The sequence below is a fragment of the Hyperolius riggenbachi genome, chromosome 2 (genome assembly GCF_040937935.1).
Source record: "Hyperolius riggenbachi isolate aHypRig1 chromosome 2, aHypRig1.pri, whole genome shotgun sequence".
Classification (NCBI taxonomy): domain Eukaryota; kingdom Metazoa; phylum Chordata; class Amphibia; order Anura; family Hyperoliidae; genus Hyperolius; species Hyperolius riggenbachi.
Window position 1 is genome coordinate 11,595,480 of NC_090647.1, and position 72,089 is coordinate 11,667,568.

The 72,089-nt window shown below is 47.9% G+C and overlaps 2 protein-coding genes across 2 annotated transcripts; one reads left to right on the forward strand and one right to left on the reverse strand.

Moving 5' to 3' along the window:
- Positions 1-856: 856 nt before the first annotated feature.
- Positions 857-1,816, forward strand: LOC137544581 (olfactory receptor 52N4-like). The gene has a single exon (XM_068265679.1). The coding sequence runs from the start codon at positions 857-859 to the stop codon at positions 1,814-1,816; it is 960 nt and encodes a 319-aa protein (XP_068121780.1).
- Positions 1,817-16,951: 15,135 nt separating this feature from the next.
- On the reverse strand, positions 16,952-58,470 carry LOC137542273 (E3 ubiquitin/ISG15 ligase TRIM25-like). Its single transcript, XM_068264068.1, has 2 exons — positions 58,392-58,470; positions 16,952-21,795 (listed from the first exon to the last, which is right to left on the reverse strand). Exon 2 carries the CDS (start codon positions 21,785-21,787, stop codon positions 20,234-20,236), a length of 1,554 nt encoding a protein of 517 aa, XP_068120169.1. The 5' UTR covers positions 21,788-21,795; positions 58,392-58,470; the 3' UTR covers positions 16,952-20,233.
- Positions 58,471-72,089: the final 13,619 nt, after the last annotated feature.

The window sequence follows — 72,089 nt, forward strand, 5'->3', positions numbered from 1 at the left end:
GCTATACTCCAAGAACAGAGATCAGAACGATTTCCTTGTCGACCACCGCTGGGACAGGACAATCGCAACAGACAAACAAAACAGATAAAACAACCTGACTGGGCTAGAAGGGGAGCCTAAAGCAACCCCCAGGAATTAACTATACTAGATAGCGACGGCTGACACTCCAGCAGTGTCCATCAGGAACAGACCATGGAAGGGAAATGACCAGCCAAGCCTTCTGGGAAACATAAAGCTCTTATAGTGCCAGTCATCAAAGTAGGCAGGTAGGGGATTTGCATAACGAATGTATGCAAATTCCCCAGCAAGAGAACAGACCAGAACTTGCAATGGAAAGACAGGTCTCTGTTCCAGAGTCCTGCAGCATGCAAACCTAAACAATGGTCAAAAGGCTGCCTGCCTGCGCAGGCAGCTGAGCGGATTCTCACACTTTCCCCTCCCAGGGTAAGTATTCAACATTGGCTGCAGCAAACGTTACTAACTTAAACTAAACTACGAATCCTAACTTCCTCTAACCATTGTCTTGCTTGACCTCCGTGAACTGATACTTGCCTATTGGTGTGGACAGTCCCAGTAGTCCTTTCAGGCGCAGCTCACACCCAACCTATCAAGTGCCAAATTTCATTGCATAATCTAGCATCTTATTCCTGTGTTAAAATATAAAAATATTTGGAGCGGGGGTTTAATTTCAACATTTAAAGTTTGCATCTAGAGTTTTTGTTGTTTTTCAACCAGTGCTTACGCATGCTTCCTCATCATACTAATTATAAAGAAAAATCAGCTTAGTGTCCTATGAAAGGAAGCAATAAAATGATCTCTGTTATTATCTTTAGGACAATGTGAGGACCTGTATACGATGGTTCTCCAGAATGATACTCATCCACTGGTATTCATCTTACTTGGCATCCCGGGTCTAGAAGAAGTCCAGTGCTGGCTCTCCATCCCTTTTTGTTGTATGTATATAATAGCCTTCTTTGGGAATATCCTCATGCTTACCATCATCAAATCAGAAAAGAGCCTTCATGAGCCCATGTTCCTCTTCTTCTCCATGTTGTCCATGACTGATATTGTTTTGTGCTCCTCCACCCTTCCGAAACTGCTCTGCATCTTCTGGTTTAATCTGCAGGAGATCGTATTTGAAGCTTGCCTGACCCAGATGTTCATCATCCACTCCTTCACTGCCATGGAATCTGGATTTTTCTTGGCAATGGCTTTCGACCGTTATGTGGCCATTTGTAATCCACTTAGGCATTCAACCATCTTAAACAAGAATATGGTTCTTATGACTGGCCTTTCAGTAACGCTTCGGGGTCTGTTATTTTTCATGCCTCACCCATTCATTGTGAAAGGGTTGGTATTCTGCGAGACCAACGTTATCCCTCACACATATTGTGAATTCATGGCGGTCATGAAGCTAACTTGTGGCGATTCCTCCATCAGCAAAACCTACAGCCTAACCGTAGCAGTTTTCATTGGGGCCTTTGACCTTCTGTGTACAACAATGTCTTATACTTTCATCCTCCGCACTGTATTTGGTCTTAGCACCAAACAGGCTGGCAGGAAAGCCCTCAGCACCTGCACCTCCCACATCTTCGTCATCTTGGTGTTTTACAGTACGTCCATCTTTACCTTTATGACCCATCGTTTTGGCCACAACATAAAACCTGAGATCCACATCAGCATTGCCAACATCTACCTGCTGATCCCTCCAATGCTTAACCCAATTATTTATGGCGTAAGAACCAAGAAAATACGTCAGAGGATACTGCAAGTCCTGTACAGAGAGTCACAAGCAAAGAGGTCCTCTGGAAGCTAAAGTGAGGTCCTTCTTATCTGACAGGAATAGTTACTATAGTTTATTTCACAGATGTATTTTGTAACACATAGAAATTAATTTATTCTTGGCAAAGATATTGTGAATAGCAATGTAAGGCAGTAATTCTCATTTTAAACTTTGATTTTGAAACTGTAGACTTACCAAAGGTAAGCTATAAACAAACTACGAGGGACTGACTTAGTAGGTTCTAAGGCTCTCCTGAGCTGAAGGAACGGTACCTGGTTACAATAGGATGTGAAAGTTTGGGCAACCTTGTTAATCGTCATGATTTTCCTGTATAAATCATTGGTTGTTACGATAAAAAAAGGTTAGTTAAATATATCATATAGGAGACACACACAGTGATATTTGAGAAGTGAAATGAAGTTGATTGGATTTACAGAAAGTGAGCAATAATTGTTTAAACAAAATTAGGCAGATGCATAAAAAAGAAACAAAATCAATATTTAGTAGATCCTTCTTTTGCAGAAATTACAGTCTCTAAACGCTTCCTGTGGATTCCAATGAGAGTCTGGATTCTGTTTGAAGGTATTTTGGACCAATCCTCTTTACAAAACATCTCTAGTTCATTCAGGTTTGATGGCTTCCGAGCATGGACAGTTCTCTTTAACTCACACCACAGATTTTCAATTATATTCAGGTCTGAGGACTGAGATGGCCATTCCAGAACATTGTACTTGTTCCTCTGCATGAATGCCTTAGTGGCTTTTGAGCAGTGTTTAGGGTCGTTGTCTTGTTGAAAGATCCAGCCCCGGCGCAGCTTCAGCTTTGTCACTGATTCTTGGACATTGGTATCCAGAATCTGCTGATACTGAGTGGAATCCATGCGTCCCTCAACTTGAACAAGATTCCCAGTCCCTGCACTGGCCACACAGCCCCACAGCATGAAGGAACCACCACCATATTTTACTGTAGGTAGCAGGTGTTTTTCTTGGAATATGGTGTTCTTTTTCCTCCATGCATAACGCCCCTTGTTATGCCCAAATAACTCAATTTTAGCTTCATCAGTCCACAGCACCTTATTCCAAAATGAAGCTGGCTTGTCCAAATGTGCTTTAGCATACCTCAAGCGGCTCTGTTTGTGCTGTGGGCGGAGAAAAGGCTTCCCCTGCATCACTCTCGCATACAGCATCTCCTTGTATAAAGTGCACCGAATGATTGAACGATGCACAGTGACTCCATCTGCAGCAAGATGATGTTGTAGGTCTTTGGTGCTGGTCTGTGGGTTGACTCTGACTGTTCTCACCATTCGTCGCTTCTGTCTATCCAATATTTTTCTTGGTCTGCCACTTCGAGCCTTAACTTGAACGGAGCCTGTGGTCTTCCATTTCCTCAATATGTTCCTAACTGTGGAAACAGACAGCTGAAATCTCTGAGACAGCTTTCTGTATCCTTCTCCTAAACCATGATGGTGAACAATCTTCGTCTTCAGGTCATTTGAGAGTTGTTTTGAGACCCCCATGTTGCTGCTCTTCAGAGAAAATAAAAGAGGATGGAAACTTACAATTGACCCCTTAAATACTCTTTGTAATAATTGGAATCACCTGTGTATGTAGGTCAGGGGTCACTGAGCTTACCAAGCCAATTTGAGTTCCAATAATTATTTCTAAAGGTTTTGGAATCAATAAAATGACAACAGTGCCCACATTTATGCACCTGCCTAATTTTATTTAAACAATTATTGCGCACTTTCTGTAAATGCAGTAAATTTCATTTCACTTCTCAAATATCACTGTGTGTGTCGTCTATATGATATATTTAACTGACATTTTTTATCGTAACAACCAACTATTTATACAGGAAAATCATGACGATTAACAAGGTTGCCCAAACTTTTGCATCCCACTACCTCTATCCCTCCTCTTCACTGGAACTAAAGAGGAACTGAAGTGGAAATAGCATAAATAATAAAATAGTATATCTTTTTTTTTCAATATTCATTTATAAATTTCTATATTCAGTCAATGTTTGCCAATTTGCATTCTGAAATTTATCATAAGTGGCGACATCAGTCCTGTCAGGTGCAGCTCTGTGGAATATTTGTTTCTGAGAGTCTAAATCCAGTGAAAATAATGCCTTGTCTGCCATAAAGCTCTAGGAGATGCTACACAGCCTAGGTTAAGCATCACTGGGAGGGTGGGGCTACATACCAACACCTTCAAGCAAGCCCTCAAAACTACCCCCCGCCCCCCATCTAACACACTAAGGGCCATATCCTATTCAAGGTGATAAGTAGCTTGCAGATGCGAGCTACTTATCACCTTGCCATCGCGCGAGGATTACTGGCAAATCCTATTGCCCATATCCTTTGCGCGATGGCTGACCGTTAAGGAGCATTACTCAGGTGAAAGGCTGAGCGATGCTCCCTTTTACCGAGCGATGGGGAGTGAGGTTTACGCTGTGGTGCTGTCCATCAGCACCACGGCCTCACTCCCCACACATGCGCACTCGCCCGCCGCCATCTTCCGCCGCAGCATCTGGGGGTCTCCTTTAATAAGGAGACCCCCAGAGCTCCCCGTTGGGTCGCCGCACACTGTAGAAGCCCCCCATGTAGCTGCGCCGGCACCCTTGCATACATACCGCCGCAGATCACCCGACGCCTCTCGCCGCAAAATCCGTCGTGTAATTACAGTGTATCTGAATCTGACACTGTAATTACTGTGCGCATAGAAGGAGCCCGGGCAAAGGATCTTTGAATCTGCAGCCTGGGCTCCCCATTGGTCCACTGTGTGAGCCATTTTATTGGTTCAGACAGCGGACCAATGGGGAGCCCAGGCTGCAGATTCAAAGATGCTTTGCCCGGGCTCCTTCTATGCCGACAGTATTAGATAACGTGTTAAGAACTCGCTGGGCGATTATATCGCCCAAGCGAGTTCTTTTCCACCTGGGGGGGTCTAAAGTTTTCCATCACGTGTGCTGGGTTAGCGTTGCCGGTCCCTGTTTATGGAACCTCTTATCTTTATTACATTTATGACTGCATGGCGGTAAAAAGCATGTTACCTGTGCAAAGAAACATGACATTTTCCGCATTTAAAAGACAGTTTTCCCTTTGAAACTTTAACATCGATTTTCTCAAAAACTATAAGCTCTTTTTGCTAAAAAAAATTTCCCTCTTGTACCCACTCCCAGGGTGCACATACCCTGTAAATTTGGGGCATGTAGCATGTAAGGAGGCTTTACAAAGCACGAAATACACTGTAATTACACGAGATACACTGTAATTACACGACAGATTTTGCGGCGAGAGGCGTCGGGTGATCTGCGGCGGTATGTATGCAAGGGTGCCGGCGCAGCTACATGGGGGGCTTCTACAGTGTGCGGCGACCCGACGGGGAGCTCTGGGGGTCTCCTTATTAAAGGAGACCCCCAGATGCTGCGGCGATGTGCGTTAGCCAGTTTAGACCTGCTTTTTGCAGGTCTAAGCTAACGCTCATGTCTGCCGGGAAGTATCGCTTCCCGGAGGCATGATAAGGGTATTTGGATAACGTGTTAAGAACTCGCTGGGTGATTATATCGCCCAAGCGAGTTCTTTTCCACCTGGGGGGGTCTAAAGTTTTATAAGATTAGGCGATGCCCCCATCGCCTAAGTTAAGAACTCGCCAGTGCTTAGCACTGGCGAGTTCATCAATAGAATATGGCCCTAACTCTCTCAGCCATGGTGGTGAGTTACATCACCCTTCCCTCCTCTACAAACTGTGCATTTGGGGGCTCCCTCTCTCCCACCACATACTGGGAGTAGTGTTGGGCGAACAGTGTTCGCCACTGTTCGGGTTCTGCAGAACATCACCCTGTTCGGGTGATGTTCGAGTTCGGCCGAACACCTGATGGTGCTCGGCCAAACCGTTCGGCCATATGGCCGAACTAAGAGCGCATGGCCGAACGTTACCCGAACGTTCGGCTAGCGCTGTGATTGGCCGAACGGGTCACGTGGTTCGGACCCGAACGCGCTCTGATTGGCCGAATGGTCACGTGGTTCGGACCCGAACGTTCGGCTAGCGCTGTGATTGGCCGAACGGGTCACGTGGTTCGGGTAAATAAATACCCGATCCACGTCATATCTCCGCCATTTGTCTGTGGGTTTAGCTTTGGGTAGGCAGGCAGGGTAGTTCTCTCTCCAGCCAGGCTAGCCAGGGTCCCCCGGTCATTGTGTCGCTGCTGGGAATAGTAGTACACCGCTCACCCACACTATATAGCATTGTGTCTACTGCCACTCTGTGTCTCTGCTGGGAACAGTAGTACACCGCTCACCCTGTATAGCATTGTGCTCTGTGTCGCTGCTGGGAACAGTAGTACACCGCTCACCCTGTATAGCATTGTGCTCTGTGTCGCTGCTGGGAACAGTAGTACACCGCTCACCCACACTATATAGCATTGTGTTTACTGCCACTCTGTGTGTGTATGCTGGGAACAGTAGTACACCGCTCACCCTGTATAGCATTGTGCTTTGTGTCGCTGCTGGGAATAGGAGTACACCGCTCACTCACACTATATAGCATTGTGTTTACTGCCACTCTGTGTCTCTGCTGGGAACAGTAGTACACCGCTCAATTACATTTATGACTGCATGGCGGCAAAATGCATGCTATCTGCACGCTTCTTGTCCTCATGCAAGGCCTGGGTTGTTGTGTCTGAAAGCGTGGCCTTCTCCTCCTGCGCCTCCTCCTGTTCCATCACGTGTGCTGCTGCTGGGTTAGCGTTGCCGGTCCCTGTTTATGGAACCTCTTATCTTTATTACATTTATGACTGTATGGCGGCAAAATGCATGCTATCCGCACGCTTCTTGTCCTCATGCAAGGCCTGGGTTGTTGTGTCTCAAAGCGTGGCCTTCTCCTCCTGCGCCACCCTCCTCCTGTTCCATCACGTGTGCTGCTGCTGGGTTAGCGTTGCCGGTCCCTGTTTATGGAACCTCTTATCTTTATTACATTTATGACTGTATGGCGGCAAAATGCATGCTATCCGCACGCTTCTTGTCCTCATGCAAGGCCTGGGTTGTTGTGTCTCAAAGCGTGGCCTTCTCCTCCTGCGCCACCCTCCTCCTGTTCCATCACGTGTGCTGCTGCTGGGTTAGCGTTGCCGGTCCCTGTTTATGGAACCTCTTATCTTTATTACATTTATGACTGCATGGCGACAAAATGCATGCTACCTGTGCAAAGAAAACAGACATTTCCCGCATTTGAAAGACAGTTTTCCCTTTGAAACTTTAACATCGATTTTCTCAAAAACTATAAGCTCTTTTTGCTAAAAAAAAATTCCCTCTTGTACCCACTCCCAATGTGCACATACCCTGTAAATTTGGGGCATGTAGCATGTAAGGAGGCTTTACAAAGCACGAAAGTTCGGGTCCCCATTGACTTCCATTATGTTCGGAGTGCGGCACGAACACCCGAACATCGCGGCCATGTTCGGCGAACGTTCGCGAACCCGAACATCTAGGTGTTCGCCCAACACTAACTGGGAGATTCACTGGCTACCTATACTGGGAGGGAGCTACCTGACTTACTATGGGGGGCTCTCTGGTACTTATCTGGGGGGGTTCTCTGGCATCTTATATTGGGCTCTATGGCTACCTATACTGGGGAGGCTAACATCACTGACACCACAGCTAACACTGACCTCACCGCTGCCGCACCTAACGCTGACCTCAACGTTGCCACACTTAACGCTAACCTCGCTGCCTTACCTAACTACACCTATCTCTAACTTCACTGCCGCACCTAACGCTAACCTTGCCACCGCCTTACCTAACGCTAACCTCACTGCGCCACTCCTAACTCTAACCTTGCTGCCTTACCTAACTGCACCTATCTCTAACGCTAAACTCACCGCCACCACACCTAATATTACCCTCAGCGCTGCCACACCTAACGCTTATTGCCACCACACCTAATGCTAACTTCACCGCCGCTACTAACACTAAAATTTTATAAAAGCTCACAGCTGTAATAATATCAGCATAGACCAGTTTGCCTCCTCTTACTTACAATTAAATTCAATTCTCAAGAGGTAGCGCTCACAGTTTGCATATACTATCCACTTAGATCCAGTCCATAAAACAACATCTAGTGTATTATATCCTAAAACATGCCAATTGAACTCTCTGCATAGACAGTTCAGCAACAGCAGTATGAACCAATCCTCTCAGTTCCACTTGCACCACTATTTCAACAAACAGCAATCCTTCCTTTTCCTTAGGTAGTTCAATGGTCACTTCCCTCCTATATGAACAGGCCACCACCAAACCCTTTAGTGGTTCAATCATCGCAATTTCTGACCCAATCTAGAGGTCTGAAGCGCCTTGGGACCGTTCCCGGGTCATTCCTCACCACTCAGGCCTCTTTCACAGTAGGACATTGCATTTGATGTGACGTTAGAGTCGCAATGCAAATTACAACGCAGCACCCAAAAAACTGCATGCAGTACTTTCACTTAATGTGCAGCGTTAGACACCAACGCAACGTGTGCACTGTGAATGGGGTATTGAGTTTTCATTGCAGTGAGGTATTCTGCATTACGTGTTGTTATAATGTGCGACTTTAACGTTGCACTGTGAAAGGAACCTCAGGCAGTGTTTAGGTCCCTCTACTTATTCTAATACTTGTCACTGGTCCACTTATGATGATTAACCTCAATAAAAAATAGCACACATAGCGTGATACTGCTAAAAAGTTTTATTACAATATAATCGTTTTGCACTCACATGTTCCAAAATCGTATATAAGGCGTACAGTTTTACAGAACGGGCTCTCCCCCGTATGTTGGCCGGCTGGCAGGTTTCCATATCCAGGCTCAATCACGTCACCTCTGCTGCGTGCTCAGTCGGTACGGATTGTCCCGTGTAGTGTCGTCGCCACAGCCAGGGTCCCGTCCGCTGACGCGCTACACTCGCTTCCACATCAAGCTCTGCCCTATCGATTTCGTCACCATGTGACTCATCAGGAGCATGGAGCTCAATGTGTGATGTGAGTCTGTTAAAGGATTTAGCCCCTCCCTTCCCAAGCCCGGCCCCCGCTCCCACCTGCAAGCCGCCTTACATCAGAATACAAATTTAAGATAACAACCTATGCAACTCCACCAGGGGCGTAGGAATAGGCCCTGCAGCCCCTGCGCCCGCGGGGGGCCCGGCCCCCCCCCCTGGGGCCCGCTCGGGGCCGTTTTGTGGGTGCTGGAGGGGTGGCAGCATGAGGGGAAAGCCTTGCCCACAGTCGGCGGGGAGAGGGGTAGTTCCCCCCTCTCCCTCACCTCGGGGCTCTCCCCTCTGCGCTCCCCTCCAGCTCGTAAGTGTCTGTGGGGCTGTGGTGGGCAGCGAGCGGCGGGCAGATACATACCTGCTTCCGTGCGTTCCATCGGAGATTTCTCCCTCTAGCGGCTGACGTCACTTCCGGAAGTGACGTCAGCCGCTAGAGGGAGAAGTCTCCGATGGAACGCACGGAAGCAGGTATGTATCTGCCCGCCGCTGCCCGCTGCCCACCACAGCCCCACAGACACTTACGAGCTGGAGGGGAGCGCAGAGGGGAGAGCCCCGAGGTGAGGGAGAGGGGGGAACTACCCCTCTCCCCGCCGACTGTGGGCAAGGCTTTCCCCTCATGCTGCCACCCCTCCAGCACCCACAAAACGGCCGCGAGCGGGCCCCGGGGGGGGGGGGGGGGGCCCCGCTCAGAAAATCTGCAGGGGGGCCCGGTGGGGCCTAGTTACGCCCCTGAACTCCACATACATTTTGCATTGTAAAAACATAGAATACTATACCACCTATCTTTGTCACAGTATGGGGCTTGATTCACTAAATAGTGCTAACTCATATCATGGCCGTTTTCACACGCATTTTTGTGTTTGCGCAAGGTCATAAATTTTCACACGCAATCATGAATTTTCATTTGAAAAATTGTGATTGCGCGCAAAAATTCGCAATCGCATGCAAAAAATGGCCGTGATATGAGTTATCAAGGTTTACTGAATCAAGCCCTATGTGTGCACATGTACATATTAAAATATGACTATGGTAAGTCGCAGCAACCTACATTTGCATTAACCATTGTTTTATGCACATGCATCATACACCATCCACAGAATACACATTTAAAGCAACATCCTATGCAATTCCACATACATTTGCATTATATAAACATAGAATACTAAACCATCACTCTTTATCACACTAGGGGCTTGATTCACAAAGCCGTGATAAACAAATATCACATCTTATCAAAGATACATATCACACCTTATCAAATATATCAAACCTTATCAAAGTTAACACGCCTTATCAGAGTAGAATAGCGAGCGCTACGGACTTATGCCTGCTAATTGGCAATGACACTCGTCCTGCCCTGAGCCCCTGTGGGTTCGTAGCGCTCGCTGTGCTGCTCTGATAAGGCGTGTTATCTCTGATAAGGTGTGATATCTTTGATAAGGTGTGATATTTGTTTTATCACGGTTTTGAGAATTAAGCCCTATGAGTGTGCACATATACAATATACATATTATTAAAATGTGACTATGGTAAATTGCCCCAGCCCTCATTTGCATTAATCATTGTTTTATGCACATGCATCCTACACCATCCACAGAATACAAATGTAAAATAACACCTATGCAATTTCACATAAATTTACATTGTAAAATTATAAAATACAATGCCACCTAACGCTAATCTCAACACCACCACACCTAACGCTAACCTCACCACCACCACACCTAACGCTAACCTCACCACCACCACACCTAACGCTAACCTCACTGCCGCCACACCTAACGCTAACCTCCCTGCCGCAACAACTAACACTAACCTCTATGCCGCCCCACCTAACGCTAACCTCCCTGCCGCAATAACTAACACTAACCTCTATGCCGCCCCACCTAAACCTAATCTCACCGCTGCTGCACCTAACGCTAACCTCACTGCCGCCACACCTAACGCTAACCTCACCCCCGCCACACCTAACGCTAACCTCCCTGCCGCAACAACTAACACTAACCTCTATGCCGCCCCACCTAAACCTAATCACACCGCTGCTGCACCTAACGCTAACCTCACTGCCGCCACACCTAACACTAACCTCACTGCCGCCACACCTAACGCTAACCTCACTGCCGCCACACCTAACGCTAACCTCCCTGCCGCAACAGCTAACGCTAACCTCTATGCTGCCCCTTCTAAACCCAATTTTCACCGCTGCTGCACCAATTTTCAACGCTAACCTCATTGCCATCACTCCTAACGCTAACCTCATTGCCGCCGCAACTAATGCTAACCTTGCTGCCGCCTTACCTAACTGCACCTAACACTAACTTCACTGCCGCACCTAATGCTAACCTCACCGCCACCACAAGTAACGCTAACCTCACTGCCGCCACAACTAATGCTAACCTCAACGCTGCCCTACCTAAGCCTAATCTCACCGCTGCTGAACCTAATGCTTACCTCACTGCCGCTGCACCTAACCACACTTACACTAACCTCACTTTTGTCGCACTTAGCATTAACCTCACCGCCGCAACTAACGCTAACTTCACTGCCGCGTTACCTAACGCTTACTTCACTGCCACACCTAACACTAACCTCACTGCCGCCACACCTAACATTAACATCACTGCCCCACAACTAATGCTAACCTCAACGCTGGCTCACCTAAACCTAATCTCACCGCTGCTGCACCTAACGCTTACCTCACCACCACTGCACCTAACCGCACTTACACTATCCTCACTTTTGCCACACTTAACGCTAACCTAATGCTAACTTTACTGCCGCCTCACTTAACGCTAACATCACTGCCACCAAACCTAAACCTAGCCTCACTGCTGCTGCACCTAACGCTGGCCACACCGCTGCTGCACCTAACTGCACTTACACAAACCTCACTGCCGCCGCAACTAACACTAACTTCACCACTGCACCTAATGCTTACATCACCGCCACACCTAACACTAACTTCACTCCCACCGCACCTAATGCTAACCTCACTCCTGACGCACCTAATGCTAACCTCACTGCCCTACACCTTTACTAACCTCACTGCCACTGCACCTAATGCTAACCTCACTTCGCCACAACTAACGCTAACCTCACTGCCCTTAACACTAACCTTACGGCCACTGCCAGTGATCAGATTCCGAGTAATTCTGAGTAGCAAACTACTCGGAATTGAAATGGTAATGAACTGCTAATTAAACATCTGTGACTGCTGGTGACGGGGGGGGGGGGGGTGTTAAATTACCCAGAAGTCTGGGGAACGCGGCTAGCAGTTTGTCTATGATGCGGAATGGACCGCAGCAGACTTCTGGGTAATTTAATCCCGTCACCAGCGGTCACAGATGTTTAATCAGCTAAATCAGGGCTAAAATCTAAGTTGCCAAAGAGGGATTGTAAACTAGAGTGACCCCTAGGAATCCAGAGGTTATTAAGTAGCAGCTTCCAAATCTTAACTGTGTCCCCTATGATAAGGGGTAGTAGAGAGAAATTGACCTTAGGCCCATGTGTCCACAATAAGCCGGAAAATGAGAACGGGTTAACCAGGGAAATTTCAAGGTCTATCTAGCGTGCTTTAGGGCTAGGGATGTTCATTCGGATTCCGTGGAAATGCATCAGAATGCGGAAATCGGTAATGCAAGCGCCGTAGGCGGATTTCCGCCGGAAATCGCGGAAATTTCCGCCGGAAATCGCGGAAATTTCCCCCGGAAATAGCGGAAATTCCACCCGACTTTAACATTGAATTTCTCAAAAACTATAAAGTCTTTTTGAAAACTTTTTTTTGCATCTTATTAACAAGATTCTGTTTAATACACCCTGAAAATTTGGTGTTTCTACGACCTACGGGGACTTTGCTATTAACCACTAAAGTCGGCGGATTTTTACTGTAATGTAAAATGCAGAAAATCTGCATCTGCCTATTTTCTGCATTTGACATTACAGTAAAAATCCGCCGACTTTAGCAGTTAATAGCAAAGCCCCCGTAAGTCCTAGAAACACCAAATTTTCAGGGTTTATTAAACAGAATCTTCTGAACAAGATGCAAAAAAAGTTTTCAAAAAGACCTTATAGTTTTTGAGAAAATCGATGTTAATGTCAGGCGGAATTTCCGTGATTTCCGGGGGAAATTCCGCATTGGAATGCGGAAATTGGTAGCGGAATCGGTAATCGGTACATGACGGAATGCGGATTTACTGCGGAATCGGAAATTGGCATTCCGACCATCCCTATTTAGGGCTGGAACCCACTAGAGCGAATTTGTGAGTGTTTAGGGAAATAAATGTAACAAATTTCACAGCAGCGATTGTGATTAGCAAAATTTCAATCGCAGGACATGCAGCATTCTGGGAGCGTTTGAGCTTCAATGTAACGTATATAAGCGCTGGCAAATCGCTCATGAATCGCTACACATACCGATTTGTGTGCGATTTCAAATGACTGCAAACTTTTAAAAAAATATATAATAATTTGAAAGGACTAACGAGAGTTAAAATTGCTAATCGCAAATCGATACACAATCGCTGGCAAAAAGCTTACATTTTTTAAAATCGTTACAAAAATTTCTCGAAAACGCTCATGAAATTTCTTACAAACCGCTAATTAAAAACACTAGCGTTTGCATTAACGATTTTCAATGTTTTAAGTTGGTTTCAGGCCTTAGGGACCATCCAGTGCTGGAGTTGGGCTATACGGGCTGCATAGTAGTAGAACACAAACTGTGGGGACCAAAGTCCGCCTTGTAATTTCCCTCTGGAGAGATAACTGTACCTTATCCCGGGGGTCTTTCCCTTCCATATAAATGTGCTGACTCTGCTTTGCAATACCTTCAGACCTTTGAAGGATATGACCAGTGGTAATGCTCTGAACAAATACAGTATCTTAGGTAGCACCATCATTTTGACTGTACAAAGAACTTAGCATTTTTATGTGGGGTAATGTTTGCTGCATTTCTGCATTTATTATTCTTTCGTATAAGGGACAATGGCTGCTGCATTTGATATTTTGAAATTATTGTTTCTGCATTTGCCTTTGAGGGGCTAATAATCACATAAGGACTGACTGATAGTCTAATACATGACCCAAAAGAAACAGAATAAAAGGAATTTAACATACTGTATCTGACAGCCATACAATTTGCAGGTACCAAATTGGACCCCCTTTTGCCTTAAGACTAACTTAAAAAGACACTGAAGAGAAAAAAAAATTATGATAAAATGATTTGTATGTGTAGTACAGCTAAGGAATAAAGCATTAGGAGCAGTGACATAAGTCTAATTGTTTCCAGTACAGGAAGAGTTAAGAAACACCAGTTGCGATCTATGCAAAATGCCATTGAGCTCCACGACTTTCAAAGTCACAGAGAGCTCTATGTTCTCAAGGCTGTTCTCTTAGCTGTATTGTTTTTTTCTTTTGCAGAGAACAGTTAAGGACAGGTCAAAAGTTCACAGCCTGCTCTGTAAAAAACATTTAGAATGCTGAGTCGTGGGTAAACTGCAAATATTAGAGTATGATGCAATGTTATAAAAAAAAAGCTATATAACTGAAAATAAAAATATGAGAATATTTTCTTTGCTACTAATGTTCTAGTAATTATCCGTACTATACAACCAATTCATTATATCATCATTTTTTTTCGCTTCAGTGTCTCCTTAATTCTTCATGGTATTCCTCAGAGATTTTGGTCCATATTGACGTGATAATATCACACAGTTGCTGCAGATTTATTGGCTGCACATCCATGATGCGTATCTCCCATTCCACCACATCCCAAAAGTGCTCTATCGGGTTTAGATCTGATGACTATGGGGGCCATAGACGTACATTCAACTCATTATCATGTTCAAGAAACCAGTTTAGGATGATTCGAGCTTTGTGACCTGGTGCATTATCCTGCTGAAGTAAATGTTTAGAAGCCATCAGGTACACTGTGGTCAAGAAGGGATGGGCATGGTCAGAACTGCAGCAATATTCAGGGAGGCTGTGGCATTTAAACAATGCTCAGGTGGTACTAAGGTGCCTAAAGTGTGCTAAGCAGGGGCATAACTAGAAGTCCCTGGGCCCCCCTGCAAGAATTTGAGAGGGTCCCCTCACCCTGGGGCCCGCTCATGGCCGTTTCGACGGGGGCAGGAGGGGTCGCAGCATGAGGGGAGAGCTTTGCACATCAGCAGGGAGGGGGAACAGAGGTCTCCGATCTGCAAGGGCTTCACATTACTTCCTGTTTTGCCGATCAGCGACCTCCGCGGTGAATGGAGGTAATTATAGCTGCTGCTGACAATTAGATACATGCAGGAGGGGAGCGCAGAGGGGAGAGCCTGAGGTGAGGGAGGGAGGGGACTGTCCCCCCTCCCCGCTGATGTGCAAAGCTCTCCCCTCATGCTGCGCCCCCTCCTGCCCCCCCAAAACGGCCATGAGCGGGCCGCGGGGGGACCTGGGGCAGAGGCTGCTTCCCCTATTGTTACGCCAGTGGTGCTAAGAATATATCCCCCACACCTATCCACCCTCCTGAAAAATAGTTTTCAAATGTCCGTTTTGCTGGAACTAGTTAATGTAGTTACTATAACTGTACTGATGCTTTACATAACATACATTTACACACAAGATAGATATGCATTTGGGCTGGGGCTGTCCTAAAAGGACCTCTAGATTGTGTTTCCCCACAAGCCAAAAGATCCCAGTCCTCCCCTGGTAGCCATAGCCCCTGAACAAGCATGCAGCAGATCAGGTGTTTCTGACATTATTGTCAGATCTGACATGATTAGCTGCATATATCAGTAGGGCTGCCAGGCAACTGCTATTGTTTAAAAGGAAATAAATATGGCAGCCCCCATATCACTCTCACTTCAGGTGTCCTTTAAGCCTGCTCTTCTCGTTGTATCTTGCCCGTGATAGTGACTAGTTGCCTTGGGCTACATTGTTGGGTGTGATTTCTGTGGATCATCCGTGTTTGACCTTTTGTCTGATCTCTGGTGTACCGGATTTCCACCAGGACCGACCCTGTATCTGTATCTGATCTGCCCTTGTAATATCCCTGGTACCGTGCTATCTGACCTCCTGTGTATGACCCTTGGCCTGTTACTGGATTTAAACAAATTCAAGGTTAGCGCTCTTGGAGAAAATATCAAAAGTTCAATATGTGGTGCGCGCTCAGAAACCTGATGAATATAGATTAATCCAAAATGCACAATAGACAAATGAGCAGCGCTCAGAACCTCTTTAGGAAGAAATGCAGGGATAACCTAATACGAATTGTCAGAACAGTTTATGTTTTATCTGAGCTACGTCGGACGCTGCTGGTTTGGAAGGTGAGACGAGGAGGACACGGGGATTTCAAGCGGCAGATATACGGGAGGTCACCCGGGTCCCAACTGTGTTACAATGCGATTTCCCAAGTCTCCTTTTGTGAGTGTATCCTATGAATTTTTTAATTCTTTTTATCAAACGGTTTTATGCTATATGGTGCAATTTTAGTTTGTAGAGGGGTTGATGCTGATCTGATCCATAGTGAAACCATCCCCCTTAGTGATTAATCCTGCCCCCGGAGATTGTTGGAGGATTGCTAGGTAAGGGTGGACATTGTGGGGGAATGTCAGGGTGCTCACCTGAAGTGTTACAGTAAAGGTGGCCATACACTGGTCGATGTGCCATTAGATCGACCAGTTGACAGATCCCTATCTGATCGAATCTGATCAGAGAGGGATCGTATGGCTGCCTTTACTGCAAACAGATTGTGAATCGATTTCAGCCTGAAACCGATTCACCATCTGCTGAGCTGCTCCTGCCGCCTGTCCCCCCCCCCCCGTATACATTACCTGATGCTGGCTCCCGGGCATCTTCTCCGCATTGCACGGCTCTGTTCCGGCTCCATCCCGGCGCTTCCTGTGTTACTCCGTGACCAGGAAGTTCAAATAGAGCGCCCTCTATTAGAACTTCCTGGTCACTGCAGTGACACAGGAAGCGCTGGGATGGATGGAGCCGGAACAGAGCCGTGCAGCACGGAGAAGACGCCCGGGAGCCAGCCTCAGGTAATGTATACCTGATCGGATCGGCCGCCGCTAGCGACGCGCACTTTACCCGCGGGCGATCGAGGGTAATTTCCCGCACGGCGCGATCGACGGACCGATCCGATTCCGGGAGGGAATCGGATCGGCGGCTGCGTTTACCGCGAACGATTGGCAGCAGATTCGATCCCAGGATCGAATCTGCTGTCGAAACGGCCGGGAATCGAGCCAGTGTATGGCTACCTTTATCTTAATCTCACGGTCTACTGACTATAGCATATATGGAGGTGGTGGAATCTGTGTACTAACATGTATATCTCCTTTTTTTACATGTGATGTGTCGGCCCTATGAGAATAAGTGACAAGGAACCTGGACGACTATACCGTTGCCAAAAGTGGACAAACATTGTTCTGACAATTCGTATCAGGTTATCCCTCCTTGTCACTGGATTTGCTATATATGAGATTTTGCATCTCACTAGCTGATCTCTCATTGCTGACCCAGACTGTCCACTATTCTGCCTGCTGTTGCTGCCTAGTGTGGTTTTGGTGGTACTTTGGCTGTCTAGGCCTCAGTCTCAAGACCTTGCGCACTTAAAGGCCTGGCTGTAACCGATTGCTGAGACAACATGAACGGTGGTCTCTTGGATGACCAGGGACATGCCACATAAAGTGAAGACTACGGATGTTGGGACTAAAAGAAGGCCGAAGATCCACCTGGCCACACATCTCCTCACTAGTTTCCAGATACCAACCCAACTGCAACCTCAGATCTGCACATGACCTTTTTTTGTCATCAACTAAATTCATCTCCTCGTACTCATGTATACAAGATTTCTCTCAGGCTTCACACCTCTTCTGGAACCCCCTTTCACAACACATCTGTCACTCTCCAACCTTTGAAATCTTTATTCGCTCCAAAAACTAACTTTTTCTGATAAGCACACTCTCTAACTTAGGCCATTCTCTCTTCCACCTCCTACTAGCTAACCTAAAACACACTACCTCTAGCTCTAGCTTGGCATGTCTGATCCTGTGTCTCTCTGTAATCCTCTGACTGATCACTTCAGAGCAGCAGGAAACAGAGACACAGGATCAGAGCACAGAGCTGCAGCTGAGCAGTGTGTAATATATCAGCCGCAGCTCAGCATACTGTGATCCTGTGTCTCCTCACTGCCTGTAATCCTCTGACTGATCACATCACACAGTACTGCAGCCGAGCAGTGTGTAATATGTCAGCAGCTGCAGCTCAGCATGCTCTGATCCTGTGTCTTCTCACTGCCTGTAATCCTCTGACTGATCACATCACACAGTACTGCAGCCGAGCAGTGTGTAATATGTCAGCAGCTGCAGCTCAGCATGCTCTGATCTTGTGTCTTTGCTTTCTTGCCATTGTGAAGTAATTTCAGTCAGAGCAATACAGCCAGTGAGTATTGATTCCACCTGATGGATGCCCTCTACCTCTGCATACATTGAAAGCCAGTTTTTACCTTATTAGTATACATATATACTGTATATTGCAGATCTAGTGCAAGATGAAACAATACATTATTCTTGCTTCAATAATTGCAGGTTATTGACCCCTGTCTACATGGTACAGTCCTCAATGCCAATGCTGACAGGCAGGGCAGTGTTCTCACACTGGTCATGATTATAGCACACCTGAAGTCAGAGGGATATGAAGGATGCCATATGTATTTCCTTTTAAACAATGCAGATTTCCTGGCTGTCCTCTAATACATTTAGCCATAGCCCTTGAATGAGCATGCAGCAGATCAGGTGACTGAAGTGTGACTAGATTAGCTGCATGCTTGTTTCAGGTGTGTGAGTCAGACACTACTGCAGCCAGAGATCAGCAGGGCTGCCAGGCAACTGGTATTGTTTAACAGGAAATAAATATGGCAGCCTCCATATCTCTCTCACCTCAGGTGTCCTTTAAAGCAGTTCTAGTAGTATATGTTATTTATAGAAATAAAGTAGTTCGATAGTTGTCTTTAACCACTTCCGTACCAGCAGTCTCTGCCCCCTTAAGGACCAGAGACTGCTGATCAGGGGGCGTTGCTAGGATCCTAAGAGATCGGGAGCACTTTTGGGCACTCCAGACAAAAAATGGGTGTGGCCAGGCACTGCTACGTGGGTGTGGTCATGGGTGGAGCCAAATTTACATGACCTTAACAGTGGTCTGAGTAGGTCTCCAATAATACAAAAAAATGCAGCATATCACAAAAATAGACAGTGCCACTTAAACATAACTAGGCAGAGTTACCTGGCTTCTGTGCTGGCTGGGATGGATTTCTGCGGAGCACGCTGGCCTGCTGCCAGTCCATCCCTATCATTCCCTGACCTTCCAGTGGATCCCCTCCCATGTTCCCACGGGCCTCCCTTTGAGGCATCATAACTCCCCAGCATGCCCCCATAGAAGAACCACAACTCCCTGCATGCCCCCATAAAGGCATCACCACATCTAGCATGGCATCACAGCACCCAATATGCCCACATACAGGCACTGTATAGCCCCCATTGCTATGTGCTGTGGTGCCATGCTGGGTGCTATGGTGCCTCTATTGGGCACGATGGGTGCTGCAATGTCATGCTGACTGCTGTAGTGCCATGCTGGGTGCTCTGGTGCTTCTGTGGGGCATTCTGGGTACTGTGTGGTTCTATGCTGGGTGCTGTGGTGGGAGCTGGGGTACTCTGCCTAGTGGACATCAGGGGCACCCCAGAATAGATCCGGGGCACGTGCCACTGATCTATGGGGCCAGCAACGCCCCTGCTGCTGATACTGTACAATGGTGCTTACTGACAAATACTGACAAATCACCACAATAATTCGTCACTCCCGCCAGTCATGCCGCTCTATCCCCGCCGCAGGCACTTATCTCTGCTGTTTTTATGACAGCAGAGTGCTGTGCGCCGGTCAGAAGCTGCTTTCACTGGCTCCTGACCCTGTCACTCAATGTTAGCCAATGGGATTGGCTTACAGTGATGACAGGGCCAGGAGCCAATGAAAACGGCACCTGACCGGCTCACACAGCTCTCCCATCTTACGGCAGAGCGAGTGAATTGCGGCAGGTGCAGAGTGGCGAGATCAGCAGTATCAGTGGGGACACGCGATTTACTGCGACATAGAGTCTACGTCCCGTCAGGGCCGCAGCACCACCTGCTGGACATACTGCGTCGGTCCGGGAGATGTTCATTTCTATTTTCCTGTTTACATGCAGCTAATTAATGGAAGAAAAAAGATTTCAAGATTTTTTTCAACGAAAGGTAAACAAATACAATTATTATAAGGTGACAATAAGTGGGATATCATTATATATAATTGTTTAGGGCAGACACCAAGGATGTCCCTAAAATCACAGACAGCTGTACTGACCGGACAGTGAGCCAATCACAATTCTCTCCCTGTGATGTCACTAGTGGCCGGAGCTCTTACAACCTCCAATTCCCCCCAGATATCTTTATACAACCTCTCACTATCCATAGTGCAGCATGGAGGGGCTCAGTGAAGGTGGCAGTGAAGGTGTGGAGGTGTCTGATGGGGTCACACAGGGCATAAAAGGAGATCAGCCCGGCCTCATAATCCAGACATATCCTGAGTCTATCACTGGGGATTTTGTTGAAGCGTATCACATTCTTGTTATGTACCATTGAATAATAATCACTGTTCCAATCCATACACCAGGACTTGTGGTTATCTCCAATCCATGACGGATCTCCTCCTCTCCTGTCTATACTGGGGTAACACATTCCAATTCTCCAGTGATCTAGTCCCCTAACATCCACTTCCCAGTAATGTCGCCCTGAGGAGAAACTCTGTCTGCTCAACACCTGAGGATGATCCTGAAATCTCTCTGGTGTTTCTGGGCGATTCTGCCATATTTCTGTCCTGGTTGCAGTTTTCCTGTCATCTGATATTTGTACCCAATTACTAGCTGTATTTACATCCAGTAATATGTCTGCAGGTTGTATACAGATCCCCCCAGTTACCCCAGACATGATATCAGATAGTCCTGTGTGTAATGTGTGTGAGATGCCGGGCATATCCAGATCCCCTCCATCATGGAGCTGCTTATCATGTCTGTCCTCCGTGTCACACAAGTCACCTGTGTCTGATTCCTGTAAGAAATTCAGTGGATCAGTCATGTTACACAGCTCCTCAATGTGACGCATCTTCCTGGACAGCTCCTCCTTCTTTTTTTCCAGCTGCCCGATGACATCATCATAGGATTTTATGTGCCTGGTGATGTCACTCAGGATCCTCTTTTCCAGATCTTCCAGCCGTCTCCCGAGGTCTCTAAATAGGGCAGTGACTCTCTCTGTTTTACCATCTGCTTTTTCTTGTGCTTTTCTCCTGCCTTTCTTCAGACTCTGGACTCTTTCCTCAGCCTCCTGTGTCTCTGCCATCAGTTTCTGCAGATGATTTCTCAGCTTCTTTTTCTTCTTCTCAGAGGCCTCATCCAGCATCTCCACCTGATGTCCCCAATGTTCTCCAGCCAAAGTGCAGGACACACAAACACAAGCAGCATCCTTAGTGCAGTAATACTCCAGGACCTTCTTATGGGCGGAGCATTTCCTCTTCCCCAGGTCAGTGGTGGGAGGCAGTAAAGTGTGTCTCCCTGTCCTGTCATGTTTCCGCAGGTGATGATCACACAAGGAGGTCTCACACTGCTGACAGGATTTAGTAGCAGGAACAGGAAAGTCACAGTAATTACAGAAGACCCCGGTCTGCTCCTGATCAGTCTCTGTAGCATGAAAAGCCTCACAGATATTATGTAATGTTGTGTTCCTCACCAGTGTAGGCCTATTCAGGTATATCTTCTGACATTCAGGACATTTATATTCCTGTAGATCCACCTGATGGTTCCAGGCTTGTGTGATGCAGCCCCGGCAGAAGTTGTGACCACACGACAAGGTCACAGGATCTCTATAGATCTCCATACAGATGGAGCAGCGGAGCTCAGCAGTCACATCAACAGAAGCCATTGTCACACCTGGAATCAGAAGACCAAAAGTTAATTAACTCCCTGTCACATGACAAGTATTGTGGCATTTATCAATTAGTTTTAAATGACTGAAGTATATCTCTAGGAATTGTTGTTGTTTTGGATAAAAATATTGTAAAAGGGTATTAGAAAGTTTGGGTGGTTATTATGACCCTCTGTGTCCCCACTGCATAGATTTTTCCTCACTTCCTCCCCCGAGACGTCCATAGCACTTCCTGCTTTTTTCTGAAAATGTCCCTGGGGGGAGAAAATGAATGACAGCAATACAAACCTACATGCAGGTGTACCAAGCCAAAAATGCTTGATTCCTGAGCTCTTTCTCCTCACTGTAAAAGAAGACACATGGTGACCTTCATAGCCACGCAGCAAAGCCCACCAAAGGAGATACATGGGAAAATATAAACTGCAGCCATTCTTACACTGTTACTGGTAGGGTTCTCACACTTCACACAATTAAGGGGCCCATACACTGGTCGATTTCAGCCATCGATCGACCAATCAATTCGATCAAATTGATTGGAAATTGATTGCAGATCGATTAGCCAATCGATTTGCGGCCAATTTCAATCAATTTTGATCGTTTTGATCGATCTGACAGGATGGAAAATCTAGGTCGATCTGCTGCTGCCAGCAGATCGATGGCCCATAGAGCTGCATTGGATCCACATCCAATAATGCATTTAGATCGATTTCCAATAGATTTCATTCTGAAATCTATTGGAAATTTGTTCCTAGTGTGTGGCACACATCAGATAGGTTCCTTTCAGATTCCGTATTGACAGGCATCTGACAAGAATCTATCTGATGGTCAAATCTGCTGCAAATCTATAAGTGTATGGCCACCTTTAGTGACTGGGATTAATATTCTGTAAAATGGGTGGAGCCTACAACAGCCAATTAAAATGCATCTATTGATTTTCAAGGGGAATATTTACATTGCTGCCATTCTTACACTGTTAATGGCAGAGGCCTCAAATCTGGTACAGGCGGTCATTGGGTGCCTGAGGTTCAAATTCTGGAAAGGGGCGGAGCCACACACAGTCAGATTTGTTTAATTTCAATGGGAAAATGCAAGACGATTTGTGGGAATCGTCTGCCGTGTGCCATTTTAAAAAGGGGAGGTGTGGTGATATAGCAGCCATTTTTGAACTTGTATCTCGTGGAAGCCATATTTTTTTCATTTTATGTCTGTTGTGCACTATCTCATATGTGTATGTCTGTTAAAAGCCAGTCTGGCAGCAGGCTTTGGAAATAATCGTCACCTGGCCACTGGGTAAAGTAGGAAGCGATCTTGAAAGGGGAAATCTGCATCTTTCTTTGAATCTAATTTGAATAGACCAGCTAAGTGGAATAGGCCACGGACACCTGGACTTTGTGTCATATTTAGTCAGCCTCTAGCCAGGAAACCATTTGTCAGGAACAGTCTGATGTGCTTGGAAGGTGTCTGCATTGCTTTGAACTCTGTATACACAATTGGTCTAGAGTCTGGCGGAACATGAACCTTTGAAATTTGCATATAACAGCAAGCTGGGATATTACAGAGATCTCTGTAAACCGTGTGAGGAAATAAGATTACGTCTGGACCTGTAGCCTCGGGTTACACTTCTTGCTATAAAAAATCAGCTTGGAAGATTCAGAACTCGTAGTTCCCCAGGAGATAGCAAGAAGCTAGGACTACCCTGGTCCAACCAGCTGCTGAGTTCTCCTTCAAACAACACTCTGACCTGTATGCTGGTAATGTTTGATCCCAATCTTATTTTGTTTATAGCAAACTGCCTTGTTGTGTGTTTTTGTAGTTACTGTGTTTTTTGCAAATATTTTGTATATATTTCTTTCTGCACTGTTCCACTTTTTTTGAAATATTAAATCTTTGTTTAATAAGCTTGTCTTCTGATGTACTAAGCAGAGCTTGCATTCCTAGAGAGAAACTGCAGTATAATTTGTGTTACAAGTTCAGTGTTGGATTGGATGCTCGGATTATACACCGCTACCGTGTGAGAGTTCGTGTGTGTGTGGCGTTCACATATTTTGGCCCACATATAAAGCTGACCCAGATACAAAAACGCTGGACAGAGTGCAGGCCCCTCGACTGCAGAGTGGGAATTGTTCAAGTGTCTAGCAGCTGCTAGTGGTGGCAGAGTGTGTGTTGTGAGGGGCGACAGCCTTGTGTTAGCTTGAATAAGGCTGCTCCCCCTCTCAATCTGGTTGAAACGAGAAACCCCCCAGAGCCAACACCAGCCAAATACATACCCGGGCAACGCCGGGTCATCAGCTAGTATCCTACTAATATAATAAACTAGCCAACCCGCGTCGTAGCATACGCCGCATCTATCTATCTATCTAATAGAGTACGTGCCTCAACCTTGAAGCAAGAAGAAGTAGGCTTTCCATGAGAAAATGTATGCGTGCTCAAACACCAAGTTTAACCCTAGCAAGACTGGCTTTGCAAATCCAGCCTAATTGGCTATTCATGAGGTAATGCTCATGCAAATATGCATTTGCTTTCGCATGCCAAACTATGCAGGGTCAAAATACCAATACTGCAAAGTGCTCTCTCGCTGCCTGGGAACCACAGCGGCACCCCGGAGTGGGAGGCTGGGTGGCGCAGCCGCCCCCCCCCCCCCCCCCCAAGCGTGGCCAGCGCTGGGAAGAGCTGTCCGCACCCACCTCCTAATATTAAAAACAGCCACTTACCTTAACGTCCACTGGGTTCTGCTACATGCGCATTAATTTTCTCATGGAAAGCATTTTGTGCAGTTTGTATCCTTTGGAGGCAGGTGGTGGATGGCTTGCTCCGGTGGTGTGAACCCTGGAGTGAGTGCGCCTGTCCTCCCCCACCCCCCCCCCCCATCTGGAGTGCTGTATGTGAGCCAGCCCTGAGCTCTAAAGCTCGGGGTGACCCATGCTTCTCTCCTTTCTCATGTGGTGCCCCCAAATTAATGCGCATGTAGCAGAACGCAATGGACGTTAAGGTAAGTGCCTGTTTTTAATATTGGGAGGTGGGTGCAGACGGCTCTCCCCGGCTCTGGCCACACTTGGGGGGGGGGTCGTCCAGACGTCCACGCCACCCAGCCTCATCCTCCTCCGGGGTACCGCTGTGGTTTCCAGGCAGTGAGAGAGCCTGGGACCCTGCGGTCCCCCCAGTTGTATAAAAAGGGGGCATTGGGAATCCTCCCCGTGGCGCTCCTGGAGGCCTGGAGCACACCAAAAACTGCTAGCAGATCCGCAAAATGCTACCAGATTTTGAAACGCTTTTTTTTATTTTTCTGTAGCATTTCACCTAGCAGTTTGCGGTTTTGTAAAGCGTTTTTGGTGTAGTAGATTTCATATATTGTTACAGTAAAGCTGTTACTGAACAGCTTCTGTAACAAAAACGCCTGCAAAACCGCTCTGAACTGCCGTTTTTCAGAGCGGTTTGCGTTTTTAATATACTTTACATTGGAGGCAGAAACGCCTCCGCAATCCAAAAAATGCCTCACCTCGGGAGTATGCGTTTCAGCAAAACGCCTCCCGCTCTGGTGTGCACCAGCCCATTGAAATACAATACCCAAGCGTATCCGCAGCCGCAAGTGGATCGCAAAACGCTGCCGAACCGCTCTGGAGTGCACTAAGCCGGATAGTGCTCATGTAGCATGTAGCAGGGTGACTGCTTTGTGGTATTGGTTTGTGCATGCATTTGCATGAGCATTGCCTCATGAATAGCCAATTAGGCCAGATTTGCAATGTCAGACTTGCTAGGGTAAGGCCTCTTTTCCATGGACTGTGAATAGGCAGTGAAATGGCTCTCAAACTCTCACAACTGCTCACTGCTGCCTGGTAACTGCTCGCTGCTGCCTGGTAACTGCTCGCTGCTGCCTGGTAACTGCTCGCTGCTGCCTGGTAACTGCTCGCTGCTGCCTGGTAACTGCTTGTTGCTGCCTGGTAACTGCTCGCTGCTGCCTGGTAACTGCTCGCTGCTGCCTGGTAACTGCTCGCTGCTGCCTGGTAACTGCTCGCTGCTGCCTGGTAATTGCTCGCTGCTGCCTGGTAACTGCTCGCTGCTGCCTGGTAACTGCTTGTTGCTGCCTGGTAACTGCTTGTTGCTGCCTGGTATCTGCTCACTGCTGCCTGGTATCTGCTCACTCAGGGGCGTAGCAATAGGGGTTGCAGAGGTAGCGACCGCATCGGGGCCCTTGGGCCAGAGGGGCCCCGAAGGGCCCTGCCTCAATTACGGTATTAGCTCTCTATGGGTCCTGTGCTCATAATAATCACTTCTATAGATACTTTGAATAGTGGTGATCATTAACAAGCTGTTCCCCATCCGTTTCTTGCACCTCTGACACTGTAGCTGCCATTGGCAGGTTTTGGTGCGCCGTATCAATTGTTATGTGTAGAGTGCTTGGGGGGGCCCCATTGTAAAACTTACATCGGGGCCCATAGCTCCTTAGCTACGCCACTGTGCTCACTGCTGCCTGGTAACTGCTCGCTGCTGCCTGGTATCTGCTCACTGCTGCCTGGTAACTACTAGCTGCTGCCTGGTAACTGCTAGCTGCTGCCTGGTAACTGCTAGCTGCTGCCTGGTAACTGCTAGCTGCTGCCTGGTAACTGCTCGCTGCTGCCTGGTAACTGCTCGCTGCTGCCTGGTAACTGCTCGCTGCTGCCTGGTACCTGCTTGCTGCTGCCTGGTAACTGCTCGCTGCTGCCTGGTAACTGCTTGCTGAGCACACAGCTCAACAGTCCGTGGAAAAGAGGCCTTAAACTTGGTAATTGAGAATGCATAAATTTTCTCATGCAAAGTACTTCTTCTTCTTGCTCCAAAGTTGAGGCACTTAGTCTATTATATATATAGATAGATGGGAAAGTTCGGATGTTTGGATGTTTGTTACTCGATCACGCAAAAACGGCTGAACGGATTTGAATGAAATTTGGCACACACATAGGCCTCGATTCATAAAGCATTCCAGCATTCGGAAATGCTGAAAACGGCTCACTTTACCGACCACACAGCAAAATCTGTATTCATAAAGGCTTTTTCCGCATGAAAAGCCGACATTCGCGAGCTGAGTGATAAATCACCACCTTGCGCGGTGATTATCATAGCAAAAGTAACAAGTAGTCAATTCATAAAGATTAGAGGTAGCGGTATGCGGACGGGTATTACCGCTACCTCTGATGTGGCGAGAAGCGTGCGGAATACAGTGCAGTGAATGGGACAGACCTCCCAAGCAGCTGCAGAGAGAACACCGCACAGAGGGACTCGGCCAGCTTCTCCTGTTTCCGCATGCCTACCGACAGCCTAACGACAGCCTACAGCGGAATATCTCCGCACGCCTGTCACATCTAGCTACATTTTTATGAATTACCACCCTGAAGGCGGAAATACCGACAGCGGTGTTTCCCCGCTCGACTTTCCCCGCTCGACAGCACTTTTATGAATCGAGGCCAATGTACATTACCTGGAATAAAGTATAGGATACTTTTTATTCCCATAACCAAAAACAGACAAATACAAATTTCACTGGAAAATGTAAACTGCAGCCATTCTTAGGCCACATACACACATCAGACTATAGTCTTTGGAAAATGAAAGATCACAGACCAATCTTACCACCCTTCATGTAGTATGAGAGCCATACCTTCCCAGTCTTTTCTATGGAGCTGAACTCCTGATCAGAAAAAATCTTTGCAAGATGCTGCACACACAGATGCTGTACAGACACAAAAGATCTGTAGCTGCAAAAGATATGTTCCTGCCAAAAATCCATTCCTGCAAATTGCAATGATAGTCTATGAGATCTGCAGATCATCATACACACATGATTTAACTGACATTCATCTGCAGATCAAGCAGTCATCTGCAGATCTGAAAATCCATCCTGGTGGATCTGATCTGCAGATGAATGTCAGTGAAATCATGTGTGTATGATGATCTGCAGATCTCATAGACTATCATTGCAATTTGCAGGAATGGATTTTTTGCAGGAACAGATCTCTTGCAGATACTGATCTTTTGAGTGTATACAGCATGTTTGTGTGCAGCATCTTGCAAAGATTTCTGTCTGATGGGGAGTTCAACTCCATAGAATAGACTGTGTAGGCATGGCTCTCATACTACATGAAGGGTGGTAAGATTGGTCTGTGATCTTTCATTTTCCAAAGACTATGGTCTGATGTCTGTATGTGGCCTTACACTGTTACACTGGAGGTATGTTTAGCTTCTAAGGGTAGAATGGTTAATTTGCATATATTCAGCAGTGATGCACTGGGAGACATCTCAAGCTCACTCCAACCTGAATTATCGCAAATTCTTTCTGTTTTAGGAAAGCAAACTTTTGTTTTTCTTACACTGTTAATGGCAGGGTTCTCAAACTTTGCACGGTTGGTCGTTGGGTGACTGGGATTAATATTCAGAAAAGTGGTTGGAGCCTATAAAAGCCAATCAAAATTCACCTAATGATTTTCAAGGGGAATATTTACATTTCTGCCATTCTTGCACTGTTAATGGCACAAGCCTCAAACCTGGTATAGTTGATCATTGGGTGACTGGGGATCAATTTCAGAAAGGGGGTGGAGCCACAAATAGCCAATCAGATTTGTTTCATTCCAATGCAAATTATTGTTGCCAAACACCGCAAAGCTCACAAACTTGGTAATTGAGTAATTGATTAATTGTGTGTTAGGGTTAGGAAAGTGGGCACAGCCAACACCAGCCAAATACATAAGCGGGCAACGCAGGGTCATAAGTGGGCGGAGACAAATACAAATTTTACTGGGAAAATGTAAACAGCAGCCATTCTTACACTGTTAATGGTAGGGCTCTCAAACTTTGCACAGTTGGTTACTGGGTGACTGGGGTTAATATTCAGAAAAGTGGGTGGAGCCTACAAAAGCCAATCAAAAAGTACCTATTGATTTTTCAGGGGAATATTTCATTGCTGCCATTCTTGCACTGTTAATGGCACAATCCTCAAACCTGGTACAGTTGATCATTGCGTGACTGGGGTTTACATTTATATAAGGGGGTGGAGCCCCAAACAGCCAATCTGATTTGTTTCATTTTAATGCAGGTTATTGTTGCCAAACACCGCAAAGCTCACAAACTTGGTAATTGAGTAATTGATTAATTGTGTGTTAGGGTTAAGGTTAGGAAAAGTGGGCGCAGCCAACACCAGCCAAATACATAATCAGGCAATGCTGGGTCATCAGTAGGCGGAGACAAATACACATTTCACTGAGAAAATGTAAACTGCAGCAATTCTTACACTATTAATGGTAGGGTTCTCAAACTTTGCACAGTTGGTCACTGGGTGACTGAGATTAATATTCAGAAAAGTGGGTGGAGCCTACAAAAGCCAATCAAAATCCACCTATTAATCTTTAAGGGGAATATTTAATTGATGCCATTCTTGCACTGTTAATGGCACAAGCCTCTTGCACTGTTAATCACCTGTACCTGGTACAGTTGGCCATTGGGTGATTGGGGTTCAAATTCAGAAAAGGGGTGGAGCCACAGCCAATCAGATTTATTTTATTTCAATGCAAATTATTGATGCCAAAGACCGCAAAGCTCACAAACTTGGTCATTAAGTAATTTTGTGTTTGAGTTAGAAAAAGTGGGCGGAGCTAGCACCAGCCAAATACATACCTGGGCAATGCCGAGTCTTCAGTGGGCGGAGACAAACACAAATTTCACTGGGAAAATGTAAACTGCAGCCATTCTTACACTATTAATTGTGGGGTTCTAAAACTTTGCACAGTTGGTCACTGGGTGACTGGGATTAATATTCAGAAAAGTGGGTGGAGCCTACAAAAACCAATCACAATTCACCTATTGATTTTCAAGGCAAATTTTTAATTGCTTCCATTTTTACACTGTTAATGGCACAAGCCTCAAACCTGGTACAGTTGATCATTGGGTGACTGGGGTTAAATATTTAGAAAAGGGGTGGGGCTACAAACAGCGAATCAGATGTGTTTCATTTCAATGAAAATTATTCATGCCAAAGACCACAAATCTCACAAACTTGGTCATTGACTATTGACAATTGTGTGTTAGGGTTAGAAAAAGTGGTCACAGCCAACAGCAGCCAAATACATACCCGGGAAACATCAGGACATCAGTGGGTGGAGAAAAATAAAAATTTAACTGCCAGAATGTAAACTGCAGCCATTCTTACACTGTCTGTCAATGGCAGGGTTCTTAAACTTTGCACAGTGGGTGACTGGGATTAATATTCAGAAAAGTAGGTGGAGCCTACAAAAGCTAATCAAAATTCACCTATTGATTTTCAAAGTAGTGGAGCCACAGCCAGTTATTGATGCCAAAGACCGCAAAGCTCACAAACTAGGTAATTGTGTGTTAGGATTAGAAAAAGTGGACAGAGCTAACACTAGCCAATTACATACCCGGGCAACGCCGGGCGACCAGCTATATATAAAATCCTTTTGGCTAAGATCAAGTGTAGTATCTGTTCTTGAAATTTTTGGGGGGACCTGGAGGGATGGCACTGTGGCAGGGTGTCCTTCCTGGTCGTAATTCCCAGGAGTTGATTGAATGGATCTATACCATGGTCGAGGCTGAATGGCTGAGGGCTTTGCTTAGGCGTACTGCCCCTGGAAGTGGCGCTCCAGGTGCACCTGAAAAAACCTGAGATGTGGCAGATCTCACGCGGAAGTAGGGTGCTTTGGTCTGTACTGCCCATATGCATCGCCAACTAACGCGGCTCCCCGGCCTTTTGGCTAGGGAGAGTGCAGAATTTTTATCACTCCGGCCGCAAGGTCGGGGCCAGCTTGCTGGCACGGGGACTTGTCCCCAGGGGACTTCGGTCCCCACCCGGCTCCCTCTCGGGGGAGCCACAGACCATGTGGGATGCCACATGGCCAGGCCCTGTGGGTAACCACAGGGCAGTCCAGGGTCCTCCAGCCCTTCGGGTGTTGGAGGATGCCGCCAGTGTCCTCCGACTCTCGGGTTGGAGGATGCTTAGTACCCCCTGCGCCGATGGCAAAGGTGGATAAGTTCCCTTCGGGGAACACCGGAAGGGCCCTGCTGTATTGTGGGGCCCGTGGCTACTCATGCACGTTTTGTGGGGGTGCTTTGGGGCACTCACGCTTTTTCCGTGCACGGGGCTAATAGCCTTGCTGACCGGGACTCCTGTTGCATGCAACAGGAGCCAAGACAAGCTAAATAAAATAAAATAAAATATATAAAATCAGGTGTGTGCGTGCGTGCGTGTGTGTGTGTGTGTCACGATCACTCGAAAACGCCTTGACTGATTTGAACAAAACTTGGTATACAGATCCCTTACTACCTGGGATTATATGTTCTAGGGGTCTTGCGTCCCCCCTGCACACCTGGGTGAAGCTAAAAACCGATCAGATTTCACCCATTTATGTCAATGGAAAAAATGTAAAAGGCTGCCATTCTTACAGTAATCAAGCCACACTTGGCACAGTTGGTCACTTGGTGATCGAGGTTACTAATTCAGGAAAAGTGGGCGGAGCATAAAACAGGCTCAAACTTTGCACACTTGGTCACTGGGTAACTGGGGTTCAAATTCTGAAATGTGGGTGGAGCCACAAACATCCAATCAGCTATGTATAAGGTGTATGGGAAAATACAAATTATTGATATGAAGGCCCCAAAGCTCATAAATTTGGTCATTGAGTGACTGTATGTCAAGGTTATAAAAAGTGGGTGGAGTAAAAAAAAAATTTACATGGGAAAATATAAACTGCAACCATTCTTACACTGTTAATGGCAGGGTTCCCAAACTTGACACAGTTGGCCAATGGGTGACTGGGATTAATATTCAGGAATCTGGGTGGAGCCTACAACAGCCAATCAAAACTCACCTATTGATTTTCAAGGGGAATATTAATTTAAACTGGACACATTCTTACACTGTTAACAGAAGAGGCCTCAAACCTGCTACAGTCAGTCATTAAAGAGAACCAGAGACGAAGCACCCTCATGTATTTTATTACATTTATCAGTGGGAACATGACAGTAAACACCTACCCTGCTTTTAGTTTTATTCTTCTCAGTCTAATCTAACTGTTATCAACTGTGATAAGAATCCACCGACTATTCAGTGGAGGTTTGACCTGGAATCATTATAGCTGAGTCACTCTTCTGTGGAGTCTTTTCAGGCCCAAGCCTGCCCCCTCCTGGCTCAAATTTCATGCTTTACATACTGAGAGCTGTGATGATATGGGAGGGGCTGCTGCTGCAGGAAAAATCTCTGTCTAACAGACAAGTGTGGCTGTGTGATCTGTGTGCTCTGTCTGTGCAGCCTGTCATTATTATCTACTGTATGCAGTTTCATTACTATGAGAGACACTTCCTACAGGCAGCCACACAGCATACCAGAATATGAAGTTGAAAGCACACAGATGAAAGCCTGCAGCAGCCCTGCTTGTCTATAGTCTCATATAGCTTAGACAGCACATCCAGAACACCTCATAACCTGGAAGCAGAAGGAATATGAGCCGGCGGCCATATTGGATATTTCCTGGAGCAATAATGGATAAAAAGCACTCAAAAAAGCACACCAGAGTGGCAAAATTATCAGGTAGAGCATTTATTCTTTACAAGCTATCAACTGATATGTTTATTTTGTGTGAATCGTTCATCTCTGGTTCCCTTTAAGTGACTGGGGTTTAAATTCACTAAAGAGGGTGGAGCCACAAATGGCCAATCAGATCTCTTTGCTTTATAAACTGCTTCTTCCATTCACACAATTTTGATGCCAGGAACCTGAAAGCTTACAAACTTAATTTAGTGACTGTGTGTCCAGGTCACAAAAAGTGGACGGAGCCAAATACAAATTTCACTGGGAAAATGTAAATTGCAGCCATTTTTACACTGTTAATGGCAGGGTTCCCAAACTTGCACAGTTGGTCATTGGCACTCCAGGACCAATGGCACTCCAGGCAATGGCCTGTACTGCCTATGCCTAGAGGCGCCCCTGTGCTGGTAGGTGTGAGGATGTAATTAATTAGTTGTGGGTATGCTTAAAGGCATACCCACAGGCACTGCTCGGGGTTCCTTTAACCTCCCTGGCGGTAAGCCCGTGCTGAGCACGGGCTATGCCATGCAGGAGGATTTCTCAGGCCCTGCTGGGCCGATTTGCATGATTTTTTTTCTGCAACACGCAGCTAGCACTTTGCTAGCTGCGTGTGCATTCTGATCGCCGCCGCTACCCACCGATTAGCCACCGCTCGCCGCGCCGCACCCAGACTCCGTGCGCTGCCTGGCCAATCAGTGCCAGGCAGCGCTGAGGGGTAGATCGGGATTCCCAGTGACGTCACGACATCGATGACGTCATGCTGCCCGTCACCATGGCGACGGGGGAAGCCCTCCAGGAAATCCCGTTCTTTGAACAGGATTTCCTGATCATGATCGAAGAGGGTGGGGGGGATGCCGCTGCACAGCGGCTATCATATAGCAAGCCCTGGGCTTGCTACATGATTTAAAAAAAAATGTAAAAAAAACTGTTCTGCTGCCCCCTGGCAGTTTTTAATAGACCGCCAGGAGGGTTAAGGGCTCTGCCTCTGACACAGGAGACCAGGGTTCGAATCTCGGCTCTGCCAGTTCAGTAAGCCAGCACCTATTCAGTAGGAGACCTTAGGCAAGTCTCTCTAACACTGCTACTGCCTATAGGGCGCGTCCTAGTGGCTGCAGCTCTGGCGCTTTGAGTCCGCCAGGAGAAAAGCGCGATATAAATGTTATTTGTCTTGTCTTGTCTTGTCAAATGATGCCGTGCGCTGCTGATTGTCTTCAAAGCCAGGCTCTCCTCCTAGGTACCCCTCCTGCTACTGTGCGCTCTGCCGCTGTCCACTCCTTCCTCCCTTCCCACAGGGAACCACAGCTGCAGCACGAATGATAGCAGCAGATGGAAAACGCTCACTCACCTATCCATGATCCAAGTGATAGAGATCCCGTCATCTGAAACCCATCTGTCTCTTCTACAGTGCAGCCGCTCGCTCTGAACTTCCTGATTCTCAGATCAGATGGGAAGTAGTAATAGTAGTAGTAACAGAGCGGCAGCACTCTAGAGGAGACAGATGGGCTCCGGATGATGGGACCTCTATTGCTTGGATCGCAATAGGTGAATGCGAGTCATCTGGTGCTGTCATTCTCCCCCGCTGCAGCTGCCTTCTCTGCTGGACTATTGTATTCACTGGGATGGAGGCTGCATGGTGGCTGTCTAGTTTGGGAGGAAATCGGTTGTTCGGTGGTGGGGATGGTTATGCAATTCTGTCTGGGGAACGGGTTACGGTTTGGCGGTGTCCAGAGCTTTCTGCTATTGCCAGGCTGGAGATGCAGGGGGAAAGTGCTGCTGCTGTGATATCTGGTGCCCTCTTCACAGGGGTGCCCCAGCCCCTGAGTGCAAATTTTCCAGCCATTCATCTCTCACTCTGCATTTTGCTGCTGCTATTCCCTGCATTGTGCACCCATAGAGGAAAGCGGGCTGTTGCCCATAGCAACAAGTAGCTCGGCTGCCCCGGTGTGTGCGGCATGTTGCTGTGCAGCTGCATCTTCTGATTCTATTACGACATGATGGGGGCCCAAATCAGTTACTTTGCTTAGTGCCCCATTTAGCCTTAATCCGGCTTTGATTAGGTGCAGACACTTCCGCATGGTTACAGAGCGGACGCTGTCGGCAACTTAGCAGTTGGATGTTTGTAAGCTTGGCTATAATGTAATTGGCTGAAGTGAAAGTCCGATGTGCTGATGCGGACATTGTTGGCACAGCCTTGATTGGATGTTAGCCTCTGCCTATACGGTCATTGCGGATGCCCGTTTGAAGTTGCATATCCTCTGTCTACAATGATTTATTATACCTGTTGTTCTCGCACATTGGGCTCGATTCACAAAGCGGTGCTAACCCAGTTAGAGACTTTAGGCGTGATAACCATTGCACCACGATGGTGAAAAGCCAGTTTAGGCGTGATAAGTTTAGGTGTGATAAGTTTAGGCATGCTAAGTTTAGATAAGTGTAGATAGCGTGCAAAGTCCCGCACGCAAAGCAGCGCCATTAAACTCTATGCGAAGTGCACCAGACTTTGGTAGCGCAAAACGTTTGATCAGATGTGCACTACGGTGCTAACGCAGTTGGTGCTTAAACTTATCATGCCTAAACTTATCACACCTAAACTTATCATGCCTAAACTGAGTTTAGGCGTGATAAAGGGCTTTTCACCAGCGTGCTAACTGTTAGCACCGCTTTGTGAATCAGGCCCATTGTGATAGATGGGTGAATATGAGGGGAACGGGGAAAAAGGGCGCAGGAAGCTAGTGGACAAAAAGGGCGCCGCCATTCACTCCCATAATAAATAACGTTTAATGGGCGCTGAGCAGGAAAAAAGGGCGCCGGAGATAAATAACGTTTTACAAACGGCGTCCGGAGATTTTTTATGTTTTATAACTGTGCTTGTGGTGATTTACGTTTATAAAATGCACCCATGACGAATAACGTTTATAAAAATACTAAACATATACTAACACATTATTTAACTAAAACATTATTTAAAGTTTTATCCCTTACTGTTTGTAAAACATTATTATTCACAAAATAAAGCGATCAGTACGTAACGTAAATTACAATATATTTTTTGCAGTCACTATTTGTAAAACATTATTATCCACATAATAAAGCGATCAATAAGGGGGGTGGTTAGGGTTAGGCACCACCAGGGGGGTCTTAGGTTTAGGCACCACCAGGGGGGTCATAGGTTTAGGCCCCACCAGGGGGTAGTGTTGGGCAAACAGTGTTCGCCACTGTTCGGGTTCTGCAGAACATCACCCTGTTCGGGTGATGTTCGAGTTCGGCCGAACACTTAATGGTGTTCGGCCAAACCGTTCGGCCACATGGCCGAACTAAGAGCGCATGGCCGAACGTTACCCGAACGTTCGGCTAGTGCTGTGATTGGCCGAACGGGTCACGTGGTTCGGATCCGAACGCGCTCTGATTGGCCGAACGGGTCACGTGGTTCGGGTAAATAAATACCCAAACCACGTCATTTCTCCGCCATTTGTCTGTGGGTTTAGCTTTGGGTAGGCAGGCAGGGTAGTTCTCTCTCCAGCCAGGCTAGCCAGGGTCCCCCAGTCATTGTGTCACTGCTGGGAACAGTAGTACACAGCTCACCCACACTATATAGCATTGTGTTTACTGCCACTCTGTGTACACCGCTCACCCAGCACTGTATAGCATTGTGTTTACTGCCACTCTGTGTCGCTGCTGGGAATAGTGGTACACCGCTCACCCACCACTGTATAGCATTGTGCTCTGTGTCGCTGCTGGGAATAGTGGTACACCACTCACCCACCACTGTATAGCATTGTGCTCTGACTCGCTGCTGGGAACAGTAGTACACCGCTCACTCACACTATATAGCATTGTGTTTACTGCCACTCTGTGTCTGCTGGGAACAGTAGTACACCGCTCACCCACCACTGTATAGCATTGTGCTCTGTGTCGCTGCTGGCAATAGTGGTACACCGCTCACCCACCACTGTATAGCATTGTGCTCTGTGTCGCTGCTGGGAACAGTAGTACACCGCTCACCCACACTATATAGCATTGTGTTTACTGCCACTCTGTGTACACCGCTCACCCAGCACTATATAGCATTGTGTTTACTGCTACTCTGTGTCTGCTGGGAACAGTAGTACACCGCTCACCCGCCACTGTATAGCATTGTGCTCTGTGTCGCTGCTGGGAATAGTGGTACACCGCTCACCCACCACTGTATAGCATTTCTGTACTGCCACTGTACTACTGCCAGTCAGTGTGTACTTTAAAGGATACCACAACTGACATGTGGCATAATGAGATAGACATGGGTATGTACAGTGCCTAGCACACAAATAACTATGCTGTGTTAGGCACTGTACATACCCATGTCTATCTCATTATGCCACATGTCAGTTGTGGTATCCTTTAAGGATAAGTGAAATGAGGAAGAAATCCGGTGAAAGAGGGAGGGGCAAGGGAAGAGGTGTTTCCCCTGACGGTTCACGTACAGGCCACAGGGGAGCACCGAAGAAAACCCACTCAATACCGCCCATGTTGTCCAGGACAACAACCCTCACAAATCCAAAAGAACAGGACCAGATAATTACTTTGATGACCTCTCAAGCGTCCAGCAGTGGGTTAAGCAGCACCAGCACATCACACACGAGGTCCGAGTCCTCAGCCAGTTACAAGGAGCCAATGGGCACAAAGCTGACACAACCGGCAGCGACACCACGCACACAACTGCCAAATAACCAGTCCGAAGAATTTCCTCAGGACACAATGGGGTATTCGCAGGAGCTATTCCCAGCCCAACAAACTTCCACCTTTGAAAGGTCAATGGAACAGCCAGAAATGTTGTGCCCGTATTCACAACCATTAACTGTGGGAAATGCACCGCGCACTGAAATACAAGGTGAGTCCGAGGACTTTGAAACCCAAATGCCAGAGCAAGTTGGGCAGGAGGGGTTGCAATTGCAGGAGGTCGGCCGAGAAGATCTGGAAGACGACGTTGGAATGAGCTGCGCAGAGGTTGTTCTGGGGAGCTCTACTCCACGGCGGCGGCCCCCCACAATGACATATGACGAGTTTGAGGAGATGGAAGAAGAGGGTATGGACAATGTGGACACAGACCCAGATTTTGTATGTGAAGGAGAACATCACCGTCATAGCAGCACAGATGAGTCTGTTGAAGAACCCACTGCTGCACGAGTTCGCCTTGTGCCACAAGGTAGGCGGCGCGCAATTTCAGGCACCACAAGCGTGGAAGTTGAAGTGAGAGGCAAAAGAGGCGCAAACAGAAATCGCCAGCAAGGCAGGTGCTCCAAAGTCTGGGCTTTCTTTGAAGACTGCACTGAGGATGGTACCATGGCGATTTGCAAGGTGTGCAAGACCCGCCTGAGCAGGGGGAAAAGTATTAACAACCTCTCCACCACCAGCATGAGCCGCCACATGCTATCCAAACATCCCACTCTGTGGGCGCCAGGACAGGGTACCAGCAACACTGCCTCCCTTGGGGTCACCAGACTCCCCACTAGTGTTGGGCGAACACCTAGATGTTCGGGTTCGCGAACGTTTGCCGAACATCGCCGCGATGTTCGGGTGTTCGCGCCGAACTCCGAACATAATGGAAGTCAATGGGGACCCGAACTTTCGTGCTTTGTAAAGCTTCCTTACATGCTACATACCCCAAATTAGCAGGGTATGTGCACCTTGGGAGTGGGTACAAGAGGGAAAAAAATATTTGAAAAAGAGCCTATAGTTTTTGAGAAAATTGATTGTAAAGTTTCAAAGGAAAAACTGTCTTTTAAATGTGGAAAATGTCATGTTTCTTTGCACAGGTAACATGCTTTTTTTCGCCATGCAGTCATAAATGTAATACAAAGAAGAGGTTCCACGAAAAGGGACCGGTAACGCTAACCCAGCACCAGCAGCAGCACACGTGATGGAACAGGAGGAGGCGCAGGAGGAGAAGGCCACGCTTTGAGACACAACAACCCAGGCCTTGCATGAGGACAAGAAGCGTGCGGATAGCATGCTTTGTACCGCCATGCAGTCATAAATGTAATAAAGATAAGTGGTTCAATAAACAGGGACCACGCGGCAACGCTAACCCAGCAGCAGCAGACGTGATGGAACAGGAGGAGGCGCAGGAGGAGAAGGCCACGCTTTGTGAGACACAACAACCCAGGCCTTGCATGAGGACAAGAAGCGTGCGGATAGCATGCTTTGTACCGCTATGCAGTCATAAATGTAATAAAGATAAGTGGTTCAATAAACAGGGACCACGCGGCAACGCTAACCCAGCAGCAGCAGACGTGATGGAACAGGAGGAGGCGCAGGAGGAGAAGGCCACGCTTTGTGAGACACAACAACCCAGGCCTTGCATGAGGACAAGAAGCATGCGAATAGCATGCTTTGTACCGCCATGCAGTCATAAATGTAATAAAGATAAGAGGTTCCATAAACAGGGACCGGCAACGCTAACCCAGCAGCAGCACACGTGATGGAACAGGAGCAGGCGCAGGAGGAGAAGGCCATGCTTTTTGAGACACAACAACCCAGGCCTTGCATGAGGACAAAAAGCGTGCGGATAGCATGCTTTGTACCGCCATGCAGTCATAAATGTAATAAAGATAAGTGGTTCAATAAACAGGGACCACGCGGCAACGCTAACCCAGCAGCAGCAGACGTGATGGAACAGGAGGAGGCGCAGGAGGAGAAGGCCACGCTTTGTGAGACACAACAACCCAGGCCTTGCATGAGGACAAGAAGCGTGCGGATAGCATGCTTTGTACCGCCATGCAGTCATAAATGTAATAAAGATAAGTGGTTCAATAAACAGGGACCACGCGGCAACGCTAACCCAGCAGCAGCAGACGTGATGGAACAGGAGGAGGCGCAGGAGGAGAAGGCCACGCTTTGTGAGACACAACAACCCAGGCCTTGCATGAGGACAAGAAGCGTGCGGATAGCATGCTTTTTACCGCCATGCAGTCATAAATGTAATAAAGATAAGTGGTTCAATAAACAGAGCACAATGCTATACAGTGGCGGGTGAGCGGTGTACCACTATTCCCAGCAGCGACACAGAGCACAATGCTATACAGTGGCGGGTGAGCGGTGTACCACTATTCCCAGCAGACACAGAGTGGCAGTAAACAGAATGCTATATAGTGTGGCTGAGCGAGCGGTGTACTACTATTCCCAGCAGACACAGAACAGTAAACAGAATGCTATATAGTGTGGCTGAGCGAGGTACACAGAGTGGCAGTAAACAGAATGCTATATAGTGTGGCTGAGCGAGCGGTGTACTACTATTCCCAGCAGACACAGAACAGTAAACAGAATGCTATATAGTGTGGCTGAGCGAGGTACACAGAGTGGCAGTAAACAGAATGCTATATAGTGTGGCTGAGCGAGCGGTGTACTACTATTCCCAGCAGACACAGAACAGTAAACAGAATGCTATATAGTGTGGCTGAGCGAGGTACACAGAGTGGCAGTAAACAGAATGCTATATAGTGTGGCTGAGCGAGCGGTGTACTACTATTCCCAGCAGACACAGAACAGTAAACAGAATGCTATATAGTGTGGTTGAGCGAGGTACACAGAGTGGCAGTAAACAAAATGCTGAGCGAGCGGTGTACTACTATTCCCAGCAGCGACACAATGACTGGGGGGACCCTGGCTAGCGTGGCTGGAGCGCGAACTACCCTGCCTGCCTACCCAAAGCTAAATCCACAGACAAATGGCGGAAATATGACGTGGTTCGGGTATTTATTTACCCGAACCACGTGACAGTTCGGCCAATCAGAGCGCATTCGGGTCCGAACCACGTGACCCGTTCGGCCAATCATAGCGCTAGCCGAACGTTCGGGGAACGTTCGGCCATGCGCTCTTAGTTCGGCCAGGTGGCCGAACGGTTTGGCCGAACACCATCAGGTGTTCGGCCGAACTCGAACATCACCCGAACAGGGTGATGTTCTGCAGAACCCGAACAGTGGCGAACACTGTTCGCCCAACACTACTCACCACCAGACCCGCCTCAGCAGCAGCAGTAGCCCAGCCATTGCGTGGTTCACAACATTCACAAACATCAGACGACGCTGACACTGTCACTTTCCGGACTATTGCTCTTGAGTTCTCCCAGTGTTCATCAAACACAACAACCAACAGCCCTTCAGTGTGCAGCCCTACGGTTCAGTTATTTGTCTCGGAGATGTTTGAGCGCAAGAGGAAATTTCCAGCAAATGACCCCCGGGCCATGGCAGTAACAGCCAGCATAGCCAAGCTTCTGGCCTGCGAAATGCTGCCATATCGAGTGGTGGAGACAAACAGCTTCAAGGGCATGATGTCAGTGGCCATCCCACGTTACGTGGTTCCCAGCCGCTACCACTTTGCGTGCTCTGCAGTGCCTGAGTTGCATGAGCACGTGGTCAGCAAAATAACCCGAAGCTTGAAGAATGCCGTTGCCTGCAAGGTTCACCTCACCACTGACACCTGGACGAGTGCGTTCGGCCAGGGTCGATACATCTCCCTTACCGCGCACTGGGTGAACCTTGTGGAGCCTGGCAGCGATTCCTCACTGCTACGGCGCGGGTGTTGCCCACGCCGCAAACAGCTGCACCGCCGTCCCTCCCACTGGATAACAACAGCAGCACCTACCTCTCTGACTCCTTCTCCTCCAACGCATCTCAAAGCTGTACCTCATCCGGAAACGCTAACCCAGCAGCAGTAGGATCGTGGAAGCAGTGCAGCACAGCTGTTGGCATGCGTCAGCAAGCGTTGCTGAAGCTGATCTGCCTTGGGGATAAGCAGCACACAGGGGAGGAAATTTGGAGGGGAATAAAGGAACAGACGGATTTGTGGCTGGCACCGCTGGACCTGAAACCGGGCATGGTTGTGTGCGATAATGGGAGTAATCTCATTCGCGCTTTAAGGTTGGCTAAGCTGCCACACATCCCTTGCCTGGCGCACGTGATGAACCTAGTAGTTCAGCGGTTCCTGAAGACATACCCAGGCGTGGCCGATCTTCTGTTGAAGGTGCGACGAGTGGCCAAACATTATAGAAATTCCAGTACTGCTTCGGGGGCACTCGCCAAGATGCATGAGCGCTTCAATCTCCCCCACCATCGCTTGCTGTGTGATGTCCCTACGCGCTGGAATTCTACGCTGCACATGCTAGCCCGCTTTTGCGAGCAGAAGAGTGCAGTGGTCCAGTACATGACGGCGCAGTACCAAGGCGCATCCGGACAGCTGCCAAGCTTCTGTGGATCCGATTGGGCCAACATGTTGGACCTCTGCCAAGACCTCCAAAATTTTGAGCAATCCACGTTGCTTGTGAGCAGTGACAACTCTTCAGTCAGCATTACCATACCACTGCTGTGTTTACTGAAGAGATCAATGTTGAAAATCAAGGAAACAGCTGTCATGATGCAACTGGGGGAATCTGAAGGAGAAAACGATCAGCGTGATGGTACCAACATCAGGCCATCTGCCTCAGGAAACGCTGGCCCCAGCAGCTATGACGAAGAAGAGGAGGAGGAACAGCTGGAGTTGGAGCAGGAATTTCATGCCACCACTGACGAGGGCCAGAGCGGTGCACGTTGGACTTCCACAATTCAGTGCGAATGGTCAGCAGAAGCAGACCAGGAAGAAGGTGACGACTATGATGCATCACAACAATCACAACGCCCACAAGAGGATGATGAGGGTTCTGGCAGGACTCTGGCACACATGGCTCAATTCATGCTAGACTGCATTGAACGCGACCCACGCATTGTGCGCATTCAGGACAACACCAATTACTGGGTTTACACCCTTCTGGATCCACGGTACAAACACAATGTTCCAAAACTGCTTGAAGAAAGAGTCAGACAGGTCAAAATGGAAGAATACCAGCAGGCCCTTGTGGAGACTTTAGAGAGGAGATTGACATCCTCCCCCTCCATTAGCCAGTTGTACGCCAACAGACTGACTTCCGCAAACCCAGGACGACCAGGAGGGCAGCAAACAACACAAGCCGCAGCTAGTGCCCAAAAGGGAATGGTATCGGCAGTGTCCTTGGAGTGGGAACATTTTCTGACACCCATGCAGCAGCCCACCGAACAGCAAGCGTGCACATCCACCTCCAACACCGATCGCCTGGAGAAGATGGTCAAGGACTACATGTCAGATGGCGTAGCTGTGTTGAACAATCCATCTGCACCCTTCAACTATTGGGTATCGAAGCTAGACACCTGGCACGAACTGGCAATGTACGCAATAGAGGTGCTGGCTTGCCCGGCAGCCAGCGTTATGTCGGAACGCTGTTTCAGTGCTGCCGGAGGCATCGTCACAGATCGGCGTATCCGCCTCTCCACAGAAAATGCAGACAGCCTGGGTTGCGTCTCAAAAAGCGTGGCCTTCTCCTCCTGCGCCTCCTCCTGTTCCATCACGTGTGCTGCTGCTGGGTTAACGTTTCCGGTCCCTGTTTATTGAACCTCTCATCTGTATTACATTTATGACTGCATGGCGGCAAAAAGCATTGCTATATCCGCACGCTTTTTGTCCTCATGCAAGGCCTGGGTTGCGTCTAAAAAAGCGTGGCCTTCTCCTCCTGCGCCTCCTCCTGTTCCATCACGTGTGCTGCTGCTGGGTTAGAGTTGCCGGTACCTTGTTACGGAACCTCTTATCTGTATTACATTTATGACTGCATGGCGGCAAAAAGCATTGCTATCCGCACGCTTCTTGTCCTCATGCAAGGCCTGGGTTGTGTCTCAAAGCGTGGCCTTCTCCTCCTGCGCCGCCCTCCTCCTGTTCCATCACGTGTGCTGCTGCTGGTGCTGGGTTAGCGTTACCGGTCTCTTTTCGTGGAACCTCTTATCTGTATTACATTTATGACTGCATGGCGACAAAAAGCATGTTACCTGTGCAAAGAAACATGACATTTTCCGCATTTAAAAGACAGTTTTTCCTTTGAAACTTTACAATCAATTTTCTCAAAAACTATAAGCTCTTTTTCAAATATTTTTTTTCCTCTTGTACCCACTCCCAAGGTGCACATACCCTGCAAATGTGGGGTATGTAGCATGTAAGGAAGCTTTAGAAAGCACGAAAGATCGGGTCCCCATTGACTTCCATTATGTTCGGAGTTCGGCGCGAACACCCGAACATTGCGTCCATGTTCGGCGAACGTTCGCGAACCCGAACATCCAGGTGTTCGCCCAGCACTACCAGGGGGGTCATAGGTTTAGGCACCACCAGGGGGGTCATAGGTTTAGGCACCACCAGGGGGGTGGTTAGGGTTAGGCACCACCAGGGGGGTCTTAGGTTTAGGCATCACCAGGGGGGTCTTAGGTTTAGGCACCACTAGGGGGGTCTTAGGTTTAGGCACCACCAGGGGTGTCTTAGGTTTAGGCACCACCAGGGGGGTCTTAGGGTTAGACACCACCAGGGGGGGTCTTAGGGTTAGGCACCACCAGGGGGGGGGGGGGGTCTTAGGTTTAGGCACCACCAGGGGGTCTTAGGTTTAGGCACCACCAGGGGGGTCTTAGGTTTAGGCACCACCAGGGGGGTCTTAGGGTTAGGCACCACCAGGGGGGGGGGGGTCTTAGGTTTAGGCACCACCAAGGGGTCTTAGGTTTAGGCACCAACAGGGGGGTCCAGGGGTTAGGGGTAGGTACAGGGAGGGTTCTGTGTGAGAGTAGGCTTAGGTATAGTTTTAGTAAAATTTTAGTCATACTTACTAATGTTTTACAACACTTATTACAAACGTAGTTATATTTATATCATCGTTATAAACTATATTTTATTGTAAGAACAAACGATAAATGAAGGTTATTCACAATAATATACAATTATAACAATTAAACATATATTATCGTTTTATTTATAAATGTAATTATAAGTTTCACTTTTGAAACAGGGAAGATTAACGTTTTCACAATTGCCAATTTCAGAAACATTATTTAATGATTTATAATTTTGTAAAACATTATTTGTAAACGAAATATAGCACAATATTTTTATAAACGCTATTAATGATTAATTATTAATTATCGTTTACACCCCGCGCCCTTTTTTCCCGACGCCCTTTTTTAACGTACGCGAATATGAGTGCAATTTGATGTATGCAATACATGTTAACTATGATTGTATCAGGTATTCATATGATAAGCCTGTCACTGAGACTCCCTCTGGTGGTAAAAGGATTAACTGCATTGTTTATTTTTCACCATATGCAGTTTCCCTTCGGATCCACTCCTTTGGTACAAGAGAAGTTGAGCTGTTACCAATTTTATGCAAATGCCGTGTGTTGCTGTTATGGACACCTGGCACATTATGCTGTGATGCTTAATCATTTATTTTAATGAAAATGCAATAAAATACTGAAGTTTTAAAGGTGTGGATCTTTTTGATGTTCCAGATTCATTATCCCTCCCACTCCAAGGGGCGGATCCTGCACGTCATTGATTCCATTGGTGTTTAACCTTTTCACTGTAACAGAAATGGGCAAATGAAATTCAGTTGGTCGTACATTTACATCTGATATGTTAGGTACGGTAGAAATACCAGGTAAAGTGCCCCTATATCCCTGTTCCCCCAAACGTTTGTACTGTACCTGATTTGGTCTGCTTGGCTCTCCTGTGTGCCCTCAGGGTATTTGTAACGGCACACAAGGGTGCCCAGAACAGCGCCAAGTACTGTAGCAACTGGGCTATCATCCAAAACCCCAGACATCCCATTCCCCAATCAATGGCGACTTGGGTTTGTTGATCATGCATGCGAGTGCCTCCGACTTCAGTCAGAGTGAGGTATTTGCCCGGGGGGATATCCTTTGAAGCAACAAGGTTTGAACGGACCAAGGTAACACTGCGCTGGAGTCTCAGAAGCCGACAACAGTTTGGCCATTCACAGTGACAGGCTGATGATTCTGGGAGCAGCAGTTCATCTCGAAGCCCCCAACCAGCAAAACTGCAGATGAGTTGAAGGAGGAGAAGTTCCAACCCTCTTACAGAAGAGAAGAAATCTGTCAGAACATGATTTTTCACGCCCGTGAGTCCTTTCAACAAACATATTGCACACCTGCATTCAACTGGGACATGTTAGAGAAACGTTTATTACTAGGCGGTCTTATGTCCTGTCATTCTGGAAAATTCCAACATGTGTGCCAGAGCTAGTGTTGGGCGAACACCTAGATGTTCGGGTTCGCGAACGTTCGCCGAACATCGCCGCGATGTTCGGGTGTTCGCGCCGAACTCCGAACATAATGGAAGTCAATGGGGACCCGAACTTTCGTGCTTTGTAAAGCTTCCTTACATGCTACATACCCCAAATTAGCAGGGTATGTGCACCTTGGGAGTGGGTACAAGAGGAAAAAAAATATTTGAAAAAGAGCTTATAGTTTTTGAGAAAATTGATTGTAAAGTTTCAAAGGAAAAACTGTCTTTTAAATGTGGAAAAAGTCATGTTTCTTTGCACAGGTAACATGCTTTTTTTCGCCATGCAGTCATAAATGTAATACAGAGAAGAGGTTCCAGGAAAAGGGACCGGTAACGCTAACCCAGCACCAGCAGCAGCACACGTGATGGAACAGGAGGAGGCGCAGGAGGAGAAGGCCACGCTTTGAGACACAACAACCCAGGCCTTGCATGAGGACAAGAAGCGTGCGGATAGCATGCTTTGTACCGCCATGCAGTCATAAATGTAATAAAGATAAGTGGTTCAATAAACAGGGACCACGCGGCAACGCTAACCCAGCAACAGCAGACGTGATGGAACAGGAGGAGGCGCAGGAGGAGAAGGCCACGCTTTGTGAGACACAACAACCCAGGCCTTGCATGAGGACAAGAAGCGTGCGGATAGCATGCTTTGTACCGCCATGCAGTCATAAATGTAATAAAGATAAGTGGTTCAATAAACAGGGACCACGCGGCAACGCTAACCCAGCAGCAGCAGACGTGATGGAACAGGAGGAGGCGCAGGAGGAGAAGGCCACGCTTTGTGAGACACAACAACCCAGGCCTTGCATGAGGACAAGAAGCGTGCGGATAGCATGCTTTGTACCGCCATGCAGTCATAAATGTAATAAAGATAAGTGGTTCAATAAACAGGGACCACGCGGCAACGCTAACCCAGCAGCAGCAGACGTGATGGAACAGGAGGAGGCGCAGGAGGAGAAGGCCACGCTTTGTGAGACACAACAACCCAGGCCTTGCATGAGGACAAGAAGCATGCGGATAGCATGCTTTGTACCGCCATGCAGTCATAAATGTAATAAAGATAAGAGGTTCCATAAACAGGGACCGGCAACGCTAACCCAGCAGCAGCAGCAGCACACGTGATGGAACAGGAGCAGGCGCAGGAGGAGAAGGCCATGCTTTTTGAGACACAACAACCCAGGCCTTGCATGAGGACAAAAAGCGTGCGGATAGCATGCTTTGTACCGCCATGCAGTCATAAATGTAATAAAGATAAGTGGTTCAATAAACAGGGACCACGCGGCAACGCTAACCCAGCAGCAGCAGACGTGATGGAACAGGAGGAGGCGCAGGAGGAGAAGGCCATGCTTTTTGAGACACAACAACCCAGGCCTTGCATGAGGACAAAAAGCGTGCGGATATAGCAGCAATGCTTTTTGCCGCCATGCAGTCATAAATGTAATACAGATGAGAGGTTCAATAAACAGGGACCGGAAACGCTACACCATCCCAGATGTTCATTGGTCATGTTACTTGGTTGGGGTCCTGGAGTGTTGCGTAGTCATTTCCAATCCAGGATTGATTCATTTTAATTTGAGTCAGACGGTCTGCATTTTCTGTGGAGAGGCGGATACGCCGATCTGTGACGATGCCTCCGGCAGCACTGAAACAGCGTTCCGACATAACGCTGGCTGCCGGGCAAGCCAGCACCTCTATTGCGTACATTGCCAGTTCGTGCCAGGTGTCTAGCTTCGATACCCAATAGTTGAAGGGTGCGGATGGATTGTTCGACACAGCTACGTCATCTGACATGTAGTCCTTGACCATCTTCTCCAGGCGATCGGTGTTGGAGGTGGATCTGCACGCTTGCTGTTCAGTGGGCTGCTGCTGCATGGGTGTCAGAAAATTTTCCCACTCCAAGGACACTGCCGATACCATTCCCTTTTGGGCACTAGCTGCGGCTTGCGTTGTTTGCTGCCCTCCTGGTCGTCCTGGGTTTGCGGAAGTCAGTCTGTACAACTGGCTAGAGGAGAGGGATGATGTCAATCTCCTCTCTAAAGTCTCCACAAGGGCCTGCTGGTATTCTTCCATTTTGACCTGTCTGACTCTTTCTTCAAGCAGTTTTGGAACATTGTGTTTGTACCGTGGATCCAGAAGGGTATAAACCCAGTAATTGGTGTTGTCCAGAATGCGCACAATGCGTGGGTCGCGTTCAATGCAGTCTAGCATGAATTGAGCCATGCGTGCCAAAGTCCTACCAGAATCCTGATCATCCTCTTGTGAGCGTTGTGATAGTTGTTGTGATGCATCATAGTCGTCACCTTCCTCCTGGTCTGCTTCTGCTGACCATTCGCGCTGAATTGTGGAAGTCCAACGTGCACCGCTCTGGCCCTCGTCAGTGGTGGCATGAAATTCCTGCTCCAACTCCAGCTGTTCCTCCTCCTCTTCTTCGTCATAGCTGCTGGGGCCAGCGTTCCCTGAGGCGGATGGCTTGATGTTGGTACCATCACGCTGATCGTTTTCTCCTTCAGATTCCCCCAGTTGCATCATGACAGCTGTTTCCTTGATTTTCAACATTGACCTCTTCAGTAAACACAGCAGTGGTATGGTAATGCTGACTGAAGAGTTGTCACTGCTCACAAGCAACGTGGATTGCTCAAAATTTTGGAGGACTTGGCAGAGGTCCAACATGTTGGCCCAATCGGATCCACAGATGCTTGGCAGCTGTCCGGATGCGCCTCGGTACTGCGCCGTTATGTACTGGACCACTGCACTCTTCTGCTCGCAAAAGCGTGCTAGCATGTGCAGCGTAGAATTCCAGCGCGTAGGGACATCACACAGCAAGCGATGGTGTGGGAGATTGAAGCGCTCCTGCATCTTGGCGAGTGCCCCCGAAGCAGTACTGGAATTTCTACAATGTTTGGCCACTCGACGCACCTTCAACAGAAGATCGGCCACGCCTGGGTATGTCCTCAGGAACCGCTGAACTACTAGGTTCATCACGTGCGTCAGGCAAGGGATGTGTGTCAGCTTAGCCAACCTTAAAGCGCGAATGAGATTACTCCCATTATCACACACAACCATGCCCGGTTTCAGGTCCAGCGGTGCCAGCCACAAATCCGTCTGTTCCTTTATTCCCTTCCAAATTCCCTCCCCTGTGTGCTGCTTATCCCCAAGGCAGATCAGCTTCAGCAACGCTTGCTGACGCATGCCAACAGCTGTGCTGCATTGCTTCCACAATCCTACTGCTGCTGGGTTAGCGTTCCTGGATGAGGTACAGCTTTGAGATGCGTTGGAGGAGAAGGAGTCAGAGAGGTAGGTGCTGCTGTTGTTATCCAGTGGGAGGGATGGCGGTGCAGCTGTTTGCGGCGTGGGCAACACCCGCGCCGTAGCAGGTGAGGAATCGCTGCCAGGCTCCACAAGGTTCACCCAGTGCGCGGTAAGGGAGATGTATCGACCCTGTCCGAACGCACTCGTCCAGGTGTCAGTGGTGAGGTGAACCTTGCAGGCAACGGCATTCTTCAAGCTTTGGGTTATTTTGCTGACCACGTGCTCATGCAACTCAGGCACTGCAGAGCGCGCAAAGTGGTAGCGGCTGGGAACCACGTAACGTGGGATGGCCACTGACATCATGCCCTTGAAGCTGTTTGTCTCCACCACTCGATATGGCAGCATTTCGCAGGCCAGAAGCTTGGCTATGCTGGCTGTTACTGCCACGGCCCGGGGGTCATTTGCTGGCAATTTCCTCTTGCGCTCAAACATCTCCGACACAGACAACTGAACCGTAGCGCTGCACACGGAAGGGCTGTTGGTTGTTGTGTTTGATGAACACTGGGAGACCTCAAGAGCACTACTCCGGAAAGTGACAGTGTCAGCGTCGTCTGATGTTTGTGAATGTTGTGAACCACGCAATGGCTGGGCTACTGCTGCTGCTGAGGCGGGTCTGGTGGTGAGTCTGGTGAACCCAAGGGAGGCAGTGTTGCTGGTACCCTGTCCTGCCGCGTTTGCCCACAGAGTGGGATGTTTGGATAGCATGTGGCGGCTCATGCTGGTGGTGGAGAGGTTGTTAATACTTTTCCCCCTGCTCAGGCGGGTCTTGTACACCTTGCAAATCGCCATGGTAACATCCTCAGTGCAGTCTTCAAAGAAAGCCCAGACTTTGGAGCACCTGCCTCCTTGGTGGCGATTTCTGTTTGCTCCTCTTTTGCCTCTCACTTGAACTTCCACGCTTGTGGTGCCTGAAATTGCGCGCCGCCTACCTTGTGGCACAAGGCGAACTCGTGCAGCAGTGGGTTCTTCAACAGACTCATCTGTGCTGCTGCTACGACGGCGATGTTCTCGTTCACAAACAAAATCTGGGTCTATGTCCACATTGTCCATACCCTCCTCTTCCATCTCCTGAAACTCGTCATATGTCATTGTGGGGGGCCGCCGCCGTGGAGTAGAGCTCCCCAGAACAACCTCTGCGCAGCTCACTCCAACGTCGTCTTCCAGATCTTGTCGGCCGACCTCCTGCAATTGCAACCCCTCCTGCCCAACTTGCTCTGGGATTTGGGTTTCCGAGTCCTCCTCGGACTCGCCTTGCATTTCAGTGCGCGGTGCATTTCCCACAGTTAATGGTTGTGAATCCGGGCACAACATTTCTGGCTGTTCCTCCATTGACCTTTGAAAGGTGGAAGTTTGTTGGGCTGGGAATAGCTCCTGCGAATACCCCATTGTGTCCTGAGGTAATTCATCGGACTGGTTATCTGGCAGTTGTGTGCGTGGTGTCGCTGCCGGTTGTGTCAGCTTTGTGCCCACTGGCTCCTTGTAACTGGCTGAGGACTCGGACCTCGTGCGTGATGTGCTGGTGTTGCTTAACCCACTGCTGGACGCTTGAGAGGTCATCCAAGTAATTATCTGGTCCTGTTCTTTTGGATTTGTGAGGGTTGTTGTCCTGGACAACATGGGCGGTATTGAGTGGGTTTTCTTGGGTGCTCCCCTGTGGCCTGTACGTGAACCGTCAGGGGAAACACCTCTTCCCTTGCCCCTTCCTCTTTCACCGGATTTCTTCCTCATTTCACTTATCCTTACAGTACACGCTGACTGGCAGCAGTACAGTGGCAGTACAGAAATGCTATACAGTACCACTATTCCAAGCAGCAACACAGAGCACAATGCTATACAGTGGCGGGTGAGCGGTGTACCACTATTCCCAGCAGCGACACAGAGCACAATGCTATACAGTGGCGGGTGAGCGGTGTACCACTATTCCCAGCAGCGACACAGAGCACAATGCTATACAGTGGCGGGTGAGCGGTGTACTACTATTCCCAGCAGACACAGAGTGGCAGTAAACACAATGCTATATAGTGTGGCTGAGCGAGCGGTGTACTACTATTCCCAGCAGACACAGAACAGTAAACAGAATGCTATATAGTGTGGCTGAGCGAGCGGTGTACTACTATTCCCAGCAGACACAGAACAGTAAACAGAATGCTATATAGTGTGGCTGAGCGAGCGGTGTACTACTATTCCCAGCAGACACAGAGTGGCAGTAAACAGAATGCTATATAGTGTGGCTGAGCGAGCGGTGTACTACTATTCCCAGCAGACACAGAACAGTGAACAGAATGCTATATAGTGTGGCTGAGCGACGGGTGTACTACTATTCCCAGCAGACACAGAGTGGCAGTAAACAGAATGCTATATAGTGTGGCTGAGCGAGCGGTGTACTACTATTCCCAGCAGACACAGAACAGTAAACAGAATGCTATATAGTGTGGCTGAGCGAGCGGTGTACTACTATTCCCAGCAGACACAGAACAATAAACAGAATGCTATATAGTGTGGCTGAGCGAGCGGTGTACTACTATTCCCAGCAGACACAGAACAGTAAACAGAATGCTATATAGTGTGGCTGAGCGAGCGGTGTACCACTATTCCCAGCAGACACAGAACAGTGAACAGAATGCTATATAGTGTGGCTGAGCGAGTGGTGTACCACTATTCCCAGCAGACACAGAACAGTGAACAGAATGCTATATAGTGTGGCTGAGCGAGGTACACAGAGTGGCAGTAAACAGAATGCTGAGCGAGCGGTGTACTACTGTTTCCAGCAGCGACACACAATGACTGGGGGGACCCTGGCTAGCCTGGCTGGAGAGCGAACTATCCTGCCTGCCTACCCAAAGCTAAACCCACAGACAAATGGCGGAAATATGACGTGGTTCGGGTATTTATTTACCCGAACCACGTGACAGTTCGGCCAATCAGAGCGCGTTCGGGTCCGAACCACGTGACCCGTTCGGCCAATCACATGCGCTCTTAGTTCGGCCATGCGGCCGAACGGTTTGGCCGAACACCATCAGGTGTTCGGCCGAACTCGAACATCACCCGAACAGGGTGATGTTCTGCAGAACCCGAACAGTGGCGAACACTGTTCGCCCAACACTAGCCAGAGCCAGACTGAGCCCAACAACCTCTTCTAAGATGGGCCACCTAGTAGATTCCTAATCCATGAATTATGAAGAAAGGGTGCTGTGCTTCCAGGAAGGTCCTGATAAGACCTAATGAACTCCGCAATTTGTCCTGGCATAGCAGAGAAAGTGTAATTGTCAGCTCTGGCTGCTTGTGATACAGAAATTGAAATATGATGCATACACAATTTCTTTGGTAATCAGTATTGCAAAGATCGTGAAGGCGTCACACCTATTCCTACAACTACCATTTGAAGTCCTAAGCTGCTGATACATATCATGACTTGAAACCATGGATCGAGACGAAGCCAAGAATCATCTTGTGAAGCAATAATTTGAAAACAATTCATATGAAAACCTTTCATTCAGCTAAAGGATTCCTTTAATTTGACAGACAATTATTCACTTACTTACAAATTAAACATCTTCATTCAAAAGGGCACCAAATTTTTTAACTACTTCTATTAGATTTAAAGGAGGGATCTCACTCATGTACAACAAACTGTTGAGACCTGAGAAATATCAGGTCTCCTTGCCTCTCCCACTGGGAGACATTACATGAAATCCTAATGAGATGGTGTATGACTCCTCACAGACCCCTAATTCATCACTAGAGTTGGGCCGATCCTCCGATTTTAGGTTCGCGAACCAGGTTCGCGAACTTCCGCGGAAGGTTCGGTTCGCGTTAAAGTTCGCGAACCGCAATAGACTTCAATGGGAACTTCAATGGGAACTTTGAAAAAAAAAATAATTATGCTGGCTACAAAAGTGATGGAAAAGATGTTTCAAGGGGTCTAACACCTGGAGGGGGGCATGGCGGAGTGGGATACATGCCAAAAGTCCCGGGGAAAAATCTGGATTTGACGCAAAGCAGCGTTTTAAGGGCATAAATCACATTGAATGCTAAATGACAGGCCTAAAGTGCTTTAAAACATCTTGCATGTGTATACATCAATCAGGTAGTGTAATTAAGGTACTGCTTCACACTGACACACCAAACTGTTCACTGAACAGAACAAGTATACAGTGGCGGGTTCACAGAACAGGTATGCAGTGGTAGGTTCACTGAACAGAACAGGTATGCAGTGGCGGGTTCACTGAACAGAACAGGTATGCAGTGGCGGGTTCACTGAACAGTACAGGTATACAGTGGCGGGTTCACAGAACAGGTGTGCAGTGGCAGGTTCACTGAACAGAACAGGTATACAGTGGCGGGTTCACAGAACAGGTATGCAGTGGCAGGTTCACTGAACACAACAGGTATGCAGTGGCGGGTTCACTGAACAGGTATACAGTGGCGGGTTCACTGAACAGAACAGGTATGCAGTGGTGGGTTCACTGAACAGGTATACAGTGGCAGGTTCACTGAACAGAACAGGTATGCAGTGGCGGGTTCACTGAACAGGTATACAGTGGCAGGTTCACTGAACAGAACAGGTATGCAGTGGCGGGTTCACTGAACAGTACAGGTATACAGTGGCGGGTTCACAGAACAGGTATGCAGTGGCAGGTTCACTGAACAGAACAGGTATACAGTGGCGGGTTCACAGAACAGGTATGCAGTGGCAGGTTCACTGAACACAACAGGTATGCAGTGGCGGGTTCACTGAACAGGTATACAGTGGCGGGTTCACTGAACAGAACAGGTATGCAGTGGTGGGTTCACTGAACAGGTATGCAGTGGCAGGTTCACTGAACAGGTGTGCAGTGGTGGGTTCACAGCACAGGTATGCAGTGGTGGGTTCACTGAACAGGTATGCAGTGGTGGGTTCACAGCACAGGTATGCAGTGGTGGGTTCACGGCACAGGTATGCAGTGGTGGGTTCACTGAACAGGTATGCAGTGGTGGGTTCACAGCACAGGTATGCAGTGGTGGGTTCACAGAACAGGTATGCAGTGGTGGGTTCACAGCACAGGTATGCAGTGGTGGGTTCACAGCACAGGTATGCAGTGGTGGGTTCACAGCACAGGTATGCAGTGGTGGGTTCACAGAACAGGTATGCAGTGGCAGGTTCACTGAACAGGTATGCAGTGGTGGGTTCACAGCACAGGTATGCAGTGGTGGGTTCACTGAACAGGTATGCAGTGGTGGGTTCACAGCACAGGTATGCAGTGGTGGGTTCACGGCACAGGTATGCAGTGGTGGGTTCACTGAACAGGTATGCAGTGGTGGGTTCACAGAACAGGTATGCAGTGGTGGGTTCACAGCACAGGTATGCAGTGGTGGGTTCACAGCACAGGTATGCAGTGGTGGGTTCACAGCACAGGTATGCAGTGGTGGGTTCACAGAACAGGTATGCAGTGGCAGGTTCACTGAACAGGTATGCAGTGGTGGGTTCACAGCACAGGTATGCAGTGGTGGGTTCACAGAACAGGTATGCAGTGGTGGGTTCACAGCACAGGTATGCAGTGGTGGGTTCACAGCACAGGTATGCAGTGGTGGGTTCACAGCACAGGTATGCAGTGGTGGGTTCACAGCACAGGTATGCAGTGGTGGGTTCACAGCACAGGTATGCAGTGGTGGGTTCACAGCACAGGTATGCAGTGGTGGGTTCACAGCACAGGTATGCAGTGGTGGGTTCACAGAACAGGTATGCAGCCAGACAGGAACAAGTTAAGCCTAACTAATCTTTCCCTGAGAGACAGTCTGCAGCAGCTCGCCCTACTCTCACTAACGCAGGCAGCACACGAGTGACCGTAATGGCCGCCGCTGCCTGCCTTATATAAGGGGGGGTGGGGCTCCAGGGGCTAGTGTAGCCTAATTGGCTACACTGGGCCTGCTGACTGTGATGTAGAGGGTCAAAGTTGACCCTCCATGTGCATTATGGGGCGAACCGAACTTCCGCAAAGGTTCGCCTGCGGGACGCGAACGCGAACCACGGAAGTTCGCATGGAACCGTTCGCAGGCGAACCGTTCGGCCCAACCCTATTCATCACTTGTTAGGCTGGAGGAATTGCTCCCAGATAGGAGCCTGAGTACACGGGTACAGTAAAAAATGGCGCGGCAGAAAAAATGGCGCATGGTGCCGCCGATAAATCTTTTAAAACGATATTTATCGTTTTAGGGATATGTAGTAACTTTAAACCGTTATTTATCGTTCCTCTTATTCCTCCCCCACATGTCCCACTGTGTCCTCCTGTTACCGTCTTCTGCCCCTCCTCGCATGTCCAGCCTTCAACACTCCCATGTCCAATTTTGCCTCCCGGTGATCTCCTTTGTCTCCCGGTGATCTCCTCTAACCGTGCCCCCCTGCTTTATAATCCTACACGAGCAGATTTTAGGAGCAGCTAAAGGATGTACCTGCAGCCGTACTGATCCACCAATCATGCAGGGGGCGCTGCCCCAGAACCGCCAATCACCGCAACTAATTTCTCTGCTCCGTCTCCTAATTGGACCCAATGCTCCCGCCTCCGAGACCAGCGCGTCCAATTAGGAGACGGAGCAGAGAAATGAGTAGCTGTGATTGGCGGTTCTGGGGCAGCTCCCCCTGCATGATTGGTGGATCAGTACAGCTTCCAGCGTGCAAGTACATCCATTAGCTGCTGGTAAGATCTGCTTGTGTAGGATTATATTCCAGACCAGGGGCAGAGAATGTACACTGGAGGGGAAAGGGGTCTGGGGGGTCAGAGGAACCATGAATAACGTTTTAAAATCACTTGTAGTACATATCCCGAAAACGATAAATATCGTTTGGCCTGCGCTATAATTTCCGGATCTGATGCGTGTGCCATAATGTAACGCTCGAAAACTGCAAACATCGTTTACCATTGATTTGAATGGCGGCGCCATAATGATCCAGCGAAGCTGTGCACCATTTTTACCTGCTCCGTGAGTACACATCCTCTGGGAATGTCCTCATATCCATCCCTTCTGGGCATTCATCTTCCAGACAATCCATAGATATTCATCCACACTTTACCCCTCAATTATCAATTCAGACTGGTTATATCACATAGGCTGTGTGCTGGTAGACACAATAAAGCTGATTCTGATTCTGATTCTCATTCTTACTTTAAAATATCTCCATTTAAAAACAATCTCCAATTAAAGGAGAAACAAAAGTAGAAAATGCATGTAAAGGTTCAATCAACCACAATATATGACAAAAAGAAACAACATACCTATATACAATTCAACCTCCTCAATAATAAATATCGCTCAATCTACAATAATAATTGTTACCTCAAAATATGAAAGTGATTATAAAGTAATTATTTTGTTTTAGTTGTTAGTTGTATATTTAATCTGACCAGCGGTAACAGGTCTCTACTCGACAGTCATTATTTTATCATTTTATACTTAATTCAACATGGAGATGCAGAACATAAATCTCAGTCACAATGGTGTAAGGAGTAAACTCCATAGATAGATACTCCTTGTCTACCAAAGAAGAAAGGCAATGCCCCAGGGAGCCAACAACTTAGCTATAATGCTTTAGTTGACATAAAACACCTTTATTTTCCATTTAAATACTAATTATGGGGTTGATTCATCATGTAAGGGGAGTGAGTTATGCACACGCTACCTGCGGTAGTGCAGTGTAGCAGGTCCTTTCAAATAGCGGCCACTCCATTGATCCCGCCTTGAGCCCAAGCGGGTCCAGCGGCATCATAGGACGTGATACCCACACTTTGATTGGCCCAGTAGGCTACCTGTCAAGTGACTAGCAAGTAACAGGCAGCCTATTGGGCCAATCAATCAGAATGCGGGGATCACATCCTATGATGCCACTGGACCCACTGGGGCTCAAGGCAGGATCAATGGAGTAGCCTCTATTTGAAAGGGTCGTGCGTAAGTTACCAGTGCATGCTACACTGCACTACCGCAGGTAGAGAGCGCATAACTCACTCTCCTCATACACAACTCACGTTCCTCACATTAAGCTGCACTGCTTAGCAGCGCAGCTTAACCTCCTTGCCGGTTTTCCCGACCTGAGCTCAGGGTAGAAAAAAGAAGCTATTAGAAGTGATCCCGAGCTCAGGTCGGGGTAGGCATTGCAGAGCTTTACCTTAAGTTTTGGAGTCCCGCGCGCGATTGCGCTGCGCGGTGGGACTCCAGCCTCTCTCCCCGGCAGTGTGGGGTCTTTCCCTGGCCGCCAGGATCCCCCATGTCCCCGCTATTCTTCCGGGTACCCGGCAGCCAAGCGGAGCAGCAGAGCGGTGGTGGCTGCGTGACGTCATCGGGGGCGGGGCTAATATGTAAAACGAACTTCTCTATATTAGAGAAATATAGAGAAGTTCGTTTATATGTATATTAGCGCCATCTAGTGGGCAAATAGAAAACTGCAGCACAGGAGCCCAGGAAGGTACTTTTTTTTTTTTATTTTGCTGCAGATCTCCCTGCCAGAATTAATTTTTTCAGGTTTTAGGATCTGAAAGAGTGGAAAAAAATTGCACCTTTTTTAGACCCTAACATCTGGAAAGAATCAGAACGGCAAGGGGGTTAATGAATCAACCCCTATATCTTTATCTATGATCAAAGATGTAATTATAGAAACAAATATTTTACATGTTTAAACTGAAGCGACCTGTATTATGTTTCATTTAAGATTGAATTTTACCTGTTTTGTATTTTTGGCAAAACTTTTTTAATAAAAATTATCATAACAAAAACCTTAAAGCATGCAAAAAAGACAATGTTATTTTACCTTGTTGTGCCTAATGCTGGGAATACACGAGTCGATCCGGCAGCTCGGTCAGCCGTCGGACCGACTCCCGCCGCCGTCCAGATTGGTTCCTGCTCGTCCCCGCGGGCGCTTTCTTATCTTCCGCTCGACTCCCCGCTATCGAGCGGGAAATCGATCCTGCAGGTCATCTCGGACCTGTCGGAAATTATCTATCGAGCCATCAGCGGCTCGATTGATAAGGGCGCATCGACCCGTGTATGCCCAGCATAACACTCTAGAAAAGACTGTTTAACTTAAGGTCCATACCCACTACGCGATTTTTCCAATGATTTTGTTACGACCAGTGATTTTTTTGAGCGACAAGTGATTGTTTCCACAATCTGACAACGTGGGTAGAGGAGCTCGAATACGCTTACAACTTTGACAACACGCGGTGACAACGACCGGCGTGGTGGATTGGATTTTTAAGATCCCTCGTCAACTCCCACGCAAAGTACCATGACCGCTTCAAGTCTCGCGTCATGTGGCATCATGTAACATCGTGTGTAGCCACTGGCAGGTAGGTGGATTGGGGAGCACCCCTGTTGTCAGGGAACATAACTGTGATCCATCTTCCTGCGTCGTTTGGTGAGTATTTAGCTTCACAATCTGAACAGGCTGTTATAAATTAAAGGAGACTCCAGCCACCTTCTGATGAGTAGACAGGAATTTCTCTACTACTATGTTCCTCAGAGCAATGTTCCTCTGCAGTGCCGGCCCTTGCATAAACTCCCCTGCAGACCTCTCCTGTGTATCCAGCACATAACCACTACATACCTGTCAGAAGATGTGTCCAGGTCTCAGGGTTACAGGGTCTGTAGAAATGGTCAGACAGATGGGACTCTCCAGCTCCTTCCTCAGATCAGCAGACACCTTAGTGGGCAGCAGAACGAGGGGAATGAAAGCTTAGTCTGATTCTTGGAATCCGTTGAAACAAGTTACAGTATTGCTTGCCTGGGGGAAGGGTGAGGCTAACACCTTTTTTTTAATAGAAGCATGAAACTAAATACAGGGGTGTAACTAGGAGGGTTGTCTAGAAAGTAACAGCTGCTTGCTTTTATCTGTCAGGCAAGGTATTTTTTCTGTGTAATATAACTTGCATCTGTCAGGTTATTCCGTACCTTCCAACATTAATAGGAACACGCCGAGGGACAAGGAGAAAAGGGGGTGTGGTTAGATAGGTGCAAATCAAAGAATGTGACAGATCATCTATACACTGCATATGCTGTAATCGGGCAAAGCCAGGACAGTTTAAAAAACATTTTTCCCATGTTGTTACCTGTATATTTATAGTATGTTAATGCCTTTTGTATTGATGTCCATTGGCTTTCTTTGAAAGTGTTCTGTTTCTCTTGTATCTTGTTATGCTTTGTAAAAAGTTTTATTACAAAAAAAATAAATAAATAAACATTTTTTCATTTCATTTTTAAAATCGATTTTATCATAAACTACAAGGTCTTTTTGAAAAAAAAAATTCTACATATATAAAATTGGATGTATGTGTATGTATTTGTGTGTGTATGTATGTATGTGTGTATGTGCTGCGATCACTCGAAAATGGCTTGACCGATTTGAACGAAAGTGGGCGGAGCATAAAACAGCCAATCACATTTCAGCCATTCATTTTAAATAGGAAAATGAAAACTGCAGCCATTCTTAGACTGTTAACTGCAGTGTTTTCAAATCTTGCACACTTGGTCACTGGGTGAATGAGATTAAGATTGAGAAAAGTGGGTGGAGCCTACAACAGCCAATCAATATTTGTTAATTTTCAAGGGGAATATTTAAATTGCTGCCATTCTTACACTGTTAACCCTCCTGGCGGTTTATTAAAGTCCGCCAGGGGGCAGCAAAGACATTTTTTATTTATTTTTATTTTTTTCATGTAGCGAGACCTTGTCTCGCTACATGATAGCCGCTGCTCAGCGGCATCCCCCCAGCCCCTCCGATCGCTTACGGCGATCGGAGATCAGGAGATCCCATCCAAAGAATGGGATCTCCTGGAGGGCTTCCCCCATCGCCATGGCGACGGGCGGGATGACGTCACTGACGTCATCGATGTCGTGACGTCACAGGGGACCCGATCCACCCCACAGCGCTGCCTGGCACAGATTGGCCAGGCAGCGCACAGGGTCTGGGGGGGGGGGCGGCAGATCGGCGGGCAGCGGCGGCGATCGGATGTTACACGCAGCTAGCAAAGTGCTAGCTGCGTGTAACAAAAAAAATTATGCAAATCGGCCCAGCGGGGCCTGAGCGGTGCCTTCCGGCGTCATAGCCCGTGCTCAGCACGGGCTTACCGCCAGGGAGGTTAATAGCAGATGCCTCAAACCTGGTACAGTTGGTCACTGGGTGACTGGGGTACAAATTCAGAAAGGGGACGGAGCCACAAACAGCCAATCATATTTGTTTAATTTCAATGGTAAAATACAAATTATTGATACCAAGGACCCCAAAGCTCATAAACTTGGTCATTGAGTGACTATGTCAAGGTTACAAAAAGTGGGTGGTGACAACAACTACATGGGAAAAAATATACTACAACTATTCTTACACTGTTAATGGCAGAGTTCTCAAACTTGACACAGTTGGCTGCTGGGTGATTGTAATTAATATTCAGAAAAGTAGGTGGAGCCTACAGAAAGCAATCAAAAATCAGCTATTGATTTTCAAGGGGAATATTTACATTGCTGCCATTCTTACACTGTTAATGGCCTAAGAGGCCTCAAATCTGGTACAGTCAGTCACTGCTGGGAGACTGGGATTTAAATTCTGAAAAGGGGGCGGGCCACAAACAACCAATCAGATTTGTTTAATTTCAATGAGAAAGTGCAACTTATTGATGCCAAGGACCCCACAGCTCATAAACTTGATCATTGAGTGACTGTGTGTCAAGGTCACAAAAAGTGGGCGGAGCCAAAAACAATTTTCACTGTGAATATATAAACTGCAACCATTCTTACACTGTTAATGGCAGGGTTCTCAAACTTTGCACAGTTGGACACTGAGTTACTGGGGTTAATATTCAGAAATGTGAGTGGAGCCTATAACAGCCTACCAAAACTCACCTATTGATTTTCAAGGGGAATATTTACATTGCTGCCATTCTTACACTGTTAGGCCCTGTTCATATTATGTGCGTGTGGAAAACGTGCAGAACGCATGTAGTAAACGCACTGGAAAAACGCATGCGTTTGTACTCGTTTGTACGCGTTTTTGTAATGCGTTTGTATGCGTTTTTTCCTTATGCGTTTTTGATCATACCTGGAAGAGTCCTACACTTCCGACGAGAAACGCACCTCCGAATACGCATACAAAAACGCATGCCATGCGTTTTTAGTGCGCGCCCATTGACTTTCATTATAATGCGTTTCTGTGCGCGACGCACAGAAATGCATCCAACTATGCGTTTCTGCCACGCATACGTTTGCCACGCGTATATGTGAACGAGGGCCATACCTTTGCATTGATTTTTCTGGCCCTCGCAAAACGCACACAAAACGCGTACCTTAAAAACGGACACAAACGCGTGCAGTGTGAACGGGGCCTAAATGTCAGGGGCCTCAAACCTGATACAGTCAGTCATTTGGTGATTGGGGTCCAAATTCACTAAAGGGTGGAGCCACAAACAGCCAATAAGATTTGTTAGATTGATTTCAGCCTTTATTTTATTGGCAGGGTTCTCAAACTCGAAACAGTTGGTCACTGGATGACTGGGATTAATATTCAGGAAATTGGGTGGAGCCTACAACAGCCAATCAAAATTCACCTATTGATTTTCAAGGGGAATATTTACATTGCTGCCATTCTTACACTCTTAATAGCAGAGGCCTCAAATCCGGTACAGTCAGTCACTGGGAGACTGGGGTTTAAATGCTGAAAAGGGGGCAGGCCACAAACAGCCAATCAGATAATTTCAATGGGAAAATGCAATTTATTGACATCAAAGACTCCAAAGCTCATTTTCATGAACAATCTGGAAAGTCGTGCGTAATCACCAACAATGTTCGTATGGTCCAGCATCATTATTGTCATTCTCATCTTAAATGTACAAGAAGTTCATTTTTTTTTCCTCTCTTCTTCTTTGGCTTCCCCATCACCCACACTGAATGAAAGCAGACCCTCACCCACTTCCTTCCTAGCTATTCACATGTAGGTGTGAGGACCAAATGCTGGCCTGTACAGCAGAAAGCAGATAGCCATCCCTTTTGGTTCCCTTTCAAACCTTCCCTCCGAAATGCTGCTTAAAAAGACACTGAAGCGAAAAAAAATATATGATATAATGAATTGGTTGTGTACTATGAATAATTACTAGAAGATTAGCAGCAAAGAAAATATTCTCATATTTTTATTTTCAGGTATATAGTGTTTTTTCTAACATTGCATCACTCTATAATATGTCCAGATTACACAACACTCAGCATTCAAAATGAGTCTTTCAGAGCAGTCTGTGAAGTAATAAACTCTTCTCTGCTAGAGGAAAAGTAAACAGTTCAATTACAGTTCAGATAATAAAAGTCAGATAACAGCCCTCTCCGTGACCAAGTTGGTCTGAGAGCTTAATAGCTTTTTTGCATAGAGATAACAACTGGAGTTTCTCAACTCTTCCTGTACTGGAAACAATTACACTGATGTATCTGATCTTAATGTTTTTTTTCTTAGCTGTACTACACATACAAATCATAATATCATCATTTTTTTTTCGCTTCAGTGTCTCTTTAAGGACAATGGGGAAATCCCATTTATTAATAATTCAAGATGCGGTTATCGCAGACAAAAGACAAATCTATTTCCCTGTTCCTAAAAATCAGCCTAATAGATCATCCAAGTTATAGCAGAGTAGGGTCTCTGGAAACAGAGTTATTCGGCGTTCACTGAGCGCACAAGTTACCTTACTGCTATTTGGTGTCATTTGATTACACATCGGCCGTAGGTTACAAATCTGCCCTCTGATTTGCTGTGCGTCAATCCAGACAGAAATGGTACAGGTTATTGGTAAATGGTGTAATTCTGGGCTTGTACAAAAACCCATGCCTATCATGCTCCGCAGGAGGTAAACACACCTACTTTTCAGGTAAGCCAGCCCACTAAGACAGATTTTATAAAAGTCTGGTCCATCGGCAACTATGGGAGTTCTCCAAATTCCACCTACCAGAAACTGTCTCCATGAATGCATTCAAGGAGGACCGAACGCATGCTTTGTTTCTGGGACTTTTTAATATCAATGCTTGCATTTGAACTGGACTTTATTTCATTCAATATCTCACAAGGACTGCTAAGTTAAGTAAACTTTTCACAATTTTTCCCTTTTATTTCAAGCTTTGTGTTTATATGTTAATTAGTGTATGTAAATGTGTGAAATGCATTTTCGTTATTAAAACGTTTAAAAATCGTTTTAACGGTTATGACCTGTTCCTGAACATACACAATCGTACTTACTCCTCCGAAAACGTTACCTTGTGTTCTATAGTATCTTGTATTTACAACCCGTATGCTTGAATCAGGCACAGATAGACAGATCTGGTGCCGATCCCTGCATACAGCTAAGGGTTAAATTACAGTGTTTACAGTGTGTTAATATAGTTACAGTCGTGCGCTGACTCGCACGTGGTGGCAAGCATTTCAATTGTATGTGTGTGGTGAATGCTTTGGAGTCAGAGCGCTCCTCTCGGCTAGTCAGTTCATAGATTATGAATCCACATATGGGCATCTATGCGCAAAGCGACAGCGAGACCGAGTTTCTGACTCTGAGCGATTGACCCAATCAAGGATCGGCCCTTGCGGTTCTTGACAGGGGCTATCTGCGAGTAAATTCAATATGTGTTTCTTACATTTTTTGGCAAACAATAAGCATTATTGCATTAAAAGAGCTAAAATATAACTGTGCTATTTAGTGATTCTTGTTTACTGTGCAGGTTTGGATGGAGGTGCGACTATCAGACCAGAAGGTTTGTACTCCATCCTCAAAGAGGAGCACCCAGAGCTGGAGGGCTTGCTGCAACCTCTGATATCAGATGCAGCAGGAATAACTCTGATTGGTGATTGGCTGCCTCCATCCAGCCCACTGACCTTCGACCCGCTAGGCGATGATGCGCTAGCAACTCCGCAAGCACATGTGGAGACTGGCGTCTCGCGGCGCCAGCTACCGGGAACAGATACTGCGTGAGTGGGCTGTGTTGGAAGACGGACTCTGAGCGACTGGAGTGATTCAGCTCTGTGGAGACCTCCCACACTAGACGCCTGCATGCATGTGTATACTACCGGCTCCATAGCAGGAGAAGTTCAAACTGCCAGTGCCATCAGATCACACGCCGGACTACATCTCAAGGCGGGGGCCCCCTCTGGAATACAATATCTGCAGCCTGCCTGGGCGGCTAGCATAATATAGCCAGGTGAAGCTGAAGTGCATTGCTCCCGACGGACTGTTGGAGGTCGTGAGTATCAACACTCATGTGGTCAATGCAATGTTATTAGGCATGCCGGTTCCCTTGAATGAGACTTAATCACGTCTGTTCGTTTGTTGCTGGACATGCTTGCTTAGCAATTGCCCCCCCTTTTTCCACGCTGCTTCCCTCCTATGCTTAGCCCTTTGCGGATGGACTGTAGTTTGTGCTCTATGCGGGGTACCCCAAGCCTGATTTGTGTGTATGGGTAGGTGTGTCAGTATGGTTGGTGGTGAGCCTTGGTTTTAATGACAACAGCGCTGTTGCTTTTTAGCTTCGTTGTTTGATACAATAGTGGTCTCGTTTTTCATATTCAGCCAATAAAGAATTTTTCAATTTGCATACACCGGTGTGTCCTTAGGAGCCTTTTTTCCACAATTTTGTTATCACAATGCGGTTCAGGACCCTTTTTCCAATCGGAAAGGTGATGCCTTATTACATTCATTACGTTCCCTCATCTCCTGTCCCTTTTCCCCGTTACACATAACTCTGTGTTACACCTGCTGCACTGCGACTGAATTCTACAAATGAAAGTGCTCAGTTTTCATGGCCTGACATTAAATACCCAGAGACATACCGGATGCCGGATGTGAACACCATAAAAAAATTACTGCGGTCTCTTGCAATCGTCCTGCTCCATTTCAGATCATTTTTGAGTGACGAGGTTGGAACTGAATATTGTAACTTACTAACCACAGAGCAGTATAACATACTGTCAGAGACATTGCTGAAGGGTCCTTATTTTGTGTGCGGACCACCAGGAACTGGGAAGACTGTTCTTGCTGTGAAGATGATCACAAAAATGTTAAATACTTACAAATGCTCCCCTGATGAAATACTCTACATCTGTAAAACTATACCTTTACGGGATTTTGTACGGTAAGTTTTATTTTCATATTTTATATATTTTATGTGTATGAGCACAGTATGTGTACATAAATAAAATGCTTCCTGGTCACCCGGGTCCATGGCTGGGTCTCCTGGTCACCCGGGTCCATGTCTGGGTTTCCTGGTCACTGAGGTCCATGTCTGGTTTTCCTGGTCATCCGACTGCATGTCTGGGTTTCCTGGTCACCCAGGTACATGTCTGGGTTTCCTGGTCACCCAGGTACATGTCTGAGTTTCCTGGTCACCCGGGTCCATGTTTGGGTTTTCTGGTCACCTGAGTCCATGTCTTGGTTTTCTGGTCACCCGGGTTCATGTCTGGGTTTCCTGGTCACTCGGGTCCATGTTTAGGTTTCCTGTCACCTGGTTCCATGTCTGCGTTTCCTGATCACCCGGGTCCATGTCTGGGTTTCCCGGTCACCTGGATCCAAGTCTTTGTTTCCTGGTCACCCAGGTCCATGCTTTGGTTTCCTGGTCACCCAGTTCCATGTCTGGGTTTCCTGGTCACCCGGGTCCACGTCTAGGTTTTCTACCTGACCAGAGTAGGAACAAGTGTGATATTTCTAGCCATCTGGCCTGAGACCTGAGTGCTCAGTCATTAGCAGGAGACTAATGCAACATCTTATACTCTACATCTGTAAAACTAAACCTTTATGTGATTTTGTACGGTGAGTTTTTTCATATTTCATATATTTTATGTGTATGAGCACAGTATGTGTACATAAATATAATGCTTCCTGGTCACCCGGGTCCATGTCTGGGTTTCCTGGTCACCCGGGTCCATGTCTGGGGTTCCTGGTCACCCGGGTCCATGTCTGGGGTTCCTGGTCACCCGGGTCCATGTCTGGGTTTCCTGGTCACCCGGGTCCATGTCTGGGTTTCCTGGTCACCCGGGTCCATGTCTGGGTTTCCTGGTCACCCGGGTCCATGTCTGGGGTTCCTGGTCACCCGGGTCCATGTCTGGGTTTCCTGGTCACCCGGGTCCATGTCTGGGGTTCCTGGTCACCCGGGTCCATGTCTGGGGTTCCTGGTCACCCGGGTCCATGTCTGGGTTTCCTGGTCACCCGGATCCATATCTGGGTTTCCTGGTCACCCGGGTCCATGTCTGGGTTTCCTGGTCACCCGGATCCATATCTGGGTTTCCTGGTCACCCGGGTCCATGTCTGGGTTTTCTACCTGACCACAGTAGGAACACCTGTGATATTTCTAGCCATCTGGCCTGAGACCTCAGTGTTCAGTCATTAGCAGGAGAATTATGCTAAGTTCACACCATACAATTTTCTGGTAGATTTACCTTCAGATCGGATATGTTGGAAATAATCAATCTGGCAGGTAAATCTGACAGAAATTTGTAAGTTGTGTACCTAGCAAAACTTGCAAAGTGAAAAACCAGCGCTCAGTCACTCCAAACAATAGACAGTGCTCACCATATTTTCCAGAATATAAGACACATTTTTTCTCCCCCAAAAGTGGAAGGAAAAGACCCTGTGCCTTATATTCTGAATACAGGGAGTCCACAACATGCAATCGCCCGCCAATAGGAGCCGCTATCTCGCCGCGATGTCGGGGACTCCTTGCATTGTCCCCCCAGTATTGTCCCGTGTCCCTGTATGTTGGAATGAGCAGTGGTAGCCGTGGTAATACTCACGTGACCCGATGGTGCCTGCAGTGGCTGCTGTTCCCTTCCATGTTGTCATCAGTGGTGCTCAACAGAGCTCGAATATTCGAGAAGCTCGAATATTCAAGCTCTTTTTCAGCTATTCGAGCTCGGTATTCGAGCTCCGAATAGCTGCAGCTATTCGAATGGGCTATTCGAGTAAACTCGAATAGCCCATTCACTATTCGCGCTATTCGAGCAAACAGCGCTATTCGAGCTCGAATACCGAGCTCGAATAGCGTTATAGCCCAGATTGATGTCCTTAGAGCCAATCAGAGGGCTCCCAGGCCCTCTGACGGCAGCCAATCACAGAGGGGGACCCTGGCCAGCCCCTACCCTATAAATAGCGGCCGCCATTTTAGGTTTTTCCGTCCTTGCCTGACTTTGTACAGAGAGAGATCTGCTCCTTTGTGCTTTGGCTTAGCAAGAGCTTTATTGTGGTCATTCACCTAGCGTTTTTGCTCACATACACCTCCTATATACACCTATATTGTTGTTAGTTAGATAGACATTGTATTTTAGTTAGTAGCTTGTGTGTTACTACAGAGCCAGCTGCTGCAGGCAAGCTTACACAACTTTAGGCCTCAGGGCCTTGCCTGTGTGGGCAGCGGCAGCTGTTCTCTCCTGTCCTCTGTGTTAGTTTATTTCTCATCTATACCAGTATTTCTGCTGCTGTCCTTTACTACTGAGTGATTGTATTTTATACTGTAACTGTAGTGCACTAGGACAGTCACTGTCACTGTTTGTTCATAGCTCCTGCATTTGTGCGTGCACTGTCTGTAGTGTACACACACTCTATTTCCTTCTGATTACTAGTACTGATTATTGTAATTTCTAGTTGTATACTTACTGTTACTACTTACTAGGGACACTCAGTCACTGTTCATAGGCTAGCTCCTGCGTGTGTGTGTGTGTGCGTGCCGTGCACTCACTGTCTGTAGTGTACACACACTCTATTTCCTTGTGATTACTACTGATTATTGTAATTTCTAGTTGTACTTACTGTTACTACTTACTACTAGGGACACTCAGTCACTGTTCATAGGCTAGCTCCTGCGTGTGTGTGTGTGCGTGCACTCACTGCCTGTAGTGTACACACACTCTATTTCCTTGTGATTACTACTGATTATTGTAATTTCTAGTTGTACTTACTGTTACTAATTACTACTAGGGACACTCAGTCACTGTTCATAGGCTAGCTCCTGCGTGTGTGTGTGCGTGCACTGTCTGTACAGTACACACACTCTATTTCCTTCTGATTACTACTGATTATTGTAATTTCTAGTTGTACACTTACTTACTACTTACTACTAGGGACACTCAGTCACTGTTCATAGGCTAGCTCCTGCGTGTGTGTGTGCGTGCACTCACTGCCTGTAGTGTACACACACTCTATTTTCTTCTGATTACTACTGATTATTGTAATTTCTAGTTGTACTTACTGTTACTAATTACTACTAGGGACACTCAGTCACTGTTCATAGGCTAGCTCCTGCGTGTGTGTGTGCGTGCACTCACTGCCTGTAGTGTACACACACTCTATTTCCTTCTGATTACTACTGATTATTGTAATTTCTAGTTGTACTTACTGTTACCAATTACTACTAGGGACACTCAGTCACTGTTCATAGGCTAGCTCCTGCGTGTGTGTGTGCGTGCCGTGCACTCACTGCCTGTAGTGTACACACACTCTATTTCCTTGTGATTACTACTGATTATTGTAATTTCTAGTTGTACTTACTGACTGTTACTACTTACTTACTGTACTAGGGACACTCACTCAGTCACTGTTCATAGGCTAGCTCCTGCGTGTGTGTGTGCGTGCCGTGCACTCACTGCCTGTAGTGTACACACACAGTGGCGGACATACGGCCGTGCAGGCCGTGCCGCCGCACGAGGGCCCCTGAAGTTCCGTTTTCTTCAGGGGCCCATTAAGTTTTTTTTTGTTTTTTTTATATATATATATATTTTTTTTTTCCCCCGGGGGGCCCCGACTCCTATCCTCCCTCCCTCACCTCGGGGGGCCCCCCTCCCGGTATGCGCGGCGAGCGGCAAATCCGGGTCTCCAGGCAGACGCTAGAGGGCTCCGCCGGCAGCCGCTTGGTCTCCAATATGTCGACAGACTTGGCGACATATTGGAGTCCAAGCGGCTGGGCCTCTAGCATCTGCCTGGAGCCCTGAAGACTTCCTGCATTTGCCGCTCGCTCGCTCTCCCGCCGCGCATATCGGGAGGGGGGCCCTCCGAGGTGAGGAAGGGAGGGAGGGAGGGAGGATGGGAGTCGGGCCCCCCACCCGGATACTCAAAGGGCTACCTGCCTACCCACCCGGCTTCCTTCCTACCTACCCACCCGGCTACCTAACCACCCACCAGGCTTCCTACCTACCTACCCACCCGGCTACCTACTCACCCACCCGGCTACCTAACCACCTACCCACCCGGCTACCTACCCACCCACCAGGCTTCCTACCTACCCACCCGGCTACCTACCCACCCACTAGGTTTCCTACCTACCTACCCACCCGGCTACCTAACCACCCACCCGGCTACCTACCTAACCACCCACCTGGCTACCTACCTACCCACCCGGCTACCTACCTACCCACCCACCCGGCTACCTACCTACCTACCCACCCGGCTACCTAACCACCTACCCACCTGACTACCTACCCACCCACCAGGCTTCCTACCTAACCACCCGGCTACCTACCCACCCACCAGGCTTCCTACCTACCTACCCACCCACCCGGCTACCTAACCACCCACCAGGCTTCCTACCTACCTAACCACCCGGCTACCTACCTAACCACCCACCTGGCTACCTACCTACCCACCCGGCTACCTACCTAACCACCCACCCGGCTACCTACCTAACCACCCACCCGGCTACCTACCCACCCACCAGGCTACCTACCCACACGGCTACCTACTTACCCACCCGGCTACCTAACCACCCACCAGGCTTCCTACCTACCCACCCGGCTGCCTACCCATCCGGCTACCTACCTACCCACCCAGCTACCAACCTAACCACCCACCCGGCTACCTACCCACCCACCAGGCTACCTACCCACACGGCTACCTACTTACCCACCCGGCTACCTAACCACCCACCAGGCTTCCTACCTACCCACCCGGCTACCTACCCACCCGGCTACCTACCTACCCACCCAGCTACCTACCTAACCACCCACCCGGCTACCTACTGGGCTAGTTACCAACCCACCCACCAGGCTACCTACCCACCCACCAGGCTACCTACCTAAAGGCTACCTACCTACCCACCCACCAGGCTACCTACCTACCAGGCTAGTTACCAACCCACCCACCGCTCTCCCGCCGCGCATATCGGGAGGGGGGCCCTCCGAGGTGAGGAAGGGAGGGAGGGAGGATGGGAGTCGGGCCCCCCACCCGGATACTCAAAGGGCTACCTGCCTACCCACCCGGCTTCCTTCCTACCTGCCCACCCGGCTACCTAACCACCCACCAGGCTTCCTACCTACCTACCCACCCGGCTACCTACCCACCCACCCGGCTACCTAACCACCTACCCACCCGGCTACCTACCCACCCACCAGGCTTCCTACCTACCCACCCGGCTACCTAACCACCCACCCGGCTACCTACCTAACCACCCACCTGGCTACCTACCTACCCACCCGGCTACCTACCTACCCACCCACCCGGCTACCTACCTACCTACCCACCCGTCTACCTAACCACCTACCCACCTGACTACCTACCCACCCACCAGGCTTCCTACCTAACCACCCGGCTACCTACCCACCCACCAGGCTTCCTACCTACCTACCCACCCACCCGGCTACCTAACCACCCACCAGGCTTCCTACCTACCTAACCACCCGGCTACCTACCTAACCACCCACCTGGCTACCTAACCACCCACCCGGCTACCTACCTAACCACCCACCCGGCTACCTACCTAACCACCCACCCGGCTACCTACCCACCCACCAGGCTACCTACCCACACGGCTACCTACTTACCCACCCAGCTACCTAACCACCCACCAGGCTTCCTACCTACCCACCCGGCTGCCTACCCACCCGGCTACCTACCTACCCACCCAGCTACCTACCTAACCACCCACCCGGCTACCTACCCACCCACCAGGCTACCTACCCACACGGCTACCTACTTACCCACCCGGCTACCTAACCACCCACCAGGCTTCCTACCTACCCACCCGGCTACCTACCCACCCGGCTACCTACCTACCTACCCAGCTACCTACCTAACCACCCACCCGGCTACCTACTGGGCTAGTTACCAACCCACCAGGCTACCTACCCACCCACCAGGCTACCTACCTAAAGGCTACCTACCTACCCACCCACCACCAGGCTACCTACCTACCAGGCTAGTTACCAACCCACCCACCAGGCTACCTACCCACCCACCCACTCACCCACCCACCAGGCTACCTATCCACCCAACCACCCATGGGAGCTGCGCGCCGGATGGAGGCTGGGACAGGAGGTCTGCTGCTGCAGGTGAGTAAATGTTTTTGTTTTTTTATTTATATTAGCAGGTGTATGTTCTGGGCTGGTCTGCCACATGATTGCATGTATTTTCTGCGCAAATCTGCCGACATGATTGCATGTATTTTCTGGGCATATCTGCTGACATGATTGCACGTATTTTCTGGGCATATCTGCCGACTTGATTGCACGTATTTTCTGGGCATATCTGCCGACTTGATTGCACGTATTTTCTGGGCATATCTGCCGACTTGATTGCACGTATTTTCTGGGCATATCTGCCGACATGATTGCACGTATTTTCTGGGCATATCTGCCGACTTGATTGCATGTATTTTCTGGGCATATCTGCCGACATGATTGCACGTATTTTCTGGGCATATCTGCCGACATGATTGCACATATTTTCTGGGCATATCTGCCGACTTGATTGCACGTATTTTCTGGGCATATCTGCCGACTTGATTGCACGTATTTTCTGGGCATATCTGCCGACTTGATTGCACGTATTTTCTGGGCATATCTGCCGACATGATTGCACGTATTTTCTGGGCATATCTGCCGACTTGATTGCATGTATTTTCTGGGCATATCTGCCGACATGATTGCACGTATTTTCTGGGCATATCTGCCGACATGATTGCACGTATTTTCTGGGCATATCTGCCGACTTGATTGCACGTATTTTCTGGGCATATCTGCCGACTTGATTGCACGTATTTTCTGGGCATATCTGCCGACTTGATTGCATGTATTTTCTGGGCATATCTGCCGACATGATTGCACGTATTTTCTGGGCATATCTGCCGACATGATGTTTATTTTCTTGAGAAAACCTGCACAATTATGTGAATTTTCTGGGGAAAGGGTCACCAAAACTTGGGCCCACTGTCTTTGCGTTGCACTTTTCAAGGGAACCTGAGGTGAGAATAATCTTGAGGCTGCCATATTTCTCTCCTTTTAAGCAATACCAGTTGCCTGGCTGCCGTGCTG

Bases quoted from the DNA above. Each gene is read 5' to 3' on its own strand.
- LOC137544581 (XM_068265679.1), top strand. From the start codon at position 857: ATGGTTCTCCAGAATGATACTCATCCACTGGTATTCATCTTACTTGGC.
- LOC137542273 (XM_068264068.1), bottom strand. From the start codon at position 21,787: ATGGCTTCTGTTGATGTGACTGCTGAGCTCCGCTGCTCCATCTGTATG.